Source organism: Biomphalaria glabrata, chromosome 8 (genome assembly GCF_947242115.1).
Source record: "Biomphalaria glabrata chromosome 8, xgBioGlab47.1, whole genome shotgun sequence".
Lineage (NCBI taxonomy): Eukaryota > Metazoa > Mollusca > Gastropoda > Planorbidae > Biomphalaria > Biomphalaria glabrata.
In genome coordinates this window covers 8,368,520-8,440,608 of record NC_074718.1, presented here as the reverse complement: position 1 = coordinate 8,440,608, position 72,089 = coordinate 8,368,520, and the positions used below count along the sequence as shown (strand labels likewise).

General features: G+C 37.3%; 1 protein-coding gene across 4 annotated transcripts; it reads left to right on the top strand.

The window, feature by feature from the left end:
• The first annotated feature begins 15,446 nt into the window (after positions 1 to 15,446).
• On the top strand, positions 15,447 to 70,399 carry LOC106070443 (neurogenic protein mastermind-like). Of its 4 annotated transcripts, none has more exons than XM_056037873.1 (3): positions 15,447 to 16,004; positions 16,867 to 17,402; positions 58,601 to 70,399. In XM_056037873.1, exons 2-3 carry the CDS (start codon positions 17,142 to 17,144, stop codon positions 60,998 to 61,000), a joined length of 2,661 nt encoding a protein of 886 aa, XP_055893848.1. In that variant the 5' UTR covers positions 15,447 to 16,004; positions 16,867 to 17,141; the 3' UTR covers positions 61,001 to 70,399. The 4 variants fall into 4 exon arrangements, with proteins under 4 accessions (XP_055893848.1, XP_055893847.1, XP_055893849.1 ...); XM_056037872.1 differs by having other exon boundaries at positions 16,864 to 17,402; XM_056037874.1 differs by having other exon boundaries at positions 16,815 to 17,402.
• The last annotated feature ends 1,690 nt before the right edge of the window (positions 70,400 to 72,089 follow it).

The following is a 72,089-nucleotide window of genomic DNA, read 5'->3' as shown; positions in this document are numbered from 1 at the left end:
AAAGTAGTGTTAAAAAAGAAAATAAAGCAATGTGGAGAAATGTAGGTGTGTAATATGTACAATGTGTATAATATGCATAATGTCTACAATGCTCAATATTTATATTATGTACCTTATGTAAATGATGTTAATGTGTACCATGTATATATTATGTATATTACATACGGTATGTGTATCTTATCTTATAAAATACAGACGTTACTTCAACAAAGAAGAAGATTACGTCCTACGCGTGTTCCTAGGTCAATCTAGTCATGCATGTTAACCAATGACTTAAATTCTGTCAAGTCGTTGGTCTTCCTCGCTGGCTTGGGCAACTCATTCCATGCTCTAATAGCACTAGGGAAGAAGGAGTATTTGTACAAATTTGTCCTAGCATATGGGACGAGGAATGTGCCTTGATCTTTGTGTCTTTCTGAGTATTTTATCAGGTTTTGTTTTTTGTATTTGAAGATTATGGTTTAATGTCTTATGTATAATTACTACTTTACTTTTGAGTCTTCAATACTATCCTGATTTAAGATATTTTAATAAAGATGTTACTCTAGTCAAATGTGAATATTCGTTTGTTATGAATCTCACTGCTCTATTTTGTGTCTGTTCCAGTTTCTTAATGTTTTCTTGAGTTGAGGGTTCCCAAACAGAGGATGCATATTCTATTATTGGCCTAACCAAGGTTAAATAACATTTTAGTTTTATGTTCTTATTTCATTTGTAGAAATAAAGTGTATGATATGTATGATGTATATTATAATATTTATAATATCTACAATATGTAAATTATGTATCAATATATACAACATATACAATATATATCAATCAATGATAAACTCAGTGACTCACAGCAGACGTAGAAAACAAAATTATAAAAAAAGAAACGAAAAACGAAAAATAGAAATAACAATGAGCAAATAGAGATGTTTTAAAAATCAGGAGCTATCATCTCACTGTGTTGATTCGGGAACTTTGTCCACCAGGGGGCATCAATCATAGCCTCGGTCAACAGGCAGACACGGGAACAAATTTTGTCTTCTGCAACTTGTGGATTTGTCCGCTGCAGAATTCGCGCTGCCGTCTGCTCAGATGGATGGACCATCGGGGCGCGTCTGTGCAATTAGATTGCCCAAGGCGAATCTGCGCACATATATGGATCTATATGTTTAGATTGACTCTGGACACGACGGAACTGCGCACATATATGGATCTATATGTTTAGATTTACTCTGGACACGACGGAACTGCGCACATATATGGATCTATATGTTTAGATTTACTCTGGACACGACGGAACCGCGCACACTTTTTTCTCTGATGGCTTCAAAAAAAAAAAAAAGCAAAACGAGGTTATTCTAACAGTATGTATGTCATGTTAATGTCACTTAACATATAAGGGTATCGTGTGAAAACCTTAGAAAAGTGTATTTTCATTCTAGTTCAAATTTTCAAACCGACGTTTATCAGAGTAATCTAAACTTCATTTAAATTTTGAGCAATAGAGTATGAGAGAAAAAAAGGTAGGCGCTTGGCTTCCGAACCAAGGTCCCGGGTTCGAATCTTGGTGAGGACTGGGATTTTTAATTTCGGAATGTTTGGGAGCCTCTGAGTCCTTCCAGCTCTAATGGGTACCTGACATCAGCAGGGTTTCTGTCCAGGGCTTTTTGCAAGAGAGGATATGAGCCTCTCAAGCCCTCACTCAAATGGTGTTTGATGATGCTGATGGGTACCTGAAATTAGTTTGGAAAAAGTAAAGGCGGTTGGTCGTTGTTCTGGCCACATGACACCCACGTTGTACGTGGGCCACAGAAACAGATAACCTTACCTCATCTGCTCTATAGATCGCAAGGTCTGAAAGGGGAAACTTATACTTTTACTTTTTTATGAGAGAAAACGAAGAAAGAGCGATATGAAGAAATGTGATGGCGTTTTGAACTTACCAAAAACATTAGACAATGAGAGACTAACATTGGGAGAGTTTTTTTTAAATAAATTTTCTTCTTCTTGGGTCTCATTGTTATGTTGGAGCGTTCAGATGAATACACCATATGTACGAGATGAGCTGCGCAGTGGTTTCCAAATCAGGGAGCTCTCCATATAGTTTTCTTTCTATTGGGGTGTTTTGGGGAGAGTGTCTTGTTCAGGCCTCATGATAAAGAGCAGTTTTGAAGGACATGGTCAGCATTCTCTGGACGGGCTGTCCCGATTGTTGCTTCCGGAGTGTCTCATTCTGTTATGTCCGGTTCTGAAGCGAAAGATTGGAAGTTGATCTTGTCGGGATAGCTTATAATAGCGTCGTCTTTCTTGTAATTCGGATGACAGCTTGTCCATTATACGTTTACTCTATTCACTATTAGTTTATTCATTTCTTTCGAATAGACCAAATAAATACTTCCTTTGAAGCTAAACTTAAACATCCCCCCCTAAAGATTTTTTTGAAAAATGAAAGCGCTTAACGGGGATAGCAGTTTTTTTCATAAAAATGCACCTTTTTTTTTTTTACAACTATTCACTATTAACAGTAACAAACACTGGAGGCTTTTTAGTTAAGAGGACACACATTACAATATTTTTAACACATTTATGCAAACAGTTTTAGCTTTTTTTTGACAAAAAAAATATATTTATTTTACAATTGTATAACAGAGTTAAGTAAGTTCTATCCTACTTACTACTACATTTACAAAAAGAAAATGTTTACTTTTATTTTAAAAGAGAAAAAATCTATTTAGTATGCATATAAGTGGCACATAACGTTAAACAACAATTCATAAGTAGGTTTTCATATTATCGCGTGAAGTGCAGAACTGACCCACAATAATGGAACCCGTAAGTAAAGGAATTTTTTGTTTACGGAAATGATTTTTTTTCTTGAGGCTTTGAATAAGAGATTGACCCTATCCCTTGGTTTGCTGGACCGTTGGGAGCACCACACAAGATCTGTAAACATTCTTTCTTCATTCTTCTCTGTCATTTGCCTTTGATAAAATTTCATTCTGATATTCTATCTGAAAATATTGAAACCTGCCTTTTTACCTGCCTGGGTGGACCACTTCGGGGGCCATTTTGAGTTTGTGTTTCCACACAAACTGTCTTTGTAACCTTGTTTTATTTATAATAGTTATGTTTATTTCTATACATATCTAGATCTAAATCTTATTATCTTCTAGATCTAGATGCTTGCCAGAATGGATGTGATGGATTATCCTTAGATCAGTGGGATAAACAAATTTGTTTTTTTTTACAAATATGTTGCCTTTGCTTGTTGCAATAGCTGCTCTTGGACAAGTTGTGGATTAGCTATCGTATCTTTCGATTGATCTGGAAATTAAAATACCAAGTTTCTAGATCTAGTCGAGAAAAAAAAAATTACAAACATTTTTATCCACCCCCCCCCCCCCCCCGAGAAAAAAGTAAATAAACTGTGTGTCCGACTAGCTTAAACAAACTGGTCAGTGCTAGTCTATTGTCATACGTGTACGACCTGAAACCTACGCGGGTTGTTTTTTTTTCCTTGCGCCTTACACAATAGGGTTTGTTGTATGTAGAGTGGTCCAGCGAGAAACTAATACATCGACATTGTTATTCAAGCATGTAGGTCTACCCAATGCTTACACGTTCTTAACGAGTTTTTGTTCTTCTTTGGCTTGCTAGATTTAAAGATACATGGGTTTCTTTCCTCCTTCATTTTACACGATTTTAACAATTTACTGTAATATTTCCCGTTATACAACAAGTCAATAGAATTTAAATAACAATGAAGGTGGCCACTTTTCTAAAGATTTGAATCGTAAGGGCAAAAATTAACGTATCTTTTTTATTTTGCAAGAGCGTATTCTGGTCTGTATACTACCGATATCTAGGTCTAGATCTAAAATTATATAGATCTACTCAAAGCATTAAAGATAGAAAAAAAAACTAACTAATATTTTCATCCACACCCCTCCCTGCCCTAAAATAAATAAGCCCGACTGATTTGTTCAGCCTGGTCAGATATACGTACACACGCAGGCCTAACCTAATCTACTATGTAGTGTGTAGGCCTAATCAACGAGTATGCCGTCGATGAAAATCTGGCCATTTCGGACACGCAGAAAAACTACGCCAAAAACTTTACTAAGTTATTATTGAAAATTAAAATTCATATCATTTGACATTTATTATCTAGCATTCTAGATCTATAAAACAAAAAAAATATAGTATCAAACATGGTCAAAACCATCGGGACTTTTCTTGTAAGTTTATTTTTGAACTGCTAATATTGCCTTCAAGCTGAGAAGAACAATGGACATCCATGCAAACAAAATCAAAATTAGATAAAAACAATATATATATATATATATATATATATATATATATATATATATATATATATATATATATATATATATATATATATATATATATATATATATAGCCTACCTATATATAACATATCTTCAAAAAAAAGAGGCTGATATGAAGTGAAATTGCATCAATTCCTTTGAATCAACCATGTATTTAGTTTTTAGTTGATCTAGTCTAACAATAATAGGCCCTACATTTGTGCGATTAGAATTATTTGTATTGGTTAATTTTGTTAAACTCAACTTTCATGCTTGTAGCCCTGAGTGTGGGGGAGGGGGGGTATTTGAAAGAAGGTTTCCGTGCTACTAGTTAGCCACTAAGCTATCCAAGCACTCTACTGTCTCTATATAAAGCAAAAATTAATTAATTACGATTAATTAATTAATTTTTTTTTCATTAATTTGTGTGTTGTCACCGATAATGAATAATTGTGCAAAGTTTCAACTGTATCGAAGAATGGGAAGTGGGAGAAATGATGTGAAAGAGATTCCACCCAGGTAAATGGGAAGTGGGAGAAATGACGTGAAAGAGATTCCACCCAGGTAAACAGAACGAGTTGATATAAGCTTTGTAAAAAAAAAAAACAACAGCAAAAAACATTCGTATCACGTGACAGAAGACAATCAATATTTGCATATCCATGCGCACGCTCTAGGGTGCATTCTTTCACTCACAAACGAATCAGTTCTTCAAATCACTTCATTTCAAATAGACACTGAAGCAGTACCACATTAAGTCTACCTTCTCCTATCCAAGTCACTGGTTTTTACTGTGAGTCCCCCCTTTCCCCTTTCGTTAACATTCCTAACTCACCCCCCCCCCCCCCTATACAAAAAAAAGAGGCCGTATTTGATAAACTTCTCTTACAGTCAATAAATAGCTCAGAGCGCGTGTGTAGACACATTACAGGCCTGACTGAATCGTATTAAAGAATAGATTACGAGAGGCGGTCTCTTCTTGACAGAATCATTCAGACTTGGACGTCCCAAGTAGAGGGGAGAGAAGAGAAAGTCGTTTTCTTTCTCCTTCCATTTAGATTTTTTCTATTTTCTTTTACAAACAGAACTGTATCTACACAATATCAAAGTGCGGACTGGCTACGTGGGCATTCGGACAAACGCCCCGTGGGCCTTTACTCGATGAGATATTATATACAAAAAGAAAAAACATGTCCTTCTCTTGTCTGACCACTGGTAAGCTAGTAACATTTAGAAATAAAAAATAGCTTCGTATACACCAGCGGTTCTCGACCTTTTATGCTCGGCGACCCCTTTTTACAATCCCCCACTCTTCTGCGACCCCCTCCCCCCGACACTCACGTACAGCAATAGAAGAGTAGACAAATACAATACATATTTTCGATGGTCTTAGGCGACCCCTGGCAAATCGTCAATCGACCCCCAAGGGGGTCGCGACCCACAGGCTGAGAACTCCTGGTATACACGAAAGCGTTGTGTGCATATCTTTTGCATTCCAACAGATCCAGAGCAGTGAGGGGCGCGTGGTAGAAGACTTGCTTGGCTTCAGAACCGATAATCTCGAATCGCGGGATCCGTGAGGGCGTCCCTGAGTTCACCCAACCCTAACACGTACCTGACATTAGCCGGAAAAAGCAAAGGCGGCTTGTCCTTGTGGTGGTTATATGACGCGTTACCCGGAGATTCCTGCATCATTTCCATTCATCACTTCTAGTTGTGCCACGCTTTTAATGAAGAACCTTCAGTTTTGAACTCTCTCCCTATAGAGTTCACTTAGTTGTTGTGTCCACTGTTTTGAGGTCCTCCATGTTATGCGAGGACGTCCCTGTTTGAGGTTCCTCGTATTGGCCTCCATGTCATCGCAACACTTGGTATGCATAGTTCATTTTGTCGAAAACGTGTCCCGCAAACCTAACCCTAAACCTACAACCTCACTAAGTGCTCGACTCCCAGTTCGGTATAGGATTTCCCTGTTTGAGATCCGATCCATATAACTAACTCCCAAAATCCGTCTCAGCCATTTTGTTGAGCCACATTTAGTCTTTTCTCAATTTTGGCAGATGACTTCCATGTCTCTCATTCATGTTGCTGTTGGGATGACGATTGTGTTGAGAAGGCTTGTCCAAATAGGCTGCAGCCTTTGGATAATGCTCCCTGCCTTTCCTATTCGGCACGCTACATCATTGTAGGTATCCCCATCGTTTGTTATGATGCTGCCAAGGTATGTAAACTTGTCCAACTCTTCAAGCTTTGACTCGCCAAGTCTGACAGGGTGCCGACCTCGCAAAACTTGGTGCCTAACTTTCATTGAGGACCTCAAACAGTGGACACCAGGTGGGAGAAGGCTTCAGACATTGCCAGTGACAGATCTTTGTGGAGACAGCTTGCTGCCAAATGCGCCGAACTGGGCGGGAGGAACTAAGTCTAAGTCTAAGTTATGTGTGCTGGTGGGGCGCGGTGGCTGAGCGGTAAAGCGCATTGCTTCCGAACTGGAGGTCCCGGGTTCGAATCTTGGTGAAGACTGGGTACCTAACATTAACTGGTGAAAAGTAAAGGCTGTTAGTCGTTGTGCTGGCCACATGACACCTTCATTAAACGCTGTCCACAGAAACAGATGACCTTTACATCATCATAAGGTCTGAAAGGGGAACTTTACTTTTTTTTGAATATCTGCTGTGTTTTCACAGCACCTTGAACCCACACCGTGTTCGTTAGAAGTGGTTGATTAATTAAAATTGTTATTTGATATTATTATGCAATATCTTCATCTTATAAAATCTAAGATGGTGGCCTGTGATCACGATACGGCCGAGTTTAAACCCTAACTTTGCAGTCTTCTGTCGTTCTGCAGGAGGTCTGAGCTAAGAGGTCCAAAACGCACAATACAAGGTGTTTTGGAGTGTGTGTGTACGTTTCTATGGTGACGGTGGGAAGAGCTTAGCTATGCAGTGTGAATGATGCAAGATAACGTCATGGTCGTCAGCTGTCTTGGGTAGGACAGACGACTCCAGATTGCCAGAGTGTTTTTGTAGTGAGTTAGATTGCATTCCAATACTATTTTAGGTTATTACTAAAGTCTAGCTGTACTTATTGCATTTCATCTCAATTTGAATTTGTTAATAAATTAAGCGGTTTAGCTGTCTACGAGAAGTTTGGTGCTACGAGTCAACGGCCGTCAACAACTTAAGGTGTTTTTTTCTCTCTCTCTGTGAGGCCCATACACACCCCTCGGCCTCTCCGGTCAACCACGCCTCTGCATATAAGAGAAGTGAGTACACATGGGGTCTTTATGTAGGCAGACGATAGGAGCTGTGTGCACGTGAAGCACTGAGCGCGTGAGGTTCGCGTGGCTAATCTGTGACCAGAGTCAGGATGGACCCACAAAGTTGTCCAGCAAAAAAAGACTACAACGACCCATCAAAAAAAAAAAAAAAGGTCTGAATAAAAGTGTTCGGACAATGCATTGACCAGGCCGGATCTTTGTTTGCTATGGCACGCCGTGATTTATGGACCGAGTGTCGTTCTGCGTGCATAGTGGTCGGAGAAACAGGCTCACACTGGTCATAGCCTTCTATCCATTTCTACCTCACGGCAAACAACGCACGACTCCCCCCCCCTCAACCCCAATTTTGTCCCCCCCCTTTTTTTGAGTCCCACTTTGGCCCTCCAATCACCTCTTTTACTTTTCAGATCCTCGCGTAGATGCTGATGACTAGCGATTATCCACCGGCATTGCCCTGTATTTCCATCCTGATACATTACTCAATATTAAAAAATTATATTAAAAAAAGATTATTGTCCACTTCTTCTCGTCAAAGTGACCAGTCTACTTTAGTGCTAAGATGGTGCCACTCTACACCCAAGTAGTTGTCAGGACAGTATTTGCATCTAACATCAGCACAAGGCAGGATTACCTAATAACCTAATACTTATATTTGTTGATCAATAGATATAGGTCAGTGTTTCCCAAAAATTTTTCCTTAACGGAACTTTTCGCACATTCTGAATATTTAACAGAACACTTTGCTTATTATTATTTTTTTGGAAATGTTAATTCACGTGGAGGCCTACTCATTAATTATTCCAGTGGTTCGTGGAAAACATATTCAAACCTCGCGGAACACTGGGTTTCTCGGAACACAGTTTGAGAAAAACTGATCTATATTATTCATCAATAAAACTAAATTCAGAGGAAAAAATATGTTCATTTATTGCTTATTAGAGATTTTCGTACATAGAAGCAAACCCGTAGCCAGCGTTTAGGTGTATCCCGAGTTCAAAAATGAAGAAAGTGTTGTTTTGAATTATGTATTTTTTTTTAACAGTTTTTTTTAGCTCTCTTTGGCACTGCAGAATCCAATTTTCTAATCTCTTCCGTTTTGTAGCTTTTAGTTAGTTGGCAACATGGGCGTTTATTTTATCGTCCTTGACATTGTCAAGTTAACAGAGAAAATCTCCACTACCCAGGATGACATAAAAAAAAAAAGATCGTATTCTTTTCAAAGTGGATCAGTAAAAGTCGTTAAAAGATGGCGTATGTGCAGAGGCGTTATGAGGGAGTGAAGGGAAGGGGGACACGAGTTAGGTTGGGGGGATGAAGAATTCCAGATTTAGAATTCTATTTCCTGTATAGTTTTCTACTTTGTTTCCTCTGGTCTGTCTACACTTACAGTATCCATTGAGACTGATTAAGGAGGAGGATACCGAGTCGCATATTCTTTTTGACTGTCCTGATTCACTCCCTGTTAATTTTGGCAGGTCTTAGATGTCAAATATTTGTACTTTAACTAATGAAACATAAATTTAGTTTGAAGAAGTTGAATAAAATTTGGTAGATCCGACGCGGTGGCTGAGCGGTAAAGCGCTTGGCTTCCGAACCGGGGACCGGGGTTCGAATCTTGGTGAAGACTGGGATTTTTAATTTCGGGATCTTCGGGCGCCTCTGAGTCCACCCAGCTCTAATAGGTACCTGACATTAGTTAGGGAAAAGTAAAGGCGGTTGGTCGTTGTGCTGGCCACATGACACCCTTGCTAACCGTAGGCCACAGAAACAGATGACCTTTACATCATCTGCCCTATAGACCACAAGGTCTGAAAGGGGGAACTTTTTTTTTTTTTTAGATCCGACCACTGGACAATCCTGACTCTGGTCACAGATAGATTATCCCCAAGGAGGACTCCAACCACGGAGGCCAGATAACAATACTTTTTTTTTTGTGGAGATTCGTAAAATCATTGCTAGGTCCGAGGATCGAGTCCTTCTCCACAGAGTAATATTTAATCATATAAAAGAAGAGGAATTTCTTTTTTTTTCTTTACCAAAAAATAAAAAAATTAAAAGAACCAGAGCCTCTGTTTTCGGTTATCTTTTTTTTTTAATGTCCAAGTTGTATTAACGTAAAATCCTTTTGTTCCTCTCACCTCCCTGCAGACGTGAATGTCCCACAATTCCCTAGTTGGCTTACTTACCAGAGGCAGACATGATTATCGGGATTGGCCGAAGTTGTACACTGGATACTAAACAGACTTGAAAATTTTGAATACCCTTCCCGCCAAAAAAAAACTATTTTTTTTTATAAATACAAAAAAAAATGAGTTAAATGATTAGACGAAATTGAAATTTACTTACTGTTAAATTTCGTATATATTATTATTTCAATGACAACACGATTGATACAAAATTACAGATTTCTCTCTCTCTCTCTTCTGTCTCTGTGTCCCTTCCTTCCCCCCCTTCCCCAATCTTTTTCTCTCTCTCTAAGATGTGAAGCAGTCTCTGTAAAACAGAATCACGAGGCATTTATTTTTGCAGGACATTGCAGCAGGACATTGCAGCAGGACATTGCAACAGGACATTGCAACAGGACATTGCAGCAGGACATTGCAGCAGGACATTGCAGCAGGGACGAACAGCATTAAAAAAATGGCACGATTTATTATTATATAGTAGGATGTTTGCTAAGTTACATTAACCACCTGACTTCCAGACGGTCTGAAGTTCGATTCCCGATGTAGGCATAAAAGAGATTGGGTTCTTTCTGTCTTTAAGTGAAGACACATTTAAAAAAAAAATAAAAAGCAAATAATAATGAAGAAAAGAGACATTTTGGGTTACATAATTAATACGATGTCCATGGTGGTCTAGTAGCGAAACGCTCAATCGTGGATTTGAACGGCACTTTTGATATGGGGGTCACGGAGGTCACGGTTTGATTCCAGTAAAGTCCATTCATGTTTCGAGGTTATTGCTGGGTTTAGTCAACAATAGTAATCGTTGTTTTGGCTACACATCACCCTCCTTAACTGTTTGCGTAGAAAGAGGTCAACTTTAACACAAGAAGCATGATCCCGAAGGTGGCTTTAATGTTGCTTATTGTACGCTCCTACTTTGCGTACAAAAGCAATTGTTGAGTCTATATTCTGTTAGCGAAATCTTGAAAGCTCAACTTTATTGATGCCAGCAATAGACAGCACAACGACCAACCACCGAAATGTAAGCTTTACATCCTCAGGTAGCCATTAGAGCAGCGGTTCTCAACCTTTTAAGCTCGGCGACACCTTTTTAAAATATACCACTCTGCCGCGACCCCCCCCCCCCCCCCCCCCCAACAGACACACACAGCAAAAGAAGAATAGACAATAACAATCTTTATTTTTGATGGTCTTAGGCGACCCCTGGCAAATCGTCAATCGACCCCCCAAGGGGGATCGCGATCCACAGGTTGAGAACCCCTGCATTAGAGCTTGGTAGACTCAGAAGTGCGCTAAAGATCCCGAAATTAAAATCCGAGTCTTCATTAAGATTCGAACGAACCCGGAATATCCTGGTTCGGGAGCCAAGCACTTAACCATTCAGCCGCTGACCTCTCTAGAGTACAAAGTAAATAGAAACTAATCAGTTTATTCACTTTCACCTTCCCCTATCCCCCCCCCCCATCCCTTAGTCTGTTCAGCCCTTGGAGCACCACACATGATCTATCGACCGTCTTTCTCCATTCCCCTCTGTCTTTTGCCTAACTAGAATCTTTTCCAGTGACAGCCCCGTCCACCTTTTACGTGTTCTTCCCATTACTTTCTCTGTCTGCCTGTTCTTCTTTTTCCTGGTACTACTCCCCGAAGGAAGGTCTTTACCAGCCCTAAGGGCCTTGTGATATGGCCATACAATTTTCGCTTGTGTTTTTTTCAACAGTGGTCAGCAAGTCATCGTGGGGCCCGATTGCCGTTGTAATCATGTTCCGAGTCTCCTGATTTGTGACGCGGTCTTCGTTGGTGATGCCTAGCATTCTTCTATAGCATATCAATTTCATTGCTAGGATCCTCCTCTCTAGTTCTGCAGTTAACGTCACAGATTCGCATACAATATATAAGAGTGTGGCCATAATCAAGGAGCGCATCAGTTTGTTTTTAGAAGCATAGCCCCGGACACCATAATCAGATTGAATTGACCTCATTCACCAATCGTAAACAAACAACATTTAGCCACGTGGTGCTCTATCTATTCTATGTAATTTACGATCTAATGTTTTATTCATGATGGTTGTCACGTGACAGTTTTTTTACTCGTTGTTTTATCAATAAGATCACGTGACTAAATTTTGTTTGTTTACGATTGGTGAATGAGGTCCATTCGTGTTTTGACTTCAAATATGTCTTCTTATTTCATAAATTACAGACCTGTTACAGGTGTGTACGAACGAGGCAACGAGCTATTGGTCTAAACTGCCCACAGGTTGTGACGTTGCAGGTCAGAGTTACGGCCTTGTATAACGAATGGCCTCGATCACACACATCAGGATATATATCTTGTTGTTTGACTGTCTCTTACAATCTAGCTAGCGGACATCCAAAAAAGCAACCTTACCTCAATTCGAGACAAGACGTTCTGCAGTCATAGTGACCCATCCCCCCCTTTCTTGTTTTTTTTCCCCTTCAGTTTGATGCGCTGAAAACACAGTAACCTCAGTATGACACAGAAGTACGGTCAGATGTCTGCGCAGTTTTTCAGTGTCACCCTGTCAATGCAAGTCCGGCAAAAACGCTCCGCCAATTAGAGTGTGTGTGTGTGTGTGTGTTTGCGTGCGTATGCTTCAGTGTGGGCGTGTCGCTGTGTTTTGTAAGCTGGGGGAGGGGGGAGCACAATGGCTGTCCAGGAGTCGCTGGTGGATAGTGTCTATTTTGGCCGCTGGCGACACGTGCCTTGGATGGCGTTGACCCAGGGAAGGTTGCTCACACACTCGGACCGTAGTGCTCACGGGGAGAGATTAAAATCTTGAAATGAGACAGTAACAGCGAAGATAGCCTGAGCAACGCTATCTCTTACTGTTAACTGGTCATTTCACAATAATTGGAGATTTCCACCATAAACTAAACATTGGTTAGGACACTAAAGTGTACTTCAAAACTGCCAACTAATTAAGAGCTACAAACGAAAAATTAAAGTAAAGTTTCCCTTTCAGACCTTGTGGTCTATAGGGCAGATGATATAAAGGTCATATGTTTCTGTGGCCTACGATTAACGAGGGTGTCATGTGGCCAGCACAACGACCCAACCGCCTTTACTTTTCCCCCAAATTAACGTCAGGTACCCATTAGAGCTGAGTGGACTCAGAGGCGCCCAAAGATCCCGAAATTAAAAAGTCCCAGTCTTCACCAGGATTCGAACCCGGGACCCCCGGTTCGGAAGCCAAACGCTTTACCACTCAGTCACCTCGCCTCCACGGATGAGCTTTTAACCTAATTGATTCCGCAGTTCTTCAAAGTTTAAAATGAATTTCACATTTAAAATACATAGAGTATCAACACTTCTTTTCACTTTGTACACCGGATACACCAAAAAATAAGCTGATACCCCGACAAAATAGCGCCGACAAAATAGCGCGAACAAAATAGCGCCGACAAAATAGCGCGAACAAAATAGCGCCGACAAAATAGCGTGAACAAAATATCTCCGACAAAATAGCGCCGACAAAATAGCGCCGACAAAATAGCGCCGATAAAATAGCGCGAACAAAATAGCGCCGACAAAATAGCGCGAACAAAATAGCGCCGACAAAATAGCGCGAACAAAATAGCGCGAACAAAATAGCGCCGACAAAATAGCGCTGACAAATTAGCGCCGACAAAATAGCGCCGACAAAATAGCGCCGACAAAATAGCGCTGACAAAATAGCGCCGACAAAATAGCGCTGACAAAATAGCGCCGACAAAATAGCGCGAACAAAATAGCGCCGACAAAATAGCGCCGACAAAATAGCGCGAACAAAATAGCGCCGACAAAATAGCGCGAACAAAATAGCGCCGACAAAATAGCGCTGACAAATTAGCGCCGACAAAATAGCGCCGACAAAATAGCGCAAACAAAGTAGCGCCGACAAAATAGCGCCGACAAAATAGCGCTGACAAAATAGCGCAAACAAAATAGCGCCGACAAAATAGCGCTGACAAATTAGCGCGAACAAAATAGCGCCGACAAAATAGCGCTGACAAATTAGCGCGAACAAAATAGCGCCGACAAAATAGCTCCGAAAAAAATATATTTCAGTCAGTTTGAAAAAAATACTTTAGATATCGTAAAATATGAATAAAGCCAATATTTTTTTTTTGTTTTAATGTTATCACTTTTTTTTTCATTTTGCATGAAACACTTTAGATATCTTAAAACATAAATATACAGACAGTAAGCAAAAATTATAATAAGCTAAAATGAATAGTTTAAAATATATATCATTCATTTACATTCCAAAAATGTATTTTGAAAACAGGCAAAGATACTTGGAAGATTTATACACACACACACAAACTTTCACAAAGTTAAATTGTACGAAATGTCACGTAGAAATCCATCCCTACATTTCAAAATCCTATTTTTTTAAAGCAAGTTCTGTATTTTAGATATCGGTGAAAAAGGGGAATGATATAAAATTTAAAGAAACACAGACATCTCCAGAGTAATCTGTCGAAGTCAGACAACCATTAGCAACAACAAGGCAAGGACTATCATATAATATAGTAAAAAAAAATAGCATGTGTTAGTTATAACATTTGAGGACTTGGTCGATAAAACAACAAATGTCAGCATAATTAAAAGTGATCTTTAATCCAAAAATTTGTCAAGAAAATTTAAATCCGGCATCACATAAATTTCTATAGCGGCCCTACTAAGAGTAAAGCCCAAAATATTTAGCCAGAGGCCAAATTGATTCGCCCATAAGCATATGTCTTGTAAAATAATTAAATTCCTACTTTGCTTAAGGCTACTTCAAAGCTAAAGGCGGCACTGTCAGACGCGATTTCCCTTACAACGATACATTCACTGTGGCCTGATCATGACCTGAATAGGAGGATGTCATGAATCTGTTGCTGTATGCACAGAATAAGAATTTCTCCCTGACCGAGGATTGGGAGGGGGGGGGCGGTAATAAATTATACAACTATTTGTAGCTATTTTTTTTTTATATAATTAACCTTTAATTGCATTATTTATAACCATATTTCATTTTAATATTTGTATTTATTATTCGACAAGAATCAATCTTTATTAGAAACAAAGAAAAAGATGACACTCGACAGGACGCTCGGTTTTTAATATGCTAATAATAAATTGGAAACGAGTCATTATCTTTTCATTTATTGTCGCAAACAGGACTCTCGCGATTTTGTCACATCCGCAATTTCACTTTTGTTTGAAAAAAAAAAAAAATCGCCCCTTTCAGCATCATTCAACTAAATTACAGTGTTTAGCTGGGCCGCTAACAAATTTGGCTGGTTGTAGCGGATGACACCTGCCCATAAAAGAAAAAAATAAAAGCGATGGTCAAAATACGTCGAAAAAAAACGACAACTGCAGAAACCGAAGTTTGTTTCTACCGTCTCGTTGCTTTCTCACCCTCAAGATATCTCCAGTTGATTGTAATGTACAAGGTGGGGGAAGAAATCGGGACAAAAAAAAAAAAAAGAAGAAAATCTTAACCCAGACTTGGACTTCAACGCTGGCACCCCTCAAGCTGATAAAAATGGTACGGCCCTGCCATGTAAGCGTGCCGGTAAAAATATTGCGCTCGCGGGTTCCATTGTGCGAGTGGGTGAACGGCCGCATCGACTCGAGGCGAACTCGTCGAGGGGACAGGAGTGCGTATTTCAGTCATGTTAGCGCCAAGTGAGAGGTCGGGCTCCGAGTTCGGGGCTATCCCATGTTCTTAGAACACACCAGCAAACGGGGTGTTTGGATAGACCGACTTCGTGTAGTGTTTTTCCATAAGTGTGTCGCATCATCGCCGGCCAATTATTCCCCTTTCCCTCTTTTATACACGTTCATAAAGAGAGAGAGAGTGAGAAGGGGGGCAATGCTTACATTAAATGGTTACTTTATCCGAAAAAAACAACACAGAAACTTAACGCAGTCTATGTTTGCGCGTGTGTGTGTGTTTTTTTTTTTTCTTCTTTTAACCGCTTGAACCCGACGCATGACGATGTGCTGGGTCGCGATTCGCCTTCATTTGAGAATTAACTCGGTGTTCAGTTGTTTGGTTCACTTGGCGAGGAGGGAACGAGGGTTGGCGGAGGTGTAAACAAACAAAATCGCATTGTTCCATCAACAGTTGACCTGACAAGTGTGTACCTTTAGTGTCGTCGAGTGTGTACGTGCATACAAAGCTGTTCAGAGACCCTTTGGATACTGTTTTAATGGTAATTAATCGTAAAGTTTACCAACGCAAACAATACATAGATCTAGACGACTCTTTTAACTTTTAGTTTAGTTGTTTTCCAAGGATTTCCCAATTTCCGCCTTGACAGTGTCACCCAATGTCACCCATCATTTGAATGATTTGTTTATTTAATTAGATATCTAGATCTAGAGTAGATCTATAAATTTTAATATTTATAATAAAATAATTAATAATAATGCAAGATCTTATATCGACTATCTGTCCATATTACTCTATGTCTACATTGAAATATTGATCTAGCTTATAGATCTAGATCTAAATCTAGCTCTTCGTCGTATTTGTTACAATTTGTAGATGGATTTCTATCTTTAGATCTAAAATAGATAGATTTAGTTTAGAGATTCTAGACCAAATGACTCAAATGTACTTAATTCTTTCTTAATCAAATTAATAATTATAATAGATCTACTTCAGATTGACTAGCAGATCTTATTCCAGTCATGATAATAAATCTCTAAATTATTCTCTTAGTAGTCTTACTCGCCAGATATCTAGACTATTAAGACTTCTACTACATCTAGATCTACCCCTAGGCCTAGACTAGAGTCTAGATTAGATTGTAGATATCAGATGTCTTGAAATGATAGTTCTAAATCTAGATCTTCTCTACATACTGACTTAGATTTAGATCTACTATAGTGTCTATAGACTAGTTTAAACTAGTTAATTTGTGAGCTTATTCCTACACTATATATACATTCAGGTTTATAGAGCTCTGCATCTGTTGTTGTTAGTGAAATATTTATATATATATCTATATACACACCAGAGTGCACATTAACCTAAGCTGTGTTCACAATTGTTTACAACCATTTCAGTAGATTGGAGAAGTCCTCTTACTCTTTGAAGGAGGTAGCATCTTAAAAGGGGAGACCATTCAGTCTGAGTGGTCAAGAATTTTGTGCTGGATCTACACGACTCCCTCGCGATACTGCACCCTGCCCAGCACCACCAGGACCATTTCCTCTACCAGGAGCAGCCAGTTGCCCCAACGTCTGCGGACCTGCGGCAGAGTCGAGCTGGCACCTTCAACCGCTACGCCCCTTACCCCCGGCGACCACCCCCTGTTGTCCAGCAGTGCAGCCCCCCGGGCAGCATGGGGGATTTCCTGGCCCCCAAAAGGAAAGATGTGGTTGATAAGCTGCGTCGACGCCTAGAGCGTTACCGTGCTCACCACGGCAGCTCTGGAAACCGCTACTTAAATTGCAGGCCTAGTATCTTGGAGCAGCAGAAGCAGGAGACTTACCTACTTCAGCAGCGGTGGCTAGAAAACAAAGCCAAGAAAGCTGCAAAACAGTCAAAGTCCACTAGAGACAACAATAGTAATCAGAGTGACCACAGGAATCTACTTGTCAACGTAAGTAATTATAATGCTTAACATTTTAATACAATTTTACAATATAAAAAGTAATCTTCTACATATAAATAATGCTAATCAACTTAGATTTTTTTCCATTTTTTTAAAATCTTTTAGCAACTTACTCTGTCTGGTAAAAAGTTTGTATACATTATTTCTTCCACATCCAATCTCAGACTAAGCTGAATTTGTGCACAATTATTTCTTTTGCCTGACAACACAAGAATCAATAATAAAAAAAAACCCAATATTAGTTAATTAACTTTTGGTAATTAATTAATTTTTTTGGGTATTTCAAACAAGGGAAATAAATTGTACTTGACTAAGGTGGTGGTATAAGCTGAAATTGTCCTCTTGCTAGGTCGCTGCTTTAAAGTACGTCCTGAAAGAAAGATAACTGTACAATCTTCTATTTTCATACACATCACACTATCAGAGTGGTTGGTTTGTAGGCCTGTGGAAGCTTGAGCAATAAGTTCGAATTCAGGTCGTCCCCCCCCCCCCCCCCCCTCTTTTCCATTTAAATTTTTTTAAATAGATGCTTTTAAAAAACAATTACGGTAAAATTCACCTACATATTCCCCCACTCCCCATTTTCCCAACTGGTTCAGATAAATGATAGAATGCTAAAAGTATGAAATAGCAAAAAAAAAATATAAAAAAAAATTGGTAAATTTTTTTCTAATTGCACATATTGCACTGGTCTAGCTCTATTACAAACTTATTTACATGACTGATCCAAACTGATACAACTACATTAGTTGTTTTTCTTGTTATCCCACTTTTTTGTCTGTATTCTTATGAAATCATATCCCCTTGTTTCCCATATTTGCATTTTTAAAATGTCTCATTATATGTATACCCATTATTTAATTTCATTTTTAATATTCAGTGCGTTCTATTTTAGTTTGGAGAGTTTTTAGATTTAATCATCAATTTGTGACTGTCTTTAAATACACACACATACACCTGCTTGTTCTTACTACTACACTGAAATAACACAATGTTAAAATAAGAAAATAGTTTCACTACAGTTTAATATCTCTTTAATATCAATCAAGTCAAATTAAGAATTCAGTGTGGAATACAATTTTACTTTAAAAAAAAATCTCTTGTATTAAGGTATTATAATAATGACAATGATTCTGAAGATAAACAATGAGTGCAGTGTTTCACTTGGATACACAAGCCTCGTTGCGACCTGCATATGTTTTCGCATCTGATGCTGACAAAGCCATTGTCAGCCAGGGGGTTTAAAGTTTCCTTACATATATACTGCACTTGTCTTCTCTGGACCTCAGATGTGTGTCCCTCAGTCTTTGTGTCAAGTGATTAGCTATAATGTAATTTGACTGACTAAAGGCTTTCAGACTGTGTACAATGAACAATGACTGGTAATTAATGACTTCTGACCCTGATATCTTGCATCACTTTCCTTTTACAGTCTCTCAAAAAGAATTTTCTTTGACCTTTCCTTCGAACCTTCTGTTGACCAGTGCTGTTGTTTACTAAGCATTTGTTTAAGGTCTTCCCAACATTTTGCAGACCAAGGTCTACCCCTATCTTCACCTAGTTTAACACTTTTACTGGTCGCGATGTGCGGTCAAGTGTGATACAAAACAATAAAATCCCCCACCTTAATAAGGCAAAGCACTTGAAGGAATTCGTTAGGAAAAGACAGTGTGATATATTTTTAGCAGATTATATGGTAGACTAGATCTTCGAAACAACTATTCTCAAGTAAGCGATTATATTTGTGTAATATATTATGTAATATTTGATTTGTTGGGGCAAAAGTGTCAGCACATTATTTGTAAGTTTTGTACTCCTTACTTGTACAACAGTTAGATTTTGTACACCATTGGGAGATGGGGGGATGCCAACAGGTGTATTGGCTTTGGGTGCTTGGCATCCTAGGTGTTGTTGACAGTGAATGACTTGTATCACCAAACTGCTGGTAGAGACTAAACCTGTGTAGGTTTATTACATCTTATAAATCTTGAAGTAACTTGAGTAACTTCTTTGTGAACAAAACTTAATTTAACTTTTGTTACAATATAAACATAATTCACTTGATGAAATAAATAAATATATTTAAATAAATATATACATAATAAATAAATATATAAAAATAAATATATAAATAATAAATAAATAAATATATAAATAATAAATAAATAAATATATAAATAATAAATATATATATATATAAAAATAAATATATAAATAATAAATAAATATAATATATAAATAATAAATAAATATAATATATAAATAATAAATAAATAAATATATAAAAATAAATATATAAATAATAAATAAATAAATATATATATAAAAATAAATATATAAATAATAAATAAATATAATATATAAATAAAAATAAATAATATAAAACAAAATTTAACTCACTATAAAAAACATGTCTCTTTACTCTGGTAATTTGGAGTCATATTTTGTACCTAAGACTGCTGAAGACTATGTTGCTTATCTTGCATCATTCACACTGCATAGCTAACCTCTTCCCACCATCACCATAGAAACTCCATGACACTAGGTACATCACTAGCGCATATTTATTAAATTTAATTTAGTTTTCCTATATAGCAACCTTTTTAATTTGCAATGGTGTGAGCAGTTTGGACAAACATTTCTTTTCTCAACATATTTAAGCATTTCAAACTTTAATCACGAAAAAAAAATCTTGTATCTTTGTATCAAGACTTTTTGTGTCTGCGGATGTCTGCATGCATGTTTTCTCAGCCACCATGCGACAAAGTTAATAACCATGAAGCATAAAACAGAAAAGCAAATCTTTGACCGAATTGTGACTTAATTAGCTCTTTTTTTAACTTTTTTTTTTTATTCAATAGTGATTTCTTTTCCCTTGGTCTTCCTGCTTGACTTATAAAGTGAAGTCACTTAGTGGCTTTAGAGATGTCCAGAAAAAAAAAGTTATCTTTTTGTGACCTCTTGAGCTGATAAATTCTTTCATGTTTTTCTTTTTAGTGGTCTCTTAGTCCTGGTCCATTTTCTTCAGCTGTTGTCAGGTTAAAAGTGGACATAAGATTAGCTTCAGTGAATGCACTCATAAATATTTCTTTTTCTTATCAGTGTTAAAACAATACCCTTTAAAAAAATATATAATATTCAAATATACAGCAACCATAGCAAAATGTGTATGGTAATAATGGGGTCCTTTTTTGCTAATACAATATGGAAACAACAATTACATTTTCAATAATAAGAAATTTACTTAAATCCATTACGTTGTAAAAATAATTTTAAGAAAACACATATTTCAATGCATTTACATTAGTTAAAACTGTATATTTAGGGGATACAGCTATGTGCAGATTGTCTGAAAACTCTTGACCATGAATAGAGATCAACTGCCATAGCTGCTTAAAAAGTTTATAATAGAATTTTTATAAATAATATAATGTACCTACAATTTGTTTGTGAGCCTCTGAAGCTTATCAAGTTTATTGTTACCACTATACATAGTAATGATTATGATTTAATTTTTAGGGCGCTGTTAGCAAAACATAATGTGGGCTCAAAGGGGGCTATAGCAAATATAAACACAACAGTTCAATATCAGGTGTTAATATTCTTCTAGAATGTAGTGTAGCATGTTTGTTTTATCTGAGATCAATGGGGAGACAGTAAGGGTTATTAACTCTTTCTCTCCTAACAGACGATACCAACGTTGATTCCAACAGAATGTGGTAAATAATTACAGAGAGAAAGAGTTAAACTAATGTAGTAATTATTTTAGGATATCATATTTTTTGTATCTCTATAACCATAAGGTTTCCATTTACTGAAAATATTATACCAGAAAGCAATTTAAATTTTTTCCATGTTCAATTCTTTTCAAAACTTAAAAATTCTTCTTTTTATTCCAATTCTAACACTAACAAAAGTAAAACATGAGAGATAATTATACAGATCTTTTTGTAAACATCATTTCATCTATTTTTAGTTTGATTTGGTTTAATGGAGCAGTCATTCTTCAGTGCCTAAATGTTTGTCAGTCTAAATATACATTATTGACCTTTAAAAAAAAAGGAGGGGGAGGAGAATTGAAAAATAAAATGTTTACCTATAGTTAATAGGCTCAGCTTCTCATTGGCTACTAAATTTGGATATATCATGGGAGATAATTATACAGATCTTTTTGTAAACATCATTTCATCTATTTTTAGTTTGATTTGGTTTAATGGAGCAGTCATTCTTCAGTGCCTAAATGTTTGTCAGTCTAAATATACATTATTGACCTTTAAAAAAAAAGGAGGGGGAGGAGAATTGAAAAATAAAATGTTTACATATAGTTAATAGGCTCAGCTTCTCATTGGCTACTAAATTTGGATATATCATGGGAGATAATTATACAGATCTTTTTGTAAACATCATTTCATCTATTTTTAGTTTGATTTGGTTTAATGGAGCAGTCATTCTTCAGTGCCTAAATGTTTGTCAGTCTAAATATACATTATTGACCTTTAAAAAAAAAAGGGGGAGGAGAATTGAAAAATAAAATGTTTACATATAGTTAATAGGCTCAGCTTCTCATTGGCTACTAGATTTGGATATATCAGTGATGGGCAAACATAATTTTAGTAAGGGATTAAACAAAAATTAAAGAAAACTTTAAGAGGGTCCCTATTAATTGTTTTTTAATCTAAAAAAATTATATTTCTCCATGTAGCAAAAGTATGACCTTTATAATATCAAAATAAAACTAAAGACCATGCATGAGCCTCTGAATGTTTAAATACAAGCTGCAGAACAATTGGAGTCTGGTTATTTACTAGGCTTTAATCAGCTCTATAATCTCTGGTACAAATCTTGTACACTTCATTACTTCCCATTCTGTGATTAAGTTGAAACTTTGCACAATTATTCATCGTTGATGACAGAACATGTTGATGACAGAACATATATCATAAAAAAAAACAACAACCAATAAGGTAGTTGATTAAAAAGTAGTAAAATTATAGCATATGGTTTTTAGAGGTAATTAATTAATTTTGTCTTAAATAGAAAAAGGAAGATAATATATCATAAAATGCAATATTGAGACAGTATTCATGTGGCTCTTTCACTTATTTAAGCTATATTTTTTTAAAAGTATTTTGTATACTTCGCTTGTTGTTAATGTTTGTCCTCCAATCTATTTTTAACTATTTTCTTTTCAAAAGTTTAGCTATTTAAAAAAAAAAAAAGAGACAAAACAAAATTACAATAATTGTGCACAAAATCTCTGATACTGAGATATTACATTTAGAAAACTGATTTTGACTAAAAATCCTGTAGAAGTACAAATTTGGAACATTTAGAAATGATTTGTTTCAGTTCTAGAGGGTTATTGTAGTTCAATCAATGAAGCTGCAGGTCTGGTTTCACTTTAATGGCATGATGAAAAAATCGTTCTCATGCACTGAATTTTGAGAATCCCTCACACTATCTTTATAGATCGTAAGCCAAAGTCTTTATTAATTTATTGACTATTTATAGTTGACATTAGTAAAGGAAAAGCAAAGGCAGTTGGTCGTTGGGCTGGCGACACACTTGTTTATCCTGGGCCACAGAAACAGATGACTTTTACATCATCTACCCTATAGACCGTATAGTCTGAAAGGGGAACTTGATTTTTTTTGATAGCTGAAATATTTTTACGAATAAGCACAGTGAATTAAAGGGAAAAAAAACACCAATACAACAGTAGTTAGTGTTTGAATAGTAATTAATTTACAGCAGTTGCTCTATGTAAACTGTGTTTCATAGAAATCATGATCTCATAAGATTACCTAATGTTTCCTATTAAAACATCTTTTTTTTTTGTTACATTGTTGGTGAGATTGGAGTTTGCCCATCACTGAATTATACGATGGGTGCACAGATCTCTTCCTATTCCAAAATTTCCTTCTTTAATATCGTCTGTTTTAATTTTTTTGTGAGTGATCTCCCCTTAATTAAAAAAAACAACAACTTCAAAACCTTGTGCTGAAATTGTAAACCCATGCATTACGGTGCGAATTGACTGAATAGATTTTTTTTTCCAATTGAAACGTTTGGAATATGTACAACAACAAAAAATGTTATTATTCCCCATATTTACTTTGTTCATATGGTCGAGTCTTTCTGGCATGTTTTGTTATGTAGAAACCAGACTTTCCATTCCAGATCTAGATCCAACCGTCTGTGTGACAGGCTTAACATTGTCCCCTTCCTATGACCACTACGAAACTGTGACCAGCCACTTTCAATATTTCTTTGAAAAAAAATACAGGTACTCGTTAGAACTGTGTACTGTCAGAGGTGTCTTCCCAGCTTTTTGACTCTATATGTTTCATGGAAAAATAAGTAGTGTCCCTTCTACTGCTGATTAATGCTTCGACAGGATGTTTGCACAATTTTAGCAGTTGATGTAATCACCTTTTTTAAGTCGAAGAGTATTTGGTGCATTAAAAAAGATGAGTGCTGCTGTTCTTGCGTATCCATAGCCTCAGTCCATTTAAGATTCTAAAGTTGGCATGCACTCGTTGTTGGATCATCACCATCTTTCCTTTGGATTTCTCGTGGAACATACGGCCTCAGTAAAAACACGCCACTCTCCACAGTCTCTTGTTAGTTTTTTTTTAATGACTTCCCAGCTCTTTCCGGTCCTCTCGGCTTCGTCTAGTACACTGCGTCGCCCCGTTTTTTTTAAAATATTTTTGTGTGTCTTTTACCCAGGGAGTTCCACTCCAAGGCCTGTCTAGATCTGTTGTTGGTATCTTTTCTAAGGGTGTGACAAATCCATCTCCACTTTTGTAATATCTTTGCTGTATAGGAAGTTAATATTGTCCTGACTATAGGGAGTGCTCATTTCTATGTGCCCAGCTGGGCCTGCCACACTGGCTGAATCCATGTTTGCCGACTGGCTTTGTCTTCAGATCTTATCGTTCACAGGGCTGCTTTATTGCTATTTCTCTGCATCTTTATTTCCTCCTATGCCCTATGCCCACGCGACTCCTTACTTATAAAACCTGAACATGCTCCCGGATTTGACCTCGGAGTTCAAAAGTTCGATCTCTCTACAATCATCATAACCTTACTGTACCAAATGATCTACATTAAGTCCTAAGTTTATTTATAAAAGAAAGGCGGACCAAAAAAAACAGTAATTTCTAGTGCGAGTTTATATCTCGCTCTGTCTTGAAGGCTACATCGCGAAAAAGTAAATAAACGTCATTGTCAATTAAATATCGACTTATACTCTAGCGGTTCGGACAATACGGCTGTATTCGCGTTGTTCCCGAAAGTGCGGGGTTGCTAGGAATTAGGATTCATATAAAAAGTAGAAGTGTGCTATATAGGTTAAAAAAACAACAAAACAAACAATTCCATGAAACTTGAACATGACAATAAAATAACTTGAAATGTAACAAGTTAATTCAATGTACAGTATAAACATAGGGACCAAGAAAACTAGATTAATTCAGTCTAAATAGGTACATGACATACGAGCTAGTGAAGACGGTTTGTCGTTGTGCTGGCCATTTGACACCCTCGTTAACCGTCGGCCATAGAAACAGATGCGCTTCACACCACCAGGCCCTATAGATTGTAAGTTCCGAAGAAGATACCTTTTTTTTTTATACCTACCCTATTGAAAAACAATTACTTAGTCTGCAACTCCAATCTTTTTCATATGAATCCTAATTCCTAGCAACCTCGCACTTCCGGTTTGAGCATAGAACACACTTAATGTTGGTCATGAACATAGACGTATATATATATATATATATATATATATATATATATATATATATATATATATATATATATATATATATATATATATATATATATATACATACACATATACATGCATATATAAATATATATATATTTATTTATTTACGCAGGGAGGAGCAATTCACTGTCATCTATTGAAACATAATAGAATGTTTGCTAATAACTCACAGCTCGGCAGCAAAAAACTGACTACAAGAAGAATAACTATTATTATTTAATTGCTTTCTTGCGCTCTGGTTTAATATATTTTTTGTGGTCATGTGTCGGACAGTTGTAGTCTGGGAAACGGGTTCCGTGCCCCCTTCAGCTCGATTCGGGATTCAAACTCGAGCTCTCTTGACAGTAGCCAAGCGGTTTTGTGCCACTCAGCCAAACATATAAAAGGTTGATTTAAAACTTAACGCGAAATAACAAGTTTGGAGAACGAGCAAGCAGATGTTTTACTCCATCGGTACTGTGAACCACCCAATTTTTTATAGGTAAACTGTACTTCTTGTTTGTGCGGTCAGCACAGCGACCAATCGCCACATATTAAGGACATTTTAGATCTGCATGATTTCTATAACGCCATCAAGTAAAAAAAAAAAAAAAACGACTCCCCTCCTTTTTTTAATAAAAAAAAAAATGGGGGGTTCGAATTCCGGACCAACAGCTTAGCAGTTTGCGCTCGTACTTTTTAATCGACACGTCTCCTATAGCGTTGTATAGTGAACATCGGATGTATGCGGTCTAATCTTTGGTCTACATCCTTCTAGTCCTACGTAGTTACAAATAAAATGCACAGTTCATTTTAATGTGTATGGGATACATTTCTCACACACACATATATATACATATAGACATTATATATATATATATATATATATATATATACACACACCGGTATTACCTAACTATTCACACATATTGGCGTGTACGGAGACGGCTTTCCCCAAATAGAACAAAAGGGGGGCTGCCGGCTGGTTGACAAGGGTTCGCTGCTACTTTTTGATTTTCGTGTGACCGATTTTCGAAAGCAAAAGGTGTAGAGGAATAGAAAAAAAAATGAATCAAGGGGCCATAACCTGAGGATTGCTGGTATACTGGAGTTATGTCTGCAGGTAGATGGCAGTGTGTGTGTCAACTGTTTGATATGATGAATGATGCGACACCTATTGGGGGCCGGTTCATTGCTTCGATTCAAACTTTGTGTGTGTGTGTGTAAATAACTAGAAGGAAAACAAAAAGAAAATTAGGTGTGTGTGTGTGTGGTTATTGGGGGGGGGGTGGCGCTGCAAATCTTTGGGAGCTAAATCTTTGTGTTCATTTTTTTCTAATATCATTTGCTTGAGGAAACAGAAAATATTTGAGAGTGGGGGACGAGCATCCATTACTCTAGATTCTAATACCAGTGTGATTGTGTTCGATCCTCATGACGCGTATTCCATCTATGTATCCATAGGCCTATCAGAATGTGTTCTAAAGCAAAGTTTTGTATGCCAGTGTGTTTGGTAAAAGCGAAGTGTTTCCTTTTTTTTTCCAGCCACCCCTATTCCACCAAATCGACCCCCATCCCCAAGCTGTGTTAGTTCAGGCCTGGCACTGTTTGCGTGTTTATTAATCTGCCTGATTGTAAATCCCCCCCTTTTTTTTCAATTTTAACGGTGTGTGTGTGTGTTCGCATTGTGCCAGGATTGTCCTACCACACAGTGTGCTACGTTAGTCTCATCTTTGTGCCACTTGACCTCTGACACTGTTGTGTGTTGGCGTGTGTGTGTGTGCGCGCGCGCATCTCCTCTCCCGTCATTTTGTTGATTTGTAAATGCGGGCGAATGGTGTATTTGTTTATGTGTGTGTGTGTGCGTGCGATTATAGTGCACACGCTGTCACCCATCACACACACACACACACTATTGCCATCACACATCACACACATACTATCGCCATCACACACACACTATCACGTTCACACACACACGTACACTGTCATACACCTCTGTCATCCACCGCCGACACACACACACTATCACCCATCACACACACATTGTTACACATCACACACACACTATCGCCATCACACACACACACTATCACGTTCACACACACACACTGTCATACACCTGTCATCCACCATCGACACACACACACACACACTATCACGTTAACATACACACTATTGCCATCACACATCACACACATACTATCGCCATAACACACACACTATCACGTTCACACACACACGCACACTGTCATACACCAATGTCATCCACCGCCGACACACACACACTATCACACACACACACACACACTGTTACCCATCACACATCACACACACACTATCGCCATCACACACAAACACTCTCGCCATCACACACACACACACTATCACGTTCACACACTGTCATACACCTCTGTCATCCACCATCGACACAGACACACTATCACGTTAACACACACACTGTCAGACACCTATGTCATCCACCGCCGACACACACACTATCACGTTAACACACACACTGTCATACACCTCTGTCATCCACCACCGACACACACATAGACACTCACAGACAACGCAGGCAGATCTTTATCATTGTCTACATAGTTCTAATATCGTTCAGTTTTGACTGACCTGGTGATATTTTAATGAGCTCTTGCTTGACTAGCATTTAAGTCTTTATGTCAGTTCATTACGCCGTTGTATTTGTTAATTAAACGCTTCTCAGCACTTATGCTTGTCACTTACACGAGCCGTAAGAAGCACCGTGCAGCGATAATCCCTCGAATGCTGTTAGTAGCAATATGTAGCAATAATCCCTCCATGTAAAAATATTGACGTAAAGACCATGTTTCTATGAACCTCGGTTAACGCTGGTGCCTAGTGGCTAGCACAACGACAACCGCATGTACGTATGTCAGGTATATCTTTGAGTTGGATGGAATCAGGGGAGCCATAAATTCGAAATCCCAGTCTTTACCGGGATTCTAACCAGAGACCCCTCGATCAGAAGCCAAGCGCTTTACCACTCGACCAACACGATTATATCAACTCACCCTTCCTACTCACCCAATCGTCATCAAATTTTGCATAAAACTTATGATCAGTCACAACCCATATTTGTACTATTTTATGCTTTAAAATTTCAAGAAACTACACAATCGTTTTGAGTGAGCTTTAATATTAGAATTATTAAATTATTCTTTTTTTTTAAACTGCCGGTGATCGCGAGGATCGTCCACGTCCCATTCTGCCCCGGTCATTTCAATTTGGGTTTCCATTGGGCTGCAACATTCATCCATCAATCCGAGACTATTCGTCATAGAAGGCCTGCAACGTCACAGCATGTGGGCAGTTTAGACCAATAGCTTGTTGCCACGTCGTACAGGCCTGTGATGTGGCAACGAGCTGTTGTAATAAACTGCCCACAAGCTGTGACGTTGCAGGTCGGTGTACAGGCCTTCTGTAACGAATGGTCTCGATCCATCCCAGTGGCACTACAGTCTATGGACGACCCTGACCTTCCTCAGCGAGCCTTTCCATTCAGATCAATCCTGTGCGCTTTTTGTGTCTACCTAACTCTTGGCTGTTGTTGATCTGCTTCTGTATTACCAAGCCATCCGTGGTCTGCACTAAGGGCTTGCATTAGACTGCAGCACTTGCGATAAAATGTTCTTACACTTGAAGTGGTGCTTGATCTGTCCACCATACCTGTCCCAGTTTAATAAGGTCAGCCGTGGACAGCCTATCACCCTGTAGTATTTCACTTTACGTATGTGCTGATAGGATATTTTGAAGCAAACTTAACTTTTTTTTTAGTCACTTTTAATTTGTCACCCCAGTTAACTCAAAGCATTAACTTCCATGCTTTGATAGATAAGTAATCTTTCTATATCACTGTATTCTTCCGTGAACTCAAATTCTAATGCGTCCCACTAATGGGAATAAAATGTTTGACATGTTTCGGATGTTCCTTCAGAGTTGAAGATAGTTTACTTCCTAGTCCAAACCTCCCGCAGGACGACGGGGGATGGGAGCGGGCAGGGTTTGAACCCTCGACCGTCGATAAATCCGAACGACAGTCCAGCGCGCAAACCGCACGACCAGGCAGCCAATAATAATGACAAGTCTCATAATATTAATAATAATTTGTCAATATTGTTGACCAATGCCGTAAGTGCGGAAATGCGGATAAGTCTATGGAACACACAATGAATGACAGGATTTCAAGCTTGATCAGATTCTGCCTACATGGGGTCGCCATAATCAAGTTGCAAAATTAATAAATACACTAACAACTGGCTTTGACACATAAAGAGACTACAGTGGATTTATTTTCTAACAAAGCTCGACCCTAGCAATGCCAGAGATTGCATATTAGTTTGTTTTTCACATAATAATTATAGATCGAATGGGTGTTTGATATTTATGTCAAATGATACACAGGATATATAAAGTTGGATATAGGTAGGCTGTTTATTTTTTTTAAAGGCCTGATCTATATTGCGTTATTTAAGTTCTTTTTAATACCTTTTTTCTTTTTACATTATAATGTTATAGTTAGTTGTTAAATAGTGTTAATCTGCAGGTTATTATACTTGATTACTTTGTAATTTGTTTTGATTGATTACTGTCTGGCCTATTTATATTTAGTTGCCTCTATCAGGTTTAGTGCAAAATTTATTAAAGAGAAATTTAAATTTCATAAACGAAAACATTTAAAAAGCTATTTATAACCATTTAGAACAGCGGTTCTCAACCTTTTAGTCTCGGCGACCCCTTTTTACAATCCCCCACTCTGCCGCGACAACCCCCCCCCCCCGCACACACACACAGCAATAGAAGAGTAGATAAGAACAATCCATTTTTTCGAGGGTCTTAGTCGACTCCTGGCAAATCGCCAATCGACCCCCAAAGTGGTCGCGACCCACAAGTTGAGAACCTCTGATTTAGAACATCGCAAAGTTAATTTTTATTTCATTTAACAGAAGCATGCACTGTTTGTCTCTTTAAAAAAATGTTTTAATTTAATTGTTTGTAAATTGAAATGTGCGATTCAAGCTTGGTTTTGTTGACTAACTTTCCCTATGTGAAGGCTACATTTTAAAATTGAAATAACTTGAACAAGGAATTCTCGGGGGTTGGGATGGCGGGCTGAGTAGGCAAGGTACTGGGGCGACAGTTTTTTTTTTACAAAGCTTATAGCAACTCACTCTGTCTGTCGTGTAGAATTTGTGTCCACGTTATTTCTGCCACTTCCCATTCTCGGATCAAGTGGAAACTTTGCACTATTGTTCCAAACGAAACATAATTCAGTATAAAAAATTAGCCAATTAATTAGTAAATTAGTAATAAATTAATGTAGCTTGATATTGATTAAGGGAAATAAATCTTATAGTATTTATATATATCGCTATAAATACACAGTTCTTCTCCTTTAATAGTAAAAAAAAATATCTTGTATATTTTTGTAATATTTTATTTTTTTTTTGCTTCTCATGAGTGGTTTTCGGGGTAATGCATATTTCGCTTTGTGTGTATGAAAATTCCTTTAAGAATGAACGAGAAAACAAACCTGAGACGACAGACGTGCATGTTTAAGAAGTCTTAAGTTTATAGACCATAATTGCCTGTTTCGCTTCCCGTGACATTTCAAAGATTTGATTAAAAGCAGTGGTTCCCAAACTTTTTTTGTCTCTTAGACCCCTTGCCATGTTTTCCGGTATTCGGTAGACCCCCTGGCTAGCTAATACTGCCGAACAGCAATTCTGCTGATTTATGAACTTCAAATGTGTTTTTCTTTAAAATTATTTCTAACGTATTAAGATGAAGACTGAAAAATTATTATCAACCACATGCATGGACGTAGCTGGGAGGGGTGCAAATTTTGGCCCATGACCACATGAAGTTAACCTCATTGAATTTATGAAACAAGTCTGTTAAATAAGTAATGTACGATTTCCACATGATTACATTTCCATTTGAAATTAGATCGCTGACACCCGGAAACTCGTATATAGTGGTCAAAAGAAATAAACATAAAATTTTTGACAACCAGCATACTTCAGTAACTACAGTGTGAAGAAGAAATGATGAAGTTCTTGTCATTTCCTTAACACATATGGGCAAGTATTTAAACGTGCTGGTTCGGTTAACTGCGTTAATAAATTGAAGATATTCAAGCATCTCTAACTTTTCACTATCCCCAATAGGACCTCACCATGACGGATGCTTCATCCCTCGCTACTGATATTATAATTAAAGTGAGTGCCTTTTCTTTAAAGTATTCCTTCAAAACATTAAATATTGATTCGCTTTTATGGTCAATTATCAGTTTTCGCAAAAGGGCGTTTTTTTCGTGGATTTCTTGATCCATAATGATAGGTGAACATTCGCCAATAAAAAAGTTTTATTACCAGGCATGGTTGACTCGTCCACTTGTTTAAAGAAATATATTGTTTGCAAATAATTACATAAGAAACTTTCAATGTCACAACTCATGTAATCCATAGACCTTTGCATTGTTTTGTTGCTTAGAGAAGTTCTTTAATAAAATCAGATGTAGGTTTTGTACACAATAGTTTTTAAAACTTCATCACAGCATCTCATCCCTGCCTGTGGTCCCTTCTGGGGCATAGGCCACCGACCAGCTTCCTCCAGGCATCTCGGTTCTTGGCGAGTCTCTCCAACACGTCTTGCCCATCTGCTTGGCATCTGCTTCCAAAATCACGACGCCATGTATTTCTCGAACAATAGAATTAAAATTTTAAGTCGTACCTTTGATTAGGTATCAATAATTATATAAGTATAAGATAATTGTTAATTTCACTATTATACAGTATTATAATCACGACTTTAAATCGAGATCCAGTCTCGTAGACCCCCATTTACATTTCATAGACCCCCAATTTTTTTTTACACTTTCGTAGACCCCCTGCGGGTCTATATAGACCACTTTGGGAATCACTGGATTAAGGATTTTAAAACACAATTATTAAAAAAAATAATAATAATTCATAGGGCATGTTTAGATGGAGTCATAAATGTATAACTAGAAATGTATATGTTTGAGTATAATTGGCTATTATTGTTGTCACCTGGAGAGAAACCATTTTAAAAAAGAGGTAAATTGACTAACGTAGATATAATTTTGCAAATTGGTCCAATCTAGTGGCAAGGTGTGAAACGCAGGAGTTCTCAGAATGCTCCCCATATATATTTACAAGGGTACTGACTTGTTGACTTTTTCATCACCAACTCTCCCACTTGGACGATAAATATGCAAATTTAACCAGCTATTACTTACCTTGTGCCTAGAGCAACTAAGCATTTTTCTCGATCGAAACGGCACTTGGCCTAGGGTTATTTGATTTTATATATATTTATATTATATTTATATATATTTATATATATATACAGCCTAAGATGAGTTTAATTCCATTTTGGTTTCGCAAGTTTTAGTGTCAGTCGTAAAATGGGCTCATAATTCTTCCTCGCGTGTTGTCCCGTGTAATGTAAATTAAAGCAGCGTGTAAACTCCGCATTGAATTAAGGTGTTTAGGCCCAACATAAACAAATAAAATCAGTCTATCAATAGCCTGTACATAATGTTTGTATGTGTGTGTGTGTGTGTGTGTGTTAAGCATTCCCCCCCCCCCAGGCCCTCCATTAGGACCCCCCCCCCCCTCTCCTACACTTGAAACTTTTCAAATTGTCAACATCCTGCACCGCTAATATTTCTCACCCCCGTCTCCTCTCGTTCTGCTCCCTTATATTATGGATGCTTTTGACGAGAGCGGACTCAGCGGAAAAGAGGAGGGAAGAGAGAGAGAGAGAGAGTAGGGATGGCCAGGCCACTCCGAACGACGGCAACAACCGTTGTGCTGTGGTCATCACTGCGGGCGGGAGAGGGTCATCGTGCGCGCGCGCACACACACACACCAACACTCACATTCGCCAAACTGTACAAGCAAAAACACTCGCTCACACAAGACTAAGTCTCCCTGTTACTTTCAAGGAGACTGATTTGTGTAGGGGTGGGGGGGGGGTGGACGGTAGAAATAAATGGTATTGGCTAGTAATGGGAAGTTGGGGGAGCCTGAGTCCGTCTCTCCCTCTCTCCATTTCCTAGGGGGTAGCTGTCTTATCTTATGGGGAGCAGTGGTTAGGGTTCTCGCTAGTTTTCTGAGTCTCATAGAGAGGGTTTGAACTAGAAACCTGGACCCCCCCCCCCCCCCAAAAACATTTCTGAGACTTTGGTCATGTTGTCTGTATGTTTATATTTGATTTCTAGATAGATCTACTGTAATTGGTCAAGATAGCCGGATAAATTGCTGGGAATTCCACCTGTATTCAAAATGGTTTTCCAATAATGACGTTGGACGGATAGTTTAAACTAGAATTTGTGTACAGTTAGAAGAAGGCTCTTTCCCATACTTTGTATGTGGCTGTGTGAGAGGGGGGGGGGTCTGCACTTTAGAGGTTACACATTTTTTGCTAACCTTTTATTTCCTCGGGTGGGAGGGGGGTGCTGAGTGATTAAGCGCTCGGCTTCTGAACTTAGGGCCATGGGCTCGAATCTCCGTGAAGACTGAGATTCTGAATTTCGGGATTTTTAGGGCCCACGTGAGTCCACCCAACTCTAATGGGTACCTGACCTGAGTTGAAGAAAGGAAAGGCGGCTGGTCGTTGTGCTGGCCACATGACACCCTGCTCGTTAACCGTAAGTCATCTGCCCTATATATCGCAAGGTCTGAAAGGGAAACTTTACATTTTTTCATTTCCTCACCGCCCCCGTCCCCCGCATGAAATCATCTAATCTGACTCATGCTGTAGTGTTCTGTTTCACTGATACGGCCATATGGTGTATGTATGTACAATTTTTAAAAATCTGACTGACCGTCTGTCTGACCATCTGACTATTTCGTTGTTTATGTTTTATTTCGCCGCCCCCCCCCCCCACCATCTTCTCTCTTTCTCTCTCAGCTTGCGACTGGGGAGAGAGAGAGAGAGAGAGAGAGAGAGAGAGAGCGTTTCTAACCTCTTAACTGGGCTTCAAATACCGGTCACTGTGTCCCAGATCGAATGGGTCGTCTGGCCATGTCACTAACCAGGTCTCCTCTCCACGTCACAACTAAAAGTGCTAGACTTCAATTTCGATTGGCTCCCTTGGTCACTGCATCAAATAAGACTGTAGAACAACTGCCAACTACTAGCCTCGTTGTGTGTAACGCCAAACTACAAAAATAAAATAGTTCTTTGGTAACTAGATACAGAAAAATATCTCAATATTATATAACCTTCTTTTTTCGAATTTACTATGATAAGATACGAAATTAACCGTAAATTTTGATGAACGCGGGGTAGAAAAATATTGAGTAATTGATTCGTAAAAAAGCTGGTTTAATTTTTGAAAACATGGATTTTAGAAAAAAAAAAGAATTAAAAGTTGACAAATGAAGAAAGCATTCCTTTCAATTTTATTATAATTTTGTTAGATAATCAATTTATTTGCTTGCAAAACGTGTGTACATGTACGAGACCAATCGTCACAGAAGGCCTGAACACTGGCCTGCAACGTCGCAATGTGTGGGCAGTGGAGACCAATAGCTGGTTGCCACGTCACAGGTCTCAATGTGAAATAACAAATAGAAACACTTATGGACGTTTAAAATAATTACCCGAGATCTTGGTTTTAAAGGATTATTAGAAATTTTTTTCCAAACTCAAATTTGGCATCAATTTCACCCATAGACATAAATAAATATAGACTGGAAAAAGGAAGTAACTTCATGTAACTTGAAAACATGTATATCTATTGTATTCGGATTTGAAAAATTGCATGATCTTCAGTCTTAAAGATTAAACAAAACTCCTAGACATAAATAAAGTACACAGAAATGCAAGTCACAAATTTTCGTTTCATAAAACTCTATTATCGGCCAGTCTATATTTATTTATGTCTATGATTTCACCCAATTTGAAATAGATTTGTATTTTCATAGATCTAGACTTACATATCCTATAAATAACTCTACAGTGTCCACTGTAAACAATACATGGTATATTTGAATATTTGGCTTTTTTTTTTTTTTGTCTGGGTTTATAAAACCTAGAATAATCTTTTGATTGTAGGTTGTATATATACTTCATTCTTCTTTTTTTTTTTTCACACCCAGGTAAGTCTTCCTGGAACTTGTGAATTATATTTATTAAATCACATTGCTGGACGGTATCAAATTTTGTCACTTCTTCTAAAGTGTTTACTTTTAAGCGGTCCCCGAAAGGGGAAATGACGCTATTAGTTTTGTGTGAAATGTCTGTTCGTCTGTCCGTCCGTCCCGTTTAGATCTCGCAAACTAGAAAAGATAGTGAAAATCCGACATCACAATATTTTAGACCATTCAAAGTTCTGATGCAACGGCTACTTTTTTCTTTTCTGAAAGCGAAAAATCTAATTTTTAAAATCACTTATGCATGCACTTTTTTCATAAAAATACACCACTTTTACAATAATTAACTATTAAACACTCAAACACTTGAGGCTCTTTATTATGGAAGACAGTATTCCATATTTTTAACACATTTATGCAAACGGTTGTACATTTTTGTCAAAAAGTTAAGTTATATAAGTTCTGTTATACTAAGTACTATATTTATCACAAACAAATGTTTATTATTTTTTTAAAGAGAAAAAATCTATTTAGTATGCATCATAAGTTAGACATAATTTAAAACGAATAGCAACCTTGTAAACTGCATTTTCTTGTCACGTTTTTTTTTTTACGGAAATGTTTTTTTTTTTTGAGGATTCGAATAAGTGATTGAGCCTTTTCAAAACAATTAAATCAATTATAAACCTTCCGTTAGGCCAGGGGAGGCGCGGTAGCTGAGCGGTAAATCGCTTGGCTTCCGAACCGGAGGTCCCGTGTTCGAATCCTGGTGAAGACTGGGATTTTCAACTTCGTAATCTTTGGGCGCCTCTGAGTCCACCCAGCTCTAATGGGTACCTGACACTAGTTGGGGTGGTTGGTCGTTGTGCTGGCTACATGACACCCTCGTTAACCGTAGGCCACAAAAACAGATGAACTTTACATCATCTGCCCTATAGACCACAAGGTCTGAAAGGGGAACTAGTTAGGCCAGGTTCACATCTAACTTTACATTCACTTTCACTTATCCTTTGATCTGCGGGACCGTTGGGGCACTACAGAAGATCTGTCAACCTTCTTTCTCCATTCTTATCTCTCATTTGTCTTTAATTTCATTCGGATTTTCTTTCTGAAAATATTGAAGCCACTTCGGGGGCCGATTTTGAGTTTGTGTTCCAAACTGTCTTTGTAACCTTGTTTAAAGTTAGATTTTGCATGGTATTATGGGATTTTATAAATTTATAATCTTTATTTTGATAAGTGTAGATATTATTGTCACGAGTCGAGTCTGTGACCTATTTCGACCAGTTTCTAGAAGCTCGAGGTCAAGCCAGTGCTGTCCGGCGTAAACAAGTTAATTTTAGGTATCCAATCAAAGAAAGGGGTTAAGGAAAAAAATAGCACACGTCAGCTTCTAGAAGGTCAAAGTTACTAAAATAATTAGGGGAGAAGTTTCCATGATTCTGGAACGTACGATCAAAGAAAGTATAAATTAGGGGAAATTCAGTTAGACGGGGTCCTCGCATAGTAGTAGTTCTTGTAGAGCGATGGTCCTCGCTTAGTCCTCGATTAGTAATGATTTGATAGAGTTATAAGTGATATTAGCGGGTCCATTAATTAAAGTTTTATTAGTTGAAGTAATATTATTAGTTGAAGTTGAAGTCTCATGTATCTTCAAGTTTTATTTATGAAGTGTCAAGTCAAGTTGTTATTGAATTGAGAAGTTAATTTTATGTGAAAGTTGAAGAAGTACTATTAAAGAAGTTTGGAAGTAAATACAGAGAGTTCTTTCTTCATTTCATTGAATTATCAAGTTTGATAATATAATCCCCGGCAAGTGTGTTTGTCACAATTATAACTTCAGCGTCTCCCCGTCTGTTCAATACGCCCACACCTGATAAAGAATCGGCTGATCCTTACTAGATCTGGCTCCTTTTTAGATCTAGCTCCTTTCCAGATCAAAATCCTTTCTAGATTGAGCTCTTTTCTAGATTTAGCTTTTTTAAAAAAATATATATAGATCTTCTTTCTGAAAAAAATTATACATAAAACGGGGCGCGTGGAAAAATTAATGAGGTTGTAATGGGCATATGGGGGTTAGTGTGGGCGGATGACGCAATATACACAGAAACATTAGTGTCCACTTCAGTGTGTCCTGGTCAAGACAAGATGGCTGAAGTTTTCAGACTGGAGTTTAAAGTTTTGTGTGCGAGACATGGTGATGTAGAGGAAAAAAAGGGAAGGGGTGGAGGTGGAGGAGTTGTCCGTAAGTGGAAGTTCGATTTAGTCTATACTAGACATATTTTGCCCGCGGGTCTTTATTTGCGCATTACTGTCGATCTTGTCACTGAGAGTATGCTGTAAACAATTAAGTAAAGCGAACGTGTACATTTAAAAATGGTATGAATGAAGCTGTCAAAATAGCTAATCGACTTAAATCCAGTAGGCCTACATATATTTGATTAAAGTTTAAAATGAAAAGACTTAATTTTGTATGTTCATGTGTTAAAGTATAAAGTAGATCTTGAGGTAGACATAGATCTAGATCTAGACTAATCAGAGTTAAAAATTGGCTTTTATAGAGTTCATTCTGTGCTGCGTGAAGGCTTAGCTAATCGCGTGCGTGACCTTTTTTCATGAATAAATCTAGGCCTATCTCAACACGGCTACGCAGCTTTAGCGAACAGCGAACGAATATATTAAAAATGCTTTAGAAAAACAAATTTGAATGTTAATTTGATTAAATATGAAATGAATGGACTATAATTAGTATGTTCATGTGTTAAAACATAAAACTATCTTTGTGAAGAGAAGTTTTATCATCTTAGAGTTACATTGGGAGTTTTAGATCTAGGAATGGAGAGATGAGTTAATGTGTAAAATCATTAAGCATTAAGGTATTGTCTAATGAAAGAATGTGCGACGGGATATTTGAATTCGCAGATATAAATAACGAATTTATGTAAAAATGCTTTTAAAACACAAATTTGAAGGTTATTTTTATTAAATAATGAAATCAAGAGACTATATTTTGTATTTTCATGTGTCAAAGTAAAAAACTATTAGTGCCAAGTGTAGTTCTTAAAATTAGATCTAGATCTAAATCCCTTTCGATCTTTTCTCATGTCAACATTGTAAACAAAGCCTAGATCCATAAAATACTATAGCTGTAATAGAGTTGGTCTTTTTTTTTTGTTAAGTGTCTTAAGTTTGTTTTAGAGCTACAATACACAAACTACGGTCTAAGTTATTACCCAATGAACATTTCTGCCTAGTTTTATCAAGATTGGTCAAACGGTTTTGATTTCTATGCGGGACATACATACATAGCCTACATACGCCTTACTTTCTACTTTATAATATACGATGGATCTGTAGATGTACTCGCATTAGTATAGTTGCGTTTCGAGTGTAGCGACACCTGTTGGATATTATTTGGCACCAACGATTCGTCGCCTAACTCGCCACCTTCCGTAAACAGTTGATACACCCACACACCCACACACACGTACCCTATAAACTCACACCTGCCCCCTTCCCCTCTTTCTCTCTCTCTCTCTCTCTCTCTCTTATATATACACACACACACACACTGGTTGTAATTAATTTCTCTGCTTGATATGTTTAACACCTAGTGACGTCACTCGAGGCACATAACTCTAAATGTCGTGTCATTTTTTTTTTTGGTCATCCGAACGAAACAGTTAAAAACATTATCCAACTGATTAGTCTGCAGTGTGAATCTGTCTACGGCCTTTAAAAAAAAAAAAGAAATAAGAAACATGCTTTCATTTTAAAAAGTTTTTACATCTGCTTCAAATCTGGGTTTATAAAACCTGTGACACTTTGCATCTTCAGACAATCTTTTCCCCTTGGATACCCAGACTACCTGCCCCAATTGTCCAACAGTTTAGAATACCGAGACTACCTGCCCCAAAGGTCCACCAGTTTAGAATACCCAGACTACCTGCCCCAATCGTCCAACAGTTTAGAATACCCAGACTACCTGCCCCAATAGTCCAACAGTTTAGAATACCGAGACTACCTGCCCCAATCGTCCAACAGTTTAGAATACCCAGACTACCTGCTCCAATTGTCCAACAGTTTAGAATACCCAGACTACCTGCCCCAATCGTCCAACAGTTTAGAATACCCAGACTACCTGCCCCAATCGTCCAACAGTTTAGAATACCCAGACTACCTGCCCCAATCGTCCAACAGTTTAGAATATCCAGACTACCTGCCCCAATGGTCCACCAGTTTAGAATACCGAGACTACCTGCTCCAATAGTCAACCAGTTTAGAATACCCAGACTACCTGCCCCAATAGTCCAACAGTTTAGAATACCGAGACTACCTGCCCCAATTGTCCAACAGTTTAGAATACCGAGACTACCTGCCCCCAATTGTCCAACAGTTTAGAATACCCAGACTACCTGCCCCAATGGTCCACCAGTTTAGAATACCCAGACTACCTGCCCCCAATTGTCCAACAGTTTAGAATACCCAGACTACCTGCCCCCAATTGTCCAACAGTTTAGAATACCGAGACTACCTGCCCCAATTGACCAACAGTTTAGAATACCCAGACTACCTGCCCCAATTGTCCAACAGACTATAATTATTTTACCAATAAGGCACCAGAATAATTTTTTTCATGAACTCGTTAAATTTATGTCTGTCATAACGTAATTTAAATGATAGATTAAAATGATTAATTCTGTACAATGTTTAAATGATTAATTCTGTACAATGTTTAAATGATTAATTTAAATTTAAATGATTAATTCTGTCCAACATTTAAATGATCACTTCTGTCCAATGTTTAAATGATTAATTCTGTCCAATGTTTAAATGATTAATTCTGTCCAATGTTTAAATGATTAATTCTGTCCAACATTTAAATGATTAATTCTGTCCAATGTTTAAATGATTAATTCTGTACAATGTTTAAATGATTAATTCTGTACAATGTTTAAATGATTAATTCTGTCCAACATTTAAATGATCAATTCTGTCCAATGTTTAAATGATTAATTCTGTCCAATGTTTAAATGATTAATTCTGTCCAATGTTTAAATGATTAATTCTGTCCAATGTTTAAATGATTAATTCTGTCCAATGTTTAAATGATTAATTCTGTCCAATGTTTAAATGATTAATTCTGTCCAATATATAAATGATCAGTTCTGTCCAATATATAAATAATCAATTCTGTTTAATTCCTAACACCACGTCATTATTAGTTTGACGACATTTACAGTCAACTGCTTGACAAGATTATTACTTAGACTATACTATTTGTAGAAAGCTTATATCAACTCACTCTGTCTGTCTGTCTGCTAAAAAGGTATTACATGTTATGTCTCACACACAATATCTCGGATCAAACTGAAATTTTGGCTCAATTTTTTCTTTTACCTGACAACACAAGAATCAATAAAAACCATTAACTAATTAATTAATTAACTATTGGTGATTATTTGTTTTTGGTATCTCGAACAAAGGAAAGAAATTGTAATTGACTGAAGTGGTGGTATAAGCTGAACTAGTCCCCATTATAGGTCGTCGTCTGAGGCTTAGTGAACATAAACATGAAATAGAAACAATAGATAACTATACAATCTTCCATATTCATACGCTCTTCGCTAGCAGAATGGTTACCGTGTTGGCTTGAGAAGCATGAGAAGGCTTTAACGCACAAGTTCTAATTCAGGTCGTTTATTTTTTTTAAATGAATACATTTAAAAAATGATCAGCCAGATATCCCATTCTTTCTCCCCTACCCCTTTCTAACTGGTCCAGATAAGTGATAGGATCATAGTGTATTGAGAACGCTAAAAGCATGAAATTGCGCTCAACATAAACAATGGGTAAAAAAAAAATATTTCCAATCGCACAGGTTTATTAATTGTTAGTTTAGATCTATTACAAATTTAATTACAGACTTAATAATTTATCTATTTTTTTTTTTTGTATTTTGTTTGTTTTGTTCATTTTGTTTGTGTTTGTAATTTTCCCAGAAGTGAAACATTACATCTTGCATCTCGGTATTGACAGCGCTCTCTATCTCTTGTGACCAGGGAATGATACATGAAAATGGAATGACAACTATGTCAAAATGAATGTACTAGTATTTCTGTGTGGAATTGTAACCAATCAGTGCTGTTGTACTTCAATAGATCTCCCTCTTCTTTCACCCATGCCCCCCCCCAAAATGCCTCTCACAACCCCAACCCTCTCTCGCGTGACTCAGAAATGAGACATACCTCCGTGTACCTGTTACTTGATTTATGAGTTTTTTCACACCTAGATCTAGGTCGTTTTCTTGTGAGACACGTAGATTTAGTAGATCTATCTCGACAACCACCCTGTCGCCTTCATGGAACTTGATTCGCAGACCAGCGCTGGCACATAGAATAGTTGCCAACTGAAAAGCTGTTAAGACCTGGACCTAAGACTTATGGGGGAATCGAAGGTTGGTGTCACATATTTAGTTAGGTCTTTGTCGCAGATTCGTAATTGGGCATAATCTTTTGTGGTACTCTATTTGTAGTCTCAAGTTAAACAAACTATAACAAGCCGTTAATGTAGGCTACTTTTGTCTTGGGGCTCGACACCTAGATGTTGATCTTTTCAGCCAGTCTTTTTTTACTCGTAGTGTTCGATACTTGGACATTTTCAGCCAGTCTTTTTTTACTCGTAGTGTTCGATACTTGGACATTTTCAGCCAGTCTTTTTTTACTCGTAGTGTTCGATACTTGGACATTTTCAGCCAGTCTTTTTTACTCGTAGTGTTCGATACTTGGACATTTTCAGCCAGTCTTTTTTACTCGTAGTGTTCGATACTTCGACATTTTCAGCCAGTCTTTTTTACTCGTAGTGTTCGATACTTCGACATTTTCAGCCAGTCTATTTCTACTCGTAGTGTTCGATACTTCGACATTTTCAGCCAGTCTTTTTTACTCGTAGTGTTCGATACTTCGACATTTTCAGCCAGTCTATTTCTACTCGTAGTGTTCGATACTTCGACATTTTCAGCCAGTCTATTTCTACTCGTAGTGTTCAATACGTTGATCTTTTCAGCTGTCGGCCATAGTGTCGACGTTTTCAGACTGTCTTGTTCGGTCATAATGGTCTTCCATACTTAGACCTTTTCAGACTACCGTGTTCAGTCATAGTGATTGAGACTTGGACCTTTTCAGACTGTCTTGCTTAGAGAGTGGACTATTGGTCTGATTTTATAAACTATTTTCAAAGTTGTATGTTTCGTAAATCTCAAATCCCTTTCTATGTCTTGTTTTATGTTAATATCAGCTCGATAGGACAATGAAAAGCTGTCCAAATATATTATTCTTTTTTATTTTTTCTGACGAAAGTGTGTTAATAGTACTATTAGGAATTGAATTGGGGGGGGGGGGAATATAATCTAATTTCATATAAACTATGGTCACCTTAAAATCACAAATTCTGGCCTACAGTAAAGCTAAATACTTTAATATATATATATGTTGTTGGCCTAAAAGTACACGCCATCTCTCGAGTGGTGAATATAATCTTTTGAATACTATTCTGCATGCTCATCATTTAGAATCATATTATTGTACTCTTGTATATATTGCAAATGTCGACACTGGCCTTTTAATGACAGGGGTGTGACTGTTGTTACTGTGTGTGTGTGTGGGAGGGGGGCGCCTCTGTTTTGCATACAGTGTAGTTAGACCTTGATGGCGCCTAGTGTAAAAGAGCTAAACAGACTCTCTGCGTGTTTGGGGGGGGGGGCGGGGGGCGGAGGCCATCTCCAGTTATGGAAATCCCCCAGTTGTTTATATTTAATGAGATTAATTTGTTTAGCTATGACATTCAAACGGTGTGTCTCAGCCACCACCACCCCCAAAAATAAAAAAAAAAACAATTCCAGTTCGCCTTGATACACACTCGGTATTAGGGAACACGTCACCGCCTCTCTCTCTCTCTCACTCTCTCTCTCTCTCATTCTCTCTATTCCCACTTCCGACTCCGTGAACACACAATGATCGTATAAATAAAAAGTTGCCTGTGCATCTCCCTCTCTTCCTCCCCCTCTCCATGCCTCTCTACTGCCCCCCCCCCTTTATTTCTCTAACGTCCTCCCAAAGCCATTCCATAGAGTGTGACACCCGTCGTCTCTTCGGCGCAGTCACTTCCCCCCCCCCTCCCCCTCCGCCCCATCTCCACCTCATCTAAAGATTTCTTTAAGCCTGTGTGGGGCTTTATTTGTTAAGTTGGACAATGGTCAAACGGCACTTCCTCTCTAACCTCGCTGTGACCCAACCTAGCCACCCCCCTTTGTCCATCGCACGATAAGGGCTACTGATTCAGTAAATACAGCGCCTTCGCTTCCCCATTCCCCCCAAATCGGCGCAGTGATTGTGCCTGCTTGCGCGTGTGTGCGTATGCCTGCGTGTGTGTGTGTGTGCGCGCCTGTGTTTGCTGCGCACCGGGGTCCGCACTAGCATCTTGACCTGTCCGTGGCGTGTGTTACACCGCACAATCGAGTCATTCTGACCTTCCAACATAACTTCTCCAAGTCTGGATCCCTTTCAGAAACTAGGATTATAGTATATACCAGCCATAAAAGTGATCATGTTTACAGTGAAACCAGTTCCTAAGGATCGCGCCAAACAAACAGCAGTACTGTGTACCCGGGATTAATTTCAGTGTATGTGCAAATGATCAGAAGCTTGTAATGTCATTTCTCACGCTCAGGTAAGTCGAAGCTCGCGAAAGTGGTGTATGAGAAACACCTGAACTTCACTATGAAATTTAATGAAAGCCTCGTTTTAAGTTGATGCAGACACCTCTCAACGCCTGGAAGCTAGGCCTGGCGGTAAGGCGCTTGGTTTCCGACCCGGGGGTCCCGGGTTTGAATCTTGGTGAAGACTGATCTTCGGGCGCCTCTGAGTCCACCCAGCTCTAAAGGGTACTTGACATTAGTTGTGGAAAAGTAATGGCGGTTGGTCGTTGTGCTGGCCACATGACACCCCTGCTCGTTAACCGTAGGTCACAGAAACAAATGACCTTTACATCATCTCCCCTATAGACCACATGTTCTGAAAGGGGAACTTTATTTATTTTTGTTGTTGCTAGGCCTACATTATACACTCTGGACTAAAGTAACACCATTAGTAAAAATCAATAAATTTAGGATTTAATGACACAAAATGTAAATTATCAATAATTATCAAAATACTGAACCTTAACCTACAGACACAAAAAACCCAGAAACACACATCAAGGCCCATTCTTGTTCCATATGCTGTGACTATTCGTGACTAACGCAAGGATACCTAATTGTTCTAATAATCTTTTTATTGAAAGAACGTCTGTTACTTGTAAGACAAGATTGAACTTCCTTAAATTCATCCCTCTGTTCTGTATAAGAAATTATATTCTATGGCAATTAACTATATATGAAATTATATTCTAAAGCAATTATTTTTTTGGGCGTAAAGGTTTATAAACTAATTTGTTTTCACTTTTAAGCACCGTAGAATCCAACTGTCTAAGCCGACTAAGCTCTTCCGTTTTTTTGGTTAGTTTTTTTTTCGTTATTTAGTTGGCACTTTTTTTTAAAGCATATTTGACATTATCTAATTGACACTTTTTTTTTTAAAGCATATTTGACATTATTTAGTTGGCACTTTTTTTAAAAGCATATTTGACATTATTTAGTTGGCACTTTTTTAAAAGCATATTTGACATAATATAGTTGGCACTTTTTTTAAAAGCATATTTGACATTATTTAGTTGGCACTTTTTTTAAAGCATATTTGACATTAATTAGATGGCACTTTTTTAAGCATATTTGACATTAATTAGTTGACACTTTTTTAAAAGCATATTTGACATTATGTAGTTGGCACTTTTTTTTTAGCATATTTGACATTATCTAGTTGGCACTTTTTTAAAAGCATATTTGACATTATGTAGTTGGCACTTTTTTTTTTTAGCATATTTGACATTATCTAGTTGGCACTTTTTTAAAAAGCATATTTGACATTATTTAGATAATCGTAGTTGAGAAAAGTAAGGGCAGTTGGGCATTGTTCTTGCAACATAACACTCTCGTTAGCCTTCGGCCATAGAAACAGCGAATCTCTGCATCATATGCCGCAGTACTACTGACCAACGTAATGTAATGTAACCATACATACGAAAACATGCTATTTTAAAAAGTTGCCCAGTACTCTACATGGTATATTGTGTACTAGTGAGAGGGGTGCGCTATGCATGTATCAGTGGTGTTACACTCACACAGCACATTCTTGTACTCAATCACCCTCCTGGGATGTAGACCTGCCATGGGTTTAACCCAGTGACCCACTTTTTTTTTCCTCCTCTCTCTTTTTGTTTGAATCACAATGTTTGAACTTAGCTGTAGACAAGGTTTTTTTTTTTTTTTCTTAAAATTAGCATCAGGGGAGATAACTAAGAAAAAAAAAACACATTTTTTTTTGTCAGTTTAACGTTAGGTGGTGGCTAATGTTGGCCAGAAATTATTTTCTAGCCTATACCTGGATCAAAGGGACAATAGCGAAACATCGTCTCCCCCCCCCTCTGTTAGGCTGTGTCGTCGCGCAATAGAGTGTGGCTTGAACAGAGTGCGTGATGTCACTCTTACAAACTGTCAAGACATTCACTGCTAGATCTTGATCGCGGCGATAGTGCGCATGTTTGAAGGAGCCATGCCACTGACACATGTCACTCACAAGTCACTGGACACATGAGGCTCCCTCGTTCGTTTGATTTCATCAGAATTTGAAACTTAAATCTTCCCAGTAGAGGGAGGGGGGGGAAGGGTAAGACCTCTCTAGTGGACGTTGCTAAAAAGTTTAAAAAAAACAACAACAACGCCCATTTCAACACGAGCCTCATGGATTAGACCTTTTCCATACCAAGTATGCTATGCTGATCTGCTGTCTGATCCACACATGTGGCAAAATATGTAGGTCACAACTGGGGCTGCGTAACATCGGAAAATACTGCATTCCTTATTAAACTTCGGACTCTAAGACCCACCTTTTTATTATTATTAATATGACAACTGACTTCTAAGATAACTTCGAGGCCCCTAAACATCCCTAAGAAGATTCTCATTTCATGTCATACGGTAGTACTACTTCAAGCCTGCCACATCATTGAAAACTCCCCCAACGTAAACTGTTAAATGGACTACAATGAATTTAATTTTCCTTTAACGAATTTCGACACTGATAGTGTCAGAGATGGTATATTATTTCGTTGGAACATATTATAGGTGTCAGATGGTATATTAGTTCGTTTGAACATATTATAGGTGTCAGAGACGGTATATTAGTTCGTTTGAACATATTATAGGTGTCAGATGGTATATTAGTTCATTTGAACATATCATAGGTGTCAGAGATGGTATATTAGTTCGTTTGAACATAATTTAGGTGTCAGATGGTATATTACTTCGTTTGAACATATTAAAGGTGTCAGAGATGGTATATTAGTTCGTTTGAACATATCATACTAGGTGTCAGAGATGGTCTATTAGTTCGTTACTTGTGCAACAATGCATACACGCAAGAATAGAATTGAGCTGTTTTCCTTGTCTATATAGAAGCATTTTGATTCCCTTTGAATTTTTGTATTTTGCCTGGGATGATGTGATAGAAAGAGGGTGAGGGTTTATCAGACATTTAAAGGTTGTACATTTTGTATTAATTTGTGTTCTGTATAAACTCAACTAGACCGTCACGTGAACCGTTATCCCGACAAGTTCTCAAAGCATTGTCAGTCCTCCTGCAATCTAGATCTTTTTGTTCTTAGAGCAAAGTTTGAACTTTGATACGTCTTACTGTAAATTACGCAGTATTCCCGCGTCTTAATATAAATTACGCAGTATTCCCACGTCTTACTATCAATTACGCAGTATTCCCCATCTCCTCAAATGAATTGCCTTACTAGACTGGCGAGCTCCATCTGTCCAACGTAAAGTGCCAAGGCTTCGGATGTTCCTTTACATTGGAAGATAATCACATCTCAAACCTCCCGTAGGACGACGGGGGGTTGGAAGCGGGAAGGGTTCGAACCCGGGACCATCGATACCACTGAACAACAGTTCAAAGCGCAAACCAGACGACCAGGCATATAAAAAAAAGTACACTTAGTTGATACAGATTAGCAGAAGTGACACAGAGTAACTAGGTCAACGATTGCTTTTGCGCGTGCGTGGATCTGGTTGCATTGAAGATCGCAAACGAGACGATGTGCAGGTCATTTGATGCGTTGTTGCAGGGGGGTTATTGTCCTCGTATATTAAGTATTGTTCCTTCTCAATATAGAGGGTGACGTCCTTTATCCCCTATTAGAGCATGAGATGGGTTGCCTGAGTCAGCCAGGAAAATCAATGACTTTACAGAATGTTAGTTATTGGTTAACATGCATGACTAGATTGACCTAGGAACATACGTAGGATGTTATCTTCTTTTTTTTTTTTTTTTTTTGAAGTAACGTCTGCATTATATAAGATAAGTCATCTTCGCATCCTAAGACATCTTAACACATCTTGAAGTACATGGGCTTCTTCACGTCCTAAGTCATCTTGACGTTCAGAGGGTTTCTGGGCAAATGGCAAGTGTTGATGAGTCACTCAAACCTCTGGCTGCCATCCACCGCCGTCCTGCGGTATGTTTGGGGCTAGAGTTGAATAATGATCCTTGATAGTGAAAGAAAACCCGAAAGCATGTCAAATAAATAAATGTGCTATACAACAAACACCATTAAATGTTGAGTTCTAAACAGAGGCTGGTTACTTTACTGAACTCACACTACCGTTTTATGCCTTTTACGTAAAACGGCGTCTACTTTTTATTTACTGCCTTAGATTCTATTTATTGGTTTACATTGCACATTTGGCGAAGCAATTTAAACTTGTCATTATAATTTTTGTTTTATGGTTGGTTGTGTTTATTTGTATAATTTAAACACGTTTTATTTAAAAATTACTTTTTAATTACAGAAGCGTGCGTGGTATTCTTGAGGTTTCTGTGTTCGAATGTGTGCGTCTCTGTGTACGTGTGTTCTGGTGTGTAGACACTTGAATGCCATGTCAGTTATCTGTGTACATCTACTGTTGTTGACCTGACGATCATCCCCACTTCCCCAATCTTCTTCCCACTGAAGTCCACGATAAACATGACCTATATCTAGGTAGAAACAGCCAGTGTCTGATACTACGTCTGCTCAGCTTGCCCGCGCCCTTCTCCCTCTCTCGCCCCCCCCCCCCCCCCACACCAACCGACCGCCTTTTACCCTCGCCACTAACAAAGTTCACTTAATTGAGAGAATGCATGGATGGTAGAATTATCCTTTTTTTTTAATGATGAGAGAGAGAGAGAGACGGAGAGAGAGAGAGAGATAGAGAGAACTGCTAGGGATGGAAAGAGAAAGTGAATAATGTTTTGTGTATCGCACGGGTTCTGTTGAGCCTACTAAATATCACAAGTCGCAACGAAAGTATTGCATACAAAGTGAAGTATTAAATATGCACCCCCCCCCCTAATCGAACCTAAAAGCAAAAAGTTTTATTTGAAATTAATTCTCGCAGGTAATACAATAGGTGTACCGTTCCTTACTCTCAATTTGTTTTAAACATGCAGGAAATGCGCACATAGTTTGTTAATGTATACACTTGCGTGTTGTATTTATTTTGTCGTTTAAATAGCATTTATTCAAATTCATTACACCCAATTTGAATATATACACGAAATTTCTATATTATCTCCTACGCCCTCATAATGCAATTCATATAATCAAAGATCATTTAAAGACGATTGGACCCCACGATGACCTGATAACTACTGTAAAAAACGGAGACAAAAACTCTGTGGCCATATTAGAAGATCTTCGTGGCTTGCAAAGACCTTCTTTCAGGGAACAGAACCAGGAAAAAGAAGAAGAGGCAGACAGAGAAAGCGATGGAAAGACAACATAAAAGAATGGACTGGCATGCATTGAAAGAGGTTCTATCCAAGGCAAAAGACAGAGAGGAATGGAGAAAGACTGTCGACAAATCCTGCGTGGTGCCACAACAGACTAAGGGATATGTGAATGTGAATTAACATCAAATCTCCTTTTAATTCGTTATGAAATCTCCTCTCTCACCAATAAACAAGCAACATAAACATGTTTTAAAACAAAATCAATTTTTCCTTTATCAATACAAACCAGTACAATCATTTTCAAGTTTTTCTATTATAAGGGCATCTAATGATTTCTACTTCAGACTGTACGCAATATGTACCTGCGCGTCTGTCTATTCAAACGTCTATATACTGAATACAGTGAAACATTTGAGTCGAGTGCGGGTATTCCCGCTAAAGCTATGTTTAAACAAAAAAGTCCTAAGCCAAATTAAATTTTAAGCTAAGATTATAATTTGAAAAAAAAAAAAAAACTGTCAAACTAGAGTTTTCACCGTGTGGCCAATTAAATAGTTCCCCCCCCCCCCCCCAACAAATACTTAAACTCAAATTTTTAGGGAAATCGTTAGAGTTGTTTTCGAAATACTCGAGAAAATCGTTTAGATTCAAGTGTTTTCAAAGCTTATATCAACTCCCTCTGTCTTGTCAAATGTTTGCACACGTTATTTCTCCCACTTTCCCATTGTCGGCCAAAGTTGAAACTTTGCACAAATATTCAGTGGCGTGGACAATACATGAATTTAAAAAACAATTAGTCACATAATAACTGGCCAATTGGGGAATTAATCCTTCAGTATTCACGTGTATGGCGAAACATGTAGACAAGTGAACACGTTGTTTCTCCCACACTCAATCTCGGATCCAGTTGAAACTTTAAGTACGTATTTATTCTAAGAAACAAAACAGGGATCAATTGAAAAAAAAGAATCAAATTAGTCAATTAATTATTGGGAATTCATTTTTTTGTTTCAAGTCGAAAAAGGGAAATAACTTCTACGTTGAGATTTGAAATTGTTACTGCGGAGTTGTCCCCCCTTGATAAACTTTGTAAAAAAAAAAAAAAAAAAAAAAAAAAAAAAAAATGTTTTATTATCTTGCTTGTTTGATCCATGAAAAGTTGACACGCTAATAGGATGTATCTGTAACAACTTTATTGAACGTACGTTGAAACAGTACTCTTCCATTACAACGCATTTAAAATTGTTTGGGATTGGAAGCTTAGAACAATGAACTAAAGCAGTGTTTCTCCACTTTTTGCTTAACGGACCACTTCGCACATTCTGAATATTTAGCGGAACACTTTGTTTATTTTTTTAGAGAGTTTAATTCACGTGGTGGCCTACTAGTTAATTATTCCAGTAGTTCGTGGAACACCTATTCATGGCTTGCGGAAACTAGGGTTCCGCGGAACACAAGTTTGGGAAACGCTGAACTAAAGTCTCCCAGCTTGGCTTTAAGTTAGACGCAGTTGTCATTTTTATGTAACATTCACATAAACGTGAGATTTTTATGTAGCGATGTTGTTTATGATTCCCACACTGGTATGGACCCCTGTACTCTACACCCTCGCCTACCACCACAGGGCTTCCTCCTAACTGGACTCCCAAACAATCAGTTATGTCCATCATCGCCTCCTCTTGATCCGCCTAACTTGTTGACTGGTCTGTAGGTAAACACAGTTATCGTTCAGTCTACGCCATCATTTCAAAACATGGAGCATATACATAGAGGGCAATATGGAGCATACACATAGAGTGCGATATGGAGCATACACATAGAGTGCAATATGGAGCATACACATAGAGGGCAATATGGAGCATACACTTAGAGGGCAATATGGAGCATACACATAGAGTGCGATATGGAGCATACACATAGAGTGCGATATGGAGCATACACATAGAGTGCGATATGGAGCATACACATAGAGTGCGATATGGGGAATACACATTAGACGCCTTGTTGCTCTGCTTTCACACACTGCTTTGTTTACCAGCGCCTATGCACTAGCACATTAAGGGCTAATGCACAGGAAGTATTGATTGCAAATCTTGTGCACTGCACCCCCTATCGTGCCGGCCGAGAAACTAAGCTCGATCAAGTTTGTGCATCTTACTGCCTACATGGTGCACATTTGTTATTTATCCACATTGATGAGGAATTCGTCTTTCTTATGCAAAGCACACTGTGATCTTTGGCAATGCACAATGTAATCTTCGGCTCTGCACATTATTATAATTGGCAATGCCCATTGATTTGAGACAGACAATATGCTACACCACTTTTAAGAAGCACATTAAGACTTATCTGTTTAAAACTTTTTTAGATTAGTTTGTCATTTTAACTGTCATGTTTGTGTTTGTAATGCTATTACAGCGCCTTGAGCCTACATTTTGTTTGTTAACAGCGCTTTATAAATAAAATTATTATTATTGTTATCTTTGGCAATGCACAGTGTAATGTTAAGAAATGCAGCATGTAATGTTAAGAAATGCATCATGTAATGTTAAGAAATGCATCATGTAATGTTAAGAAATGCATCATGTAATGTTTGGCAATGCACAGTGTTATTTTAGGGAGAATGTTCTCTCAGTACTGTGAATGTGATTGCTGATCGCACTGCAATTCGTTCACAGACTGTGCGAAATAGTTGTGGAACTCCCAGAAAGTGCGCATTAGACATTGTGATGCGTTTCCTAAAAAAATGATGTGTTTCTTAGTCAATGCAAATTGTAATGCGATTCTTAAACTGAACTTTCTAATGCATTTCATAGACTGTGCATATAGATTGTAATGTTATTCTTAAAAATATAGTAATGTAATTCCTAAAATGTGCACACGGTAATTTCATCCCTAGACTCTGCATATAGATCTAGTTATGTACTTCGTAGAATGTGAAAATTAATGTAATTTCTTCTTTGTTTACCCTGTATTGTAATTCCTATACTGTGCATATAGCAACGTAGCTCCTCACACTGTAATATAATTATTAGAATGTGCAAACTATAATGTAATTCCTAAAAATATATTGATGTTATTACTACACTGTGCACACTTTAATGTAATTCCTAAAAATATATTGATGTTATTCCTACACTGTGCACACTTTAATGTAATTCCTACTGCGTGTGCGTTGTAATTCTCAGACGTAGCGTATAACTGTTCCCATTGTCCTCCTCACAGAAAGTGCATGCAACTTTTAAACAGAGTGCGTTGCAATAACAACACGACCACCATTACGGTCAACGCTGTCCACCAGTTTAATAAATGACAAGTTCTCAACGTAAATATCATGACGCGAGGCCTAATGCATTCAGCTGTCTCAGTAAATCTATTTGTTTTCACTAAGCATTCTAGCGGCGCTGAATGTGCTTTGCGCCTCTTTTTTTTTAGGCTAGTGTTACTGTGTTGGTGTTTAGATTTGGTCTGATTTGTCACTCTTAAATTTGGAGCCCAGTTCTGGATCACGTATCTAGTTGGGAGGGACGGGAATGGACGTGGGATGAGCAGGCTTTATCACCAGGTTTCTCTCTGTGTGTTTTTTTGTGTGTGGGCAGTGGAGTTGAATTAATATTCATAAATATTCTAACTGTATGTGAAGTGTTAGCCATAAATAGATTCTCTGCATTAACGTTAGTTAATTTTTTAGTAAGTTATGTTCTCGTGGAGGCCTCTTGGCCCAAACGTCCTTTATTTTACTTTGTCACATATTTGAAGGATTATTGTATTTTCTATACAGTCGTTCACCCAGTACAGCAGTATAGCTTTGTTTATGTGTTCATGTACTCATTTTGTCCGTAGATGATGGGTAACTTGCGATAGGCACAAGGAAAACTAGTCGCCCTTAGATGATGGACAACTTGCGATAAACACAATGAACGCTAGTCGCCCTTAGATGATGGGCAACTTGCGATTGGCACACTAGATGATGTGCACAAAGAAAACTAGGCGCCCTTAGATGATGGGCATAAGGAAAAAGAACTGGTTGCCCCCACTTCCGTTACGTGAATGTAATAAAACGGTAACTTTAAGCGATGGCCGTAGATGACTAGTTAAAAGACGTAGCCCTAGATCGCTCTATATAGACAGGGGTGAAGGTGATAAAACAAGCTATGGACCAATACTTAGTAAAGATCTCATGTAGACACCGAGATTGGCTCCTCAAAAAGCGAGCCATATAGAAAAAAGATTGCCTCCTCAAAACACGATCCTTATAGACAAAGATTGCCTCCTCAAAAAGCGAGCCATATAGAAAAAAAGATTGCCTCCTCAAAACGCGATCCTTATAGACAAAGATTGGCTCCTCAAAAAGCGAGCCATACAAAGATTGGCTCCTCAAAAAGCGACATTTTTTCTCCAGAATAGGGCTCTTAAACCACTGGAAGAAGAGATCTATGAAAACTAACTTTAGAAGGAGAATATATACAATATTTTTTAAAAAACAAAGCATATATTGAGTGATGGGAAAGCACTGTTCAGTTGCTACCACATCGCTCAAAATTGCACGTTTTATCTCCCCATTTTCTATGTAAAACAAAATGAATTAACTACTAATCTTCTTCTATCTATCTTTCTTCTATCTTCTATCTATATATATAATTCTCTTCTTCCCTCAAACGTTTAAACAAGAAGTAAAGGAAAGATCACTCTCTTATTTCTGCGGATAGTCCACGAGAAAACACAAGAGTAGTGTTCACACTACGGATGGCTGCCTGCACGCTGGACTGTCGTTTAAATATATCAAACCCTGTCCGCTCCCATCCCACTTTGTTCTGCGGAAGGTTTGGACTAGAAAGTAAACTATCTTTAACTCTGACGGAACATTGTAAAACATAAACAAACATTTTACAAACACAAAACAGCACTAGGAACTAATCTAAGTAATCTACTATGTATATATATGTAAATAGCAGGGCCGGACTTAACATTTTACAAACACTAAATAGCAAGGCCGGACCTACGCATTGTGAGGCCCTATTCGAAACGGATTTCGCGGAGCCAAGTTTGGGTAGGGAAGCGGATAATAAGTGAAATTTAAGAATTTGTATTAGAAAATAAATTCGTCTATGCATTTTATTCTTTTTTTACTATGTACTGAATTATTATACGAGCCTTGCGTATAGCAAAATCATACAATATATCATAATAATTCTGTTTTCTTCATAGATCCCGCTCAATAGCAAGAATTACCAAATGTTTCAAACTATCTTTGAGAATTGTTGACTTCCTGGTAAATCGACATGAGGGCGCGGGAAATCTGTTTCAAGTTAAAAATGGTTTAATTTAATAATTTATACACCTTGAACTAGCGTGGGTCCTATGAAAGTGCGGATCCTTTGAAAGTGGGGGCCCACTGCGGTCGCATAGGTTGCAGTGGCCTAAGACCGGCTATGCAAAATAGCGGCGTATGCTACACCGCGGGTCGACTAGTTGATTACTATTTTGACTTGTTCACGTGTCCTCACCGACAATGAATAATTGTGCAAAATTTCTAGTTTACCCAAGAATAGGAAGTGGGGGAAAAAGTGTATCGGTAAAAAGAAATCACTCAGACAGACGAAGTCAGTTAATTTTGGATTTGTAGCACAGGAATGAAACAGTGAAAAGGATAGCTGCCTGATCGTGTGGTATGCGCACTGGGCTGTCGTTCGATGGCCACGATGGTCCCGGGTTCGAACCCTGCCCAACGCGATCCACCGACGTCCTGCTGGAGGTTTGGGGTAGGATGTCAGGTGTCCAAGCGATATATTTTTCTGCCCTAAAACTTCCAGTGACCTAATGCAAACGAGACTGTCTTGGGACACGGAACCCTCTGATTCGGCATTCGTGGTTCATCCCTCATATCCACTACTTCGCCGTACTTTCTCTAATCTCTGCTTCGTGGTTCATGCCCTGTCTATCTCTTCGTCATATAGAAGTCTCTACTTTCTCTCTATTTCAGAAAAGAGTGCTGCCAATCTTAATTGTAACATATCTGCACCATTCCTTTGTTTCAGCACTTAGCCACGCGTTCTTGTTGTTGTTTAAATACTCAACTTGCTTTCAGTTGTGTGCTATCTGTGTAGTAGGTCTACATATGTGTGTTTGTATTTTAAGTGGACAGCGTGGTCAGTGTTAGCCCAATCGTGTCGTTCATCGCCTTTTTTTTTTTAAATGTAGTCTAATGTTTTGTGAACCTGTGTGTCAGTGTGTGTGTTACGTGTGTTCATGTGTGTTTTTCTAGAAGCTGTAACTAGAGTAAAGCCGTTGTGATTGAATGAAATATTTTGGGATTTATTCACTTGATTTGTGCTAAAGATCAGTTCTCTGTGCTGCTTACAGTTAATGTAATGGAGGACTCGCCGGTATGGTGTATCGTAGTTTAGTAATAACAATACACACACACACATACATACATACATACATACATACATACATATATATATATATATATATATGACAAATTTGTACAAATACTCCTTCTTCCCTAGTGCTATTAGAGCATGGAATGGGTTGCCTGAGCTAGCCAGGAAAACCAGTGACTTGGCAGAATTTAAGTCATTGGTTAATATGCATGACGCGTAGGACGTAATCATCTTCTTTTTTGAAGTAACGTCTGTATTATATAAGATATATAAACACCCACTATAATAAGCTAAAAGCTAATTTTGTTTAAGCTAAACACAAGAGCCCGCTGTCAGTGGCGTCACTAGGGCTAGTGTAACCCGATGCGGCCTGCAACCCTTGTGACGCCACTGCCCGCTGTGATTCAACGCTAGCCATGTGATCGTTCACACTTAGTACATAGATTGCTCGTCCTTGTCTAGTTTAGTTCGCGATCTTTTGTCCCAGCAGTATTTTCATATTTGTAAACACTCTACTTATTACTTACTAATGTGATAATAGCCCCCATCCAAAGGAGTGTTGCTACAGAAAGAGCTATCACTTCATCTTGCCCCTGTGAAAATAAAATGAGTCAGAATAAAAATAATTGAGTTGTTTCCCTTGTCCAACTTAGAGCATTTTAAAATTTTTTTTTACTTAATTTCACTTTTTTTTTCCCCCCTTCTATGTCATTAAAGATTACTAAGATATGTGTGGGTGGGGTGTTCATATTCAATGTACCTCATTCACCAATCGTAAATAAACACATTTAGTCAGTCATAATATTGATAAAACTATGAAAAATATGTATCACGTGACAGCCACTATGGATGGCATACTTTGTATAGAAGATATAGAGAAGCACGTTGCTAAATGTTGTTTATATACGATTGGTGAATGAGGTCCATTACACACAATATATTTGTGTGTAAAACTGCTGGCAACAAAAATAAACAAATATCCTGTGTGCAAGATAGATTGCCTTTTCAAAGTAAATGTGTTCTATGGCGTCACAGTATATGAAGAATCTAAAATTAATAAATATTACATATTTGGGTTTATTATATTATAATTATCATATATATATATATATATATATATAATGTGTGAAATATAGTGAGATTGAGATAGTTATCTTTGTTTTACTCTGAATATTGTGCTTATAATACAAACTTAATTTCACTATTCAATATGGCAATGTGGAGCCATTTAAATCATAAATATTGTTGTCTTTAGTCCTACAGATGCTAATAGCTACAGCCATGTAAGTCAATTAATTAGTATCTGAACTTCTATTTTTTTTTTTCTGAAGTTAGTATTATTACAAAATCTTACATATTGTTGTATAGATTTATGCCACTTTGAATATATACAATCTTAACAAAATGTATGTATGTTTTGGAAAAAAAAACGTACATGATATACACACATGTGACTTTCGCCTAACGAAACTTATCTCCTTGATTGTGGGCTGGGCAGAGAGGGGGCTATGTCTGGAGAAATCTGAGCACCTAGCAGCCATCATCATCTCTGGTTGCTGAAAAGAGCTCATTATCTTTCTTCTCACTCAGAATATAACCATACATTTTTTTTTAATATATATAAATATTTTTTTTTTTATGTTTTTTGATCTGGGCTGCGGTGATAGCAGTACAGGGTAAAAAAAAAAAATTTACCATTCATCATTTTAAGAAAGTAATTAATTAAAAAAAAACAACAACAACATGTACCAATAAGGTGCATCCACTTGTTTATCATGGATGCAGCCAAAGTTATCTCAGTGGCCAGGGCAGGGTAAAAAGGCAATCAATATATTAACTTTTTTTTTTTTTGTTCTTTCCTAACAAATTAACTATTTCTGTCCTATTTTGATTTGACCCCATTAATTAATTGTTTTTTAATGACATTAATTATCATTATATATAAAGAGCATGCATTCCCCTTCAATTCTATAGACCAAATAAATAAAAATATTTTCTAAAACAAAAAAAAAAGGCAAGAAGTTTAATCATATCATGGGAGTGAACTACAAATAAACAAAATGAAAAATTCTGTCAGATGGATTATGGTAATTACGGAGAAAAAGAGTTCATTTTGACATCATCCTGTAGTTCTTCTCTTTGTAAATTAGCTCATTCCAAAAACTTTATTTTATAAATAGACCAGTTACTGAGGTGAGGTAATTGAAAAATTATTTTCTTTTTTGAATGCTAAGTAGCTGTTTTTATTAATTTAAAACAGTGTTTCCCACACTGTGTTCCGTTAGGCCTGAATATGTGTTCTATAAACTGATGGAATAATTAACTAGTAGGCCACCACGTGAATTAACCTCTGGAAAAAAAACAAAAAAACAAAGTATTACTCTTAATACCCAGAATTTGCAAAGTGTTCCATTAATGGAAAAGTTTGGGAACCACTGATCTCAAAGCTTCTAATTATCCTTTTGTTAATATGAATGCATTAGAACAGTGATGGCCAACCTATGGCCTGTGGACCGTGTCTGGCTTAAAATATCTACCCAAAATGAAACCACAGAGGATTCATTTATTTGGCTACTCATTCTTTTTTTTTTCAAAGCTGACATCAACTCCCTGTGTTTCTCTGTCGATCTGGTAACATTTTTTTTTACCCGTTATTTCTCGACATCCATTATTAGATGAAGTTGAAACTTTACATAATTATTTATCTTATTTACGTTCATAACAAAACATGAATTAAATAGCTACCCTTCAGACATTACCCTTAGTAACAAAACACAAATTTGTGATCTATTTGCAGAAACCTGCTGAAACAAAAGCAATATCTTTTGACCTTTTTCTCATCACTATGTTTAGCATAAATTGTGCATGAAAGCATGTGACCCTTTTATAAATGTCAATTCAAAGTTTATATATTTTTGTTCCTCAGAAACTGAAGCAGAAAATAGAGCCAAGTGTGACCACAGAGACGACTACATCTACAGGAGGGACCCCCGTTGCAACTACTGCATCCGAGACCATCTTCAACTTTACAGATAAGGATCAGCACACCGGCAGTAAGAATAGCAAGACTAACAACAACAGCGGGGGTGGAGCAGGTGCTGGTGGGGGTGGTGGCGGCGGTGGGAACGCCAAACACAACCCACTGCCCAGTTTATCTGTTCAGATCGTCCAGCAAATCAGTGGCCACCCTCAGCAGGACACCTCCCAAACCATCCACACCAATGTGACGGTCAGCTCCCTCTACGGCAACTCCAACTCTCCGAATCAAGGAGGCGCAAGCCATAGCGTTTTGACAAGCGTTCAGTGTAAGCAGGAGCCATCTGATGACAGCATTCGCACATCAAGCTCCAACAACATCAACACTCCCACCTCCTCTTCCTCCGTGCACAACAGCCAATTAGACCATTCCTCTGTTGGGGACCTAGGTATACACAACTGTGACATTGACGAGATTCAGGATATACTGGATAGTATTGAGAAGGAAGATAACATAGAGCCTTCGCTTCTTAGAGACCTCAATGAGTTCAATGAAATTTATGTCAAAGTTCAGAGGGATTCGGAAAGCAATGAATCAGCCAATATGTTTGGATCATTAGCGTGTGTTTCACCGGGACTCTCTTCTAAAACAGTTTATTCGAATCTGGGTCCTGGGGGGTCCTTGAGCAGCATTTATGACACCACTGAAAACATGACCAATCCCATACCAGAGCCCACCGGACCAGCTGCTGAGACATTAAAGCAGATGGCGGCTCAACATCAGCACCAGCACAGTCCGGGCTATCCCATGGATCACTTTAGCAACGGGGGCTTTCCGCCCAACTATTCGCAGTTATATTGCTCAGTACCTAATACACCATCGCCATTCCCCTACAGCCATCAAGCTTGTCACCACCTAGGTGATGCTTCACAGATGACACCAGACATGGTGTACGGCTCTACCAAACCCCTGACTCACTACACCACTGAGCAGAGTCAGCACAACTCACCTTCCTCCTTACAGCAATTACAGAACCAGGTGCAGAGCCACTTCAAGCCCTCTCCAGGGCAGGCCACCCCTCACCAGATGCAGATCATCCAGTCTCAGCAGCTCCAAGTGACCCACGGGTCTCACAGCATGCAGATGTCCCAGTCACAGCAGGTTCAGATGCAACCATCCTCCCAGCCCATCTCGCTTTCTCAACAGCAGACTTTTAATATGAATCAGCAGCAGATGGTCAATGAACAGATGAAAATGCAGATGATGGAGAAAATGAGAATGGAGCAGCAACAACAGGGCAGAATGCCTCCTCAATACATGAACAGACCACCCCCAGAATATAAAATGCACAACAATTCCAGATCTCAAGGGAGCTTTCCTAGCTCAACCCCCACCGCTGGCAATGCTAACCCCCTTCAGACCATGCAGAACATGGTAAACCAAACAACGGCTTATGGGAATGTGAAAAGTGAAGTTGCTGGGACTGCTCCGTCTTCACAGTCTGTGAATGGGATGATGCAATCCTCACAGATGACAGCCATGCAACAGCAGCAGTCATTGTCAAGTCAACTTCCTTCCAATAATTCTCATATTGGGAACATCTCCCAGGTCACACCAAATGTTCCTCCGGGATTTCAGCAACAGCAACAAATGCAACAGCCGCCGGCTTACTCTGAAGTTGACTCAGCTTCCAGGAACTCGTCATCTACCTACACCAGTGCAATAATGCGAAACCAAAGGCCGCCTAATATGAATGTAGGACCTGATGGACTTAACATAGCTCAGCCAAGAACACACACAGATTGGCCTCGAGCCCCAATGATAAATAGTCAGCACTCTGGTATTAGGCCAGTCATGCCTGCTGCAACTCATGGGATGGCCCAATCATCAATGTCCTCGCACATGATGCAGTACCAGCGCTCCCCTCACTATGGTAATGGGCCCACTTCTGTCTCCATGGCTACAGCAACTGCCTCAAGCATGGCCCAGATGCAGCAGCAGCAGCAAGTCAGGGCTCCCATGCCCGGCCAGATGAACAGAGTGGGGCATGGTATGATGCCCAGTGCTGGGCAGATGGTGATGCAGCAGCATCAGAGCATGCAGGTCACTCAGATGAATGTCCATGGGGCAAGTCCCAGTTACAGTATGGGTGGCCCATCTCCGGGGGCCACAAACACTGGGTACAGCAGCATGGGAGTCCCCTCCCCTGGGGCAACTAACACAGGGTATAGTATGGGTGGCCCATCACCAGGAGCCACTAACACAGGATACAGTATGGGTGGCCCTTCTCCTGGAGCCACAACCAATCCAGATGAATTTTTTCACTTCCTTGAAGATATTCTAAATTAAAAATGGCGGAAAACAGATTGAGCCCTCAACATTCTACTTTTGGGACCAATTTTTCAACCAATTTCAAATTGGCTTTTATGGACATATTATATATCATTTTTGATGCACAAGAATAGAGGAATTCAAAAAAGATAAAATCAGAAGCAGCAGACAATTATTTCACATGAAAAAATTAGGTCAAACACACTTACCCCTAATATTGAAAAATCGATCACACACAGAAGATAGATATCTATATATTCTATTAATCCATAATTTCACAAATCCACAGAATTATTAACAGAAAAATGTGTCACTAAGAAAAATATAGTATAGAAGATTTAAAAAAACAACAACAGCTTATTATTAATATATTCTAAGAAATAAACCCGCCTACCGTTCCAGTTAAAAAGTAATATTTTTCTTTATCATCATGTTATTATTTATATAATAAGTTCATTGTAGATGACAGATGTAATTTAAATTAGGATATTATTTATCAAAATACTAAATCAGTATCAAGTAGTAGCTTTACAGGAAAATGAATGTTGAACTTCAAAATTGCATTTCTGGGTACAAATCTGTTTTCCGCCTTAATTTTTGGTTCAGTGTAACTTTCCTTGTTGATCAAGTGTTTTGGGCTTGTCTGCATTCCCACCAACATGGCATAAAGACCTAACATCTTACTTGCTAGCAAACTGAACTGTTTTATGCAAGTTCTGTAAATGTCCATAACCAGTTTATTTTTAAAGCCTTTGACAATTTCATAACCTCAAGAACCTCAAAATATAATTCAATGTCTGACTAGGAAATTTGATGGCTTATTTCTAAGCAGCATGTTGGAAGCTATGTCTAAACAGCATGTTGGGAAGAAGCTTCAGGGGTCATGTCAGCACTGCTTTTTTGGAACTCCAATCTAAATTGTTTACAATGCTTCTCTCACCAATGTAAAAAGTTCTCCAAAGGTTTTATATTGTTTTAATTTTTGGATCCACTCCAAGATGACACATGGATTCTATGCCAAGTGAAATATTGTATGATACTCTTTAACTCTTTCTCTCCTAATTAACGATACCATCGTTTATTTTACCCCATTAAATTTAATAAATTTCTGGTTTTAAAAAGTATAACAAGAGCATGCATTCTCTTATACTTCTAAACCAAAAGTAACGTTTTCTGATTACAAACAAAAATGCTGTTGAAGTTTAATCATAATAGGGTAGAATGTACAAATGTGAAAAACGAACAATGGTCAGAAAAATAATTACGGAGATAAAGAGTTAATTTTAGGGTATAATTATAATTTTGTTTTTAATACTTTTTATATGTTTGGACCCTATTTTTTTTTATAATTCTTTTTTATGACCATTTTTGTCACTCAAAAAATGTCACTTGTGTTAACACTGGTGAAAAAAAGATACGTTTTAAATTTGGCATGTAAGGATACTAGGTCTTAACTTTTAGAATGTATTCTTTTAGAAGCAACTTGTATTATACTGGTTTTTTTGATGATGAGTTTTCTGGAAAGAATCAAATGTTGAACATTAGTGTTGATATCTCAATCAACTTTGTATTTTTTGTACAGTAAAGGTGTACTGTGTTTCTATGTGATTATATGCAACCATGTCAAAACTAATTGACAGCATTAAATGTTTACCTCATCTAGAGCTGAACCATGCAACATATACACTGACCGCATTCTTCCTTTTTTTTTTTAATTATTATTATAATTTTTCTAGATCATGATAACATCCATGGAGCATGACAAGCTCCACAATCATTTTTTTTGTGTTCCAAACTTGTTCTGCCATTTGCTGAAATTACCATTTCTTCCATTCACAGCCAAAGATGTTCCATTACTGAACATGGTCCTGATCTATCTATATGTATCTATTATAACAAAGAATGTCTGCTTAAATCTCTGTTTGTCAAATTATCTGTTTAGTACATGTATAACTTATGGTTTTCTATATAAGTTTGTTTGGAATAAATTATCTAATTTTAGAATGTTATTTTTTATGATATAATGTGATGGTTTGGTTTGTTTGAATTTTACATTGTCTTGACTTTGAGATTTAAAATGACAGAAGCTTTGTCTGTCATAGTTAGGCATTAAAAATAGTTAATTTCTAACAGTATAATTTATGAAGCATTTGATTAGTCTTATTGATTTAAGGGTCTTTAAATAAGTGATGGCCAGCCAATGTGGACTTCTGGCCCTGATAAATTTCTGAAAGGTTTCAAGGCCACAGCAGATAAAAAAAAAACCTCAGCAATTTCTCTTGTGAGAAGCTCTAGGGTACTGGAAACCACTTTTTTGTGGGCTGAATGGGCATCACTGTATACTTATCATGAAAACACTTTATATAAATAGACAGTTATGTAGATTAGTAATAATTAATTATAATCTCTGTCGTTAAGTAAGTAAAGTATTAAAGAAACCCCATCAGACCTTGTGATTTATGGGGCAGATGATTCAAAGGTTCTTTTTTTTTTCTGGCCATCAAAATGAGCAACCTCGTTTACTTTTTCCCAACAAATGTCAACGAGTTGGGTGGACTCATAGTCACCTTAAAAATCTGGAAATTTGAAACGCCCGACTTTAACAGGATTCAAACCCAAGTCTCCTTGGTCTGGAAGCCAAGCCCTTTATCACTCAGTGTAGGCCTTAATATTATTTCACTCAAAACGTCCTATACCCCTCTTTGCTCAGTTAGATCTCTTTGCTGCTTCTTTCCTGCAGTCAGTGGTATAAACTTAGTTCTATTAGTATAAACTTAGAATGTTTTCTTCTATTTTATCTTAAGGAAACTAGTTGGGCCTACATCACTGACATGATAGTAGACACTGTTGTTGGTTCAAAACTTTTACTTCTTGAGTAACTTGACTTTCTAAGTTGTTTTTCTGCATTAAATTATAATATCAGTGCTCAACTTGAAATAGGATGGTTTTAACATTTGTTGTTATTAGATCAACAACTTTGGATTTATTATCATTAGGTAAAAATGTCCTTAAAATCTGGTTAAGTAGAGTGGTTTTTTTTATGGCTGATCAACAGGTGCAAAGTTGTCTTTGACTGTATTGTTTGCTTGAGTCTAACCCTTATTTATTCTGCTAATTTATTTTGTTCTGTTAAGAACAAGACAAGCAAGTATTGAAAAAACACACTTTTAGACTAAAATTGAAAAACAATTTATTAGTTGGCCTCAAAATTCTTAGCAGCTGCCATTTTAGGACCCCCCCCTCCCCCCCAAATCAACGTTAGATTACTCCAACACTACAAAACATAGAGTTAATAATGTAACATCATTTTTTATGAAACAAAAAAATAATGATACCGTACATTAATAGTTTTAATGCATAAGTTATCCTATTTGCCATACAGTATCTTTCCTTCACCATCTTGGTACCGGTCTCTTAGTGTATGTATCCATTGTGGTTGGTTTAGTGTGATTTGATGGAGAGTTGTTTGGATTGTAGCTTTCATTTGTAGTTGGCTCATGCTGGAAATTCGATGGGTGATTTTCTTTTTTTTTAGTTAATAGAATATTGGTTTCAGTGTTTAAGATCTTTGTATTTCCTGACCAATTATCTTTCATGGCTGCCAACCTTTTCTTCCTGGTTTACTGTTAGTGTTGTTAAATCTTGAGCACTTTTGTCAAAGCACCTTTTGACATGTTTCTTTTTTTTTAAGTATGCCCCGTGGGACAAGATATATGTTCTTTGTTCTTGGTATTAGAGTCTGCGGCAATCAGTTTAGCAATAGTTGGCTGGGTTTATTTCCTATTCCTGTTTTGGTGTGTTTCGCAGGCCTAGTTCAAACACAGCTTTATAATGATCATTGCGCTTTTTAGCACCAGGTGAAGAGGGCTGGTAACCTTTCCATTCGAGCAGTACCACCTGTATAAACATCTTCTGGAAGGCCATCAGAGCCAGGCGCTATATGCCTTTTAAGCTTCCCAATAGCTGTTTCAAGCTCAACAACACTTGAATATTTGTCAAGTTTAATTGTCACTGTTTCCTTTGGGGTTGCAGTGAGGGACTCTTCAGAGACAACGGTTTTGTTGCTAAAAAGCAAACTATAGCACTCAGTCCACCCATTAAGTATGTCAGCCTTTTTGGTTAGCAGGAAGATGGCATCATCTTAGAGGATCCATTGTCTGTGAACGGAGTGTTTCAAAGAGTGAGCATGAGTCTCCATCATCCACACATTTTTGTATGTTTTTTTAAATTTCCAGCTGCCGTTTGTTTTTTGTTTTTTTTTAAATTCATGAACTTTCACCTGAAGAGTATTACACGAAGCTCTGTACAGAAATTATTTTTTTTTAGGACTTTAGGGTTTCTGAGCACAAGAACAGTAGTGATTGGGATTTTAAATTAATAAGTCTTGGATTATCAAGAGTCCGAAGATTAGTGAGGAATGCAGTATTTTCCTGTGGCTGCGCAGCCCCAGCTGTGACCTACATATTTTGCCACACCCAGTTTCAGGACATTTTTGTGTGTTGTGTTAAGAGATGGCAGCATCCAGTCATGACCTAATCTTAAAAATTCATTTTTTTTTTCATATTTTTATTGTTTCATAATTCTTCTTCTTCTTTGTAGTTGTCCTAAGAATTGAGTCTAAGACTCTTGGAACTTTAGATCTATGGGAGCTTGCCTCCATTTGCCTGTCTGAACAAACTTCTGTGTGGGAGTGTAATAACAATGCTATATCCCAAGGTTTGGGTTTTAATACCTCACTGTCACACTGCTGGTCTCTAAATTCTTAACAGCTGCCATTTTAGAATGAAACTAAAACAAACAAAAATTTCTGGAGATTACTTTAACAATACAAACAAAACAGAGTTACTAATTAGATATAACAGCTTGTTCATTTTTTTTTACTTTTTAATATTTTATAATTTTGTGATTTATGTTTAATGTTATTTATTTTTTTTTGTAAAAGGGACCAAATGTAAATTTTTTTTTTTTGATTTGTTATTTTAAAACTATCAAAAAGTGTTGTTTCATATTTTAAAAAATTACAGTTATATCTTTCTTAAGTAAGCAATACTGTTCATGTCATTCCCCATCCCACCTTATTCAGCACATCATCTAGTAGACTTTGCCTTACTTTTCAACATGTATGTAGTTTGAAACCACTGGATATAGGCTGAAAAAACTTCCTGTAGACTACAGCTGCTTTATAAAGTTAATTGATGTTTTAATAAAGAAAAAAGTTACTTTGAAAATATTTTTTAACTGACAGTAACTGCAGATTAGGGCACCCCTTTGAAACCTTGCAACCTATGGAACAAGATGATCAAAGGTTTATCTGCCAACACTTTACAAGGGTGTCATGTGGCCAGCACAATGACCAACCGCATTTACTTTCCCAAGTTGAGTGGACTAGAGTTTCCCCTAAAATACAAAGCTCGAAATCAGTCTTTACAAGGATTCAAACTTGAGACCCCTCATTATGTACTTCAAGTGCTTTCCCACTCAGCCACCATGCCCCCATACAGCAAACCTGCAAGTGTTTTGGTTTTTGTCCATATTTATCATGAGCTTTTCTAATTGCAGTAACATGTGTCAGTAGCAGTTCTAAAGAAGCTTAGCTACATTCTACTGCTGCTCATTTTCTGCTTATTTTTCTTTTGTTGAAAGGTCAAGGTTAACTTGTGTTTCATCCTAGATGTTTTATATTGGTTGATCTTGGAGTTATTAATGGGGAGTGAAAGTCCATCTGCTTTCATATGAAAATGTCTTCACAAGTTGACTTTCTGCTGACTTCAATAAAACTATATTTTCTGTTGTCAATCAACCGCATCGGTTGACATAATTACAGGTTTCCAGCTACTTGATAATCATTTTTCAATTGTTTTTAAGTTGACAACTTTTTTGTTTTAAGTTTTAAATATGGATATAATATGGCTATTCATAAGTGGCCAGGAAAACCAGTAAACTCAGTTTAAATTTAATTTTAATCAAATTTAATTATGAATTTTTTATAAGGTTTTTTATACTTAATCACTATTTTTAAATGGTATGATCTGTAATTTTATCATCTAAGCATTAGTGCTTTATCTTAAGTAGATCTACTACTATGGAAATAATTTTTTTTTAATAAATTATATTACCACATTGACATTTAAACAGCTAATGGGAAATAATAATTAGTTCCTCCTTTGTGGTCCAAGACAAAACAGAATCTCATTTCTAAGGGCTCTAAAGATGACTGTAGTGTTGGCTCTTCACTTTGAAATGCCAGTTTCTTTCAGGGCCATAGTAGGTTAGGCCGATTGCAGTGTTGTCTGCATCTTAATTTTTATTCTTTTTTTATTTATAGGCTGAAAAAGTATCACTGATGGCTTTAAGCCAAGAAGAGCAGTCCTGGTCTAGTCGTTCCCATTCTTGGGTGTTGTGTGAAAATCGCATAGATATGAAATTATGAATTTGTTTTTGTTCTCTTGGCTGTATTAGGGACTCAAAAATTTTAAATAATGAGCATAAATAGTTACCCTAATGAAATTAGTAAAAATGATGTTATTAACTCATTACTAAGACTTTTGCTTATTGAAATTTATGCAGCTGATTATTTGTATTATTATTGGGACTTTAACACTGAAATCACTTAGTCACTACAATCCCATAGTGCAAGAGACTGAATCCTTTCAAAATGTAGTTTATTTATAGATTAGTGCATATCTATAGATAAACTAGATCGTCAGCATTACAACAAAGCAATATACAACAGTTTAGTAAATTCCTTACTTTTGGATCAAATTAACCTTATTTGGTGTTATAAAGGGGTAGGGGTGGGGTTAGATACTTGGATCGAAGTTCTTTTCAAGTTTTAGCAACTAGCAGCTTTTATTGAATAAATGAACTTATGTGTACCCATCATCCCACCAAAGAAGATTGGGATTCACTGCAGCAGTTAAAAGTCATTCCTATGTATACACCTAGGTATTAGTACTTCTATGGTGATGTTCATTTACTTAGACATATGGTCTTTTTAAGTCATGGAGACTCAAGTTGTCCTGTATGATAGATTTTTGTTTTCCCTTTTTTTGTCTCTTTGTTAGATTATATTTGACTGTGATTATCTTTTCAAACTTATCTTACTTACCTTAAAAATAAAAGATGTTCCATGAAGGGATAAGGAAGTTGTTTAGCTAGATCTGAGACCTTGCACTCTATTGCTTTAGCAAGTAAGTTTTAGGCATTTGTGGAAAATGGCTTTAAGATTTTGGCAGATTAAAACAAGTAAAACCAATGTACTTTAGAGAGGGGCAGTTTTATGGGCATAGAGAATTAGCTTGATGACTTTTAACAGTTCACTTCTTTATGATTAAACTTGTTAATCATTATTGTTCATCAGCATTGAGCACCTTTGTATTGTTGGCCTTTTGCCTGTGTTATTTTGCTATTTAATTGTTACATCCATATGGAGTTATCCACAGAAGACACAGCACAGATGCGCCTAACAACAAAGTTAATCTGAATTGCCTAAGCAGCAAGAAAAAAAATAGAATCCTAGTTTACCAACTTCCATATTTTCTTGTGGACCATCGATGGTCTAGAAATGTCTTCAGAAGAAAATGACTTAGTTTCTAAGAAAAAATATTTGAGAACTAGAGATCCCAGTGACATTAGATTATGAATGGGACAAATAATTTTTCAAGGCTTATCAAAAGTTTTGTTTGTTTCAATTTAAAAAGTGTGAAAAAACTTGATCATAATTTATTATATTTTTTTGTGTGTGCATGCTTAACTATATTTAAATATATATCTTGCCACCCAAAATCTCATTTCTTTATGTACATGTCATTTTGTGACTGGACAATGATGCAGCAATAATAATGCCAATAGTTTCATCTTAATTACATTGTCATCCTAATGTCATATTTCATATGTGCAAATGTCATGAATGATATTGTTTACCATGTAAATGTCTTGTTTTTTTTTTTGGTCTTATAAAAAATATATATAATTTGTTTCATTGTCATTTGTTCCATTTTCATTGTAATTTTTTGTTTTGTTTGTCCGTTCCCATACTGCTTGAGTTTCTTCTCTCCACCAATCAAAGGTTTCTGTTCTTTGGTTTACTATGCATGATGGTCTAGACTGTCAAGGGAGATTACTCTGATTTCTTACTTTCTTTTCAGTCTTTCAAATTTCTGTTGCAATGTTTAGCATTCAGACCCTTTTCCCACAAACCCTCTCTCCTTTTTCGAAAGGTCACAAAATTTGTTATTGTTATTTTGTTCATAATCATGGTGATTTTTTGCGAGTCTTTATTTGTTTATTAAGCAGTCCATTGCAAGCAATTAACACAAAATCTTAAGAAGTCAGCAATAAAACCACCCTGGCAAGTTAATTTTAAGCATTACCCTTTATTTGTGGTTCTCATTAGCTAGTTAAAAGCAATCTAAAAGATAGTCCATGGCTATTCCCATGGTAGACCTTTGAAGATGGAAGTGTGTAATACTTAAATACATATTAAACTAATGGTAGTTTTTTTTTTATGGGTGTCAGTATAAGTTTTTTTCTCAAGACTAAATGGTGGAGAATCATGGGGGCTGCAGCAGATGAAGTGGTTTCTTGCAATGTTTTGTGGCCCAAAAATCTATAGGGAAGCCAGAGTGGCCAGTTAGAATATTTCTACTTTAACCTATGTAATGAATTCCAGATGAGGACTTCAACTAGGATTCTTTTTTTTATATATTTTAGTTAGCAAAGTCCTAGAAGTCTGGTTAATAAGCAGGATGGATGACATGTAAAAAATATGCAAACTTGTGTTATAGTCCATTTATGGAAAGGCCTCAAGGTACTCAGTCTAGATCGATTGATTTTTAAGCAATTTAAAATTGTTGAATGGCTTAGAAAGGTACACATGATTGTTGACCCTAAATTTGGTTCATTATTAAATTAACTTGATCTAAAAGCTATTTTTTTAAAACCCCAAACTTTATTCATTATTATATAATGTTGTGGTAAAAAAGCTAAGTTTGTATTTTTTTAACCAAATCCCTAGAAATTTGTAAACTTTTAAACCTTATTTAAAATGTTGTTCCTGGTGATGTATTTTTAAGTTCCAACAATGTCTGTTCCAGTCTCATGTTCCACTCATCTCTGCTGTACTGTACATACTGCAAGACAGAGACAACCAAGTATTACGCATACTTTGAAGTATTAGACATTTTTAGTGTATACATGTATATATCTATATATATATCTATTCAATGTGTCTGTTGGTGATAGCTCAGGCTACTGGATACTACTGGACAAAACCTTTTTAAAAAAAAATTGGACTCAACTCATGGGAGTTTTTTTTTTGTTTTGTTTCGTATATTTTTTTTTATCAATTCCTATTTTTGTATGCAACAAGGACAAAGATTAAAACAAAAACAACAAACATGCAAATGTTTAATGTCATCCTGACTCGATTTGATTTTTCCAGAGTGCGTATGAGTTGAAGGCTGTGAGCTTGGGTTTATACCATTACCGGTCTCGGGCTCCCCATAATGTAAATAATAATGTAAAAAATAATAACACAATTGATTAACCCTAAATGAATTTATCATGGAACAAAAAGATTGAAAATTTGCAGATGATTACAGTGAATAATTCTATACTGTATATCAATAAAATAACCACAAGATAATTTTTATCTCAATATCTTTGCTGTAAGTTATTTTTAATTCAGTAGAAGAGATGACATTGCCAACAACACATAAGACAAAAACGCAAGTTCCCGGTTTACACAACAATTAAGGTTAAGCATTGTTCCGAAACTGTCCAAACTTGACGGTCACTGGGTTGTCCATTGTTCTCTGTTGTGGACACATGTACGTACACGGACAAAGTCCTTGACATTGGGATTCTTTCGGAAGGATCTGTATCACAAAACGATTGACTATATAAAAACACTGCATTAAACAATATACCTTTGTCACTAAAAATCGAAAACTTTTAAAAACAGTATCATTTCAGTCTGCATTAGCTTTGAGCAGAAAGCTCAAGGAAATCGAACGTCTGATTGAACCGTCAAATACATTGGTAGAATGTGTTGCATTGCAGCAGTCACAAATATTTTTAACACTAAACTCAAAAGACCTTAATAAGACATGGTAAAGTCGACGAAATTTAGTATATTCAAGCCTTTTGATTGTTTAGCTAATTTAGAGCCAGGGGCGTAGCTAGGACTTTTCCATCGTTTGGGGGCCTGGGGGGCATGGCCTCTTTGGGGGCCTCTGCATTTTGCGTAATATTAAATATTTAATGTAAAAACACTCATTTGGGACCCCCCCCCCTCTCAAGATGGAGCCCTGGGGAGATTTTCAAATTCCCTCTCCTCCCCCTGCCCTAGCTACACCACTGTTTAGAGTTTAGAGCTAATTGCAAGCAAGCACAAAGTGAAAAGAAATTCCAACCTACTGAAGTAACTTCAAAAATGGTTCTTATTCTCTCATTTTGAGTTATGGGTTAAACGTTTTTGGCGAAAAGGAAAGACGCGAGTGAATTTTGTGTTAATCGTAATGAGATCGATGCGCTGAAAAAATCGATACTCTCCCTATCATTTCTATCGATACCATGATGAATAATGTAATTTGGGAAAAGGATAGTGTATTAATAGGCCTAAGTCTTTTGTAAAATTTAAATTTTCTTTTAAGGTTACCCTACCGTTTTGGAGGGGTGGGAGTATTTAGTTGTTTTTTTACTCTTTGTTACATGTGGGGGGGGGGGGGTAAAATTGATTTTTACCCCCTTTGAGTTTTGTTAATGTTAGGCCTATATTGAATATTCAACTAAATAGATCCTAAATATTGTATTCAATGTTATACGTTACCCACTGGGTATGACGTGCGACGATGAAGAAAGTTTATTGTTATAAATTAAATTAATTGCTAGTCTGGTGGGCGTGTGACGTAGCCAAGGACGCATGCGGGCTGCAAGGGACGTAATAACTTCACCTTTCGCCGATACATGTGAGTTATCGTTTTGGTAGTGTAATAAAATAAAACATTTTTATTAGTAGAACTCTTAGGAGAAAGAAATGAGATAAAAAGTGTCTGTACTGAAAGATAAACAACATGTTAACAGGGATACTGAACCAGGGCGTAAG

What these genes read in the sequence shown, in the direction of transcription:
- LOC106070443 (XM_056037873.1), top strand. Translation starts at nt 17,142, where the DNA reads ATGGGGGATTTCCTGGCCCCCAAAAGGAAAGATGTGGTTGATAAGCTG. An exon ending in ACAGGAATCTACTTGTCAAC is followed by an intron (nt 17,403 to 58,600) that starts GTAAGTAATTAT and finishes TTTGTTCCTCAG; the next exon opens with AAACTGAAGCAGAAAATAGA.